The following is a 72,089-nucleotide window of genomic DNA, read 5'->3' as shown; positions in this document are numbered from 1 at the left end:
GATATATTACTTCAGACTTGTTTATTTGTGTTCAAAGCATTACATGTAATATCCCAACATATTCCAGCCATGTCTCATAACATCAACACAGACGACCACATGACCTAAAGTGCCGTGCATCGCACTGTCCAGGCTCAGCGCAGTGTGGTGTGCGGGCGTCACACTGAACAACCTCCACAGGATATCAAATCCTCTTCTATTAATACATTTAAGGCAAAATTAAATCATCTTTATTGCAGATTATGAACAATAATCAGACATGTTAATATTATTATTACTATTAATATTATTATTATTTTTTATTTTCTACTGTGTATTTACTATACTATATATATACGTATGTATATGTATGTGTGTGTGTGTATGTGAATCTGTATGTGTGTATGTATATGTGTGTGTATATATGTATATGTGTATGTATGTGTAGTATGAATGTATATGTGTATGTGTTGTGTTTATGTATGCATATGTGTATGTATATGTATATGTATGTATGTGTGTATGTATGTGTATATATGTATGTGTGTGAGTATGTATTTGTGTGCTTTCATCTGCTCTTCAATATCAAAATTTGCTCATCCTGTTTCCTCAATATCAGTACTTTTCATCTGCTCTTCAATATCAAGGTACTCATCTGCTGCTCAATATCCAAACCTTGCCTTCATCTACCTCCTCAATATCAGTGCTTCATCTGCTCCTCAATATCAGTGGTTTCATCTATTCCTCCAATATCAAGGTCCTTTCTCCTGCTCCTCAATATCGAGTGCCTTCATCTGCTCCTCAATATCAGGTGCTTTCATCTGTTCCTCAATATCAAGGTCCTTTCATCACGAACACCAGCCCTCAAAGTGCCTTCATCTGTCCTCAATATCCAGGTGCTTTCATCTGTTCCTCAATAACTCAAGGTCTTCATCCCTGCTCCTCAATATCAAGGTGCCTTCATCTATTCCTCAGCCTCAGGTGCTCATCTGTTTTCCTCAATATCAAGGGTCCTTTCTGCTCCTCAATATCGAGGGAATTGCCTTCATACTGCTTTCACCTCAATATCAAGGTGCGCTTTCATCTGTTCCTCAATATCAAGGAATTCCTTTTCATCTGCTCCTCCAATATCAAGGGGTGCCTTCATCTCTGCTCCCTCAATATCAAGTGCTTTCATCTGTTCCCTCAATATCAAGGTCCTTTCATCTACTCCTCAATATCGAGGTGCCTTCATCTGCTCCCCTCAATATCAAAAGAATTGCTTTCATCTGCTCTTCAATATCAAGGTCCTTTCATCCTGCTCATCAATATCGAAGGGATGCTTTCATCTGCTCCCTCAATATCAAGGGGTACTTTCATCTGCTCCTCAATATCCATGCTTTCATCTCTTCCTCAGCTATATCAAGGTTCTTTTTATCTCTCCTATCAGATACCTCGAGGTACTACTTTATATCAGTGCTCTTACCTTTCTTCAATATCGAGGTGCTTTCATCTGCTGCTCAATATCGACTTAATTTCATCTGCTCTCAATATCGAGTGCGCTTTCATCTGTTCCTCCAATATCAAGGAATGTATTCATCATGTTCCTCAATATGTGAGGTGCTTTCATCTACTGCTCCAATATCGAGGTGCTTTTCATCACAACTTCTCCAATATTGAGGTGCTTTCAACTTCTCCTATAATATCGAGAGTGCTTTCATCTGTTCCTCCAATATCAAAGGTGCTTTCATCTGCTGCTCAATATCGAGGTGCTTTCATCTGATCCTCAATATTAGTGCTTTCATCTACTCCCTCCAATATCAGAGGTGCTTTCTCTGCTCCTCAATATCCAGGGTACTTTCATCTACCTTTCCTCAATATCGACTTTTCATCTGCTCTCAATATCAAGGTGCTTTAATCTGCTCCTCAATATGGGGTGCTCATCTGCTGCTCAATAATCGAGGGTGGCACTGCATCTGTTCCTCCAGCTATTGGTCGCACCATCTGCTCAATATCAAGGTGCTTTCATCTGTTCTCATATCATTCCTTGTGTGAGAACAATTAAGCAGCGGGCGCGTGAACACCAGGCAGCGGGCTGAAAAGCAGTGTGAAACAGATAAGCACCAATGAGGGGAAAAATGAAAGCGCCTCGTGTGAACACCTTGTGTGAGATGGCGTGAGCAGATAACACCTCTATGAAGGGGCAGATGGCGATATTGGCGGCAGATAACACCGTGGTGAATAAGCGCCTTGATGAGGGCAGAAAGCACCTCGATGTTGAGGAAACAGATGAAACCTCAATATTGAGGTGCAGATGAGCACCTCAATATTGAGAGCAGGTAACACTGCCAATTTCTTCTCCTCAATATCAAGGTGCTTTCATCTGCTCTTCAATATAGAAGGTGCTTTCATCTGCTCCTCAGTATCTCAAAAGTGCTTTCATCTGCTCCTCATATCAAGTGTGCTTTCTCTGCTCCTCAATATCAAGGTACTTTCATCTGCTCCTCAATATCAAGGTGCTTTCATCTACTCCTCAATATCAAGGTTAACTTTCATCTGCTCCTCAATATCAAAAGGAATTAACTTCATCTGCTCCCTCAATATCAAAAGGTGCTTTCATCTGCTCCTCAATATCAAAGGTGCTTTCATCTGCTCCTCAATATCAAAGGTGCTTTCATCTGCTCCTCAATATCAAGATGCTTTCATCTGCTCCTCAATATCCAGTGCTTTCATCTCTGCTCCTCAATATCACAAGGTGCTTTCATCTGCTCCTCTCAATATCAAGGTGCTTTCATCCTGCTCCTCAATATCGAATTGCTTTCCCCTGGCTCCTCAATATCAAGGTGTTTTCACCTGCTCAATATCGGAGGTGCCTTTCATGTACTCCTTCAATATCGAGGTGCTTTCATCTGCACTCTTCCTCAATATCAAGGTGCCCTTTCATCTGTTCCTCAATATCGAAGGTGCTTTCATCATGATCCTCAATATCGAGGTGCCTTCACCCTTCATCTCCTCAATATCAAGATTGCTTTCATCTGCTCCTCAATATCTTTGAAGGTGCTTTCATCTGTTCCTCAATATCGAGGTGCTTTCATCTGCTCCTCAATATCGAGGTGCTTTCATCTGCTCACTCAATATCAAAGGTGCTTTCATCTGCTCCTCAATATCGAAGGCTTTCATGCTCCTCAATATCGGTGCTCATCTACTCCTCAATATCAAGGTCCTTTCATCCTGCTCCCATGCTCAATATGGTGCCTTCATCTACTCCTCAATATCAAGGTGCTTTCATCTGCTCTTCAATATCAGGTCCTTTCATCTGCTCCTCAATATCGAGGTGCTTTCATCTGCTCCTCAATATCCAGGTGCTTTCATCTGCTCCTCAATATCAAGTACTTTCATCTCTTCCTCAATATCGAGTGCTTTTATCTGCTCCTCAAAATCGAGATGCTATCATGTGCTACTTAATATCGAGTGCTTTGTTTCTGCTCCTCAATAGGTGCTTTCATCTGCTGCTCAATATCGAGGGGATTTCATCTGCTCCTCAATATCGAGGTGCTTTCATCTGCTGCTCAATATCGAGGTGCTTTCATCTGCTCCTCAATATTGAGGTGCTTTCATCTGCTGCTCAATATCAAGGTGTTTTCATCTGTCCTCAATATTGATTCACTCGTCTCCTCAATATCGAGGTGCTTTCATCTGCTCCTCAATATCGGTGCTTTCATCTGCTCCTAAATATCGAGGTGCTATAATCTGCTCCTCAATATCAAGGTGCTTTCATCTGCTCCTCAATATCGGTGCTTTCATCTGCTCCTCAATATCGAAGTGCTTTCATCTGCTCCTCAATATACAGGTTCTCTCATCTGCTCCTCAATAATGAGGAGCTATCATCTGCTCCTCAATATCGAGGTGCTTTCATCTATTCCTCAATATCGAGTGCTTTTGCTCCATCTGTTCCTCAATATTGAGGTGCTTTCATCTGTTCCTCAATATCAAGGTGCTTTATTAGGAGCATCTGTTCCTCAATATTGAGGTGCTCTTTATCTGCTATTGACAGCAAATAACACTGTATTGAGCGAATGCTTACTCTCAATATCGAAGGTGCCTTGAGATTGCACTCAATAACAGATGCTTTCATCTGTGAGAAGACGAAAGCACCTTGATATCGCAGTAACACCAGTGCTTTCACTGTTCTTGAGGATCAGGGTACTTGATGTTGAGCCTGATGTGAGCGGCAGATGAAAGCACTGAACAGGCTGAGGCAGCGATAACTATGAGAACAGATGAAAGGCACCAATGAGAGCAGATAAACACCTTGTGTCTTGATATCTGCTCCTCAATATCGAGGCCTTGACAGTGAGGCAGATATCAAGGCTTTCATCTGCTGTGTGAGGCACACCTCAATGTGAGTTGTTTTCATCTGCAGACATCCTCAATATGAGAACGAATTTTTCATCTGACTCCTCAATATCGAGGTGCTTTCACCTCAACCGAGGTATCATGAACTTGAACAGATAAGCACCTGACTATCTGCTCCTCAATATCAAGGTGCTTTCATCTGCTCCTCAATATCAAGTTACTTTCATCTGCTCCTCCAATATCAAGGTGCTCATCTGCTTCCTCAATATCAATGTGCTTTCATCTTCTCTTCAATATCAAGCTGCTTTCATCTGCTCCTCAATATCAAAGTGCTTTCATCTGCTCCTCAATATCGATGTGCTTTAATCTACTCCTCAATATCAAGGTGCTTTCATCTGCTCCTCAATATCAAAGGTGCTTTCATCTGCTCCTCAATATCGAGAGTGCCTTCATCTGCCCCTCAATATCGAGGTGCTTTCATCTGCTACTCAATATCGAGGTGCTTTAACCTGCTCCCTCAATATCGAGGTGCTTTATCTGCTCCTCAATATCAAGGTGCTTTCATCTGCTCCTCAATATCAAGGTGCTTTCATCTGCTCCTCAATATCGAAGAGGGTGTTTTCATCTGCTCCTCAATATCGAGGTGCTTTCATCTGCTCATCAATATCTAGGTGCTTTCATCTGCTCCTCAATATCAGGTGCTCCCATCTGCTCCCTCAATATCAAGGGTGCTTTCATCTGCTCCTCTATATCGAGGTGCTTTCATCTGCTCCTCAATATCGAGGTGCTTTCATCTACTACTCAATATCAAGGAGTGCTTTCTTCTGCTCATCAATATCAAGGTGCTTTCATCTGCTCCTCCAATATCAAGGTGCTTCATCTGCTCCTCGTATCGATGTGCTTTCATATGCTTCTCAATATCGATGTGCTTTCATCTGCTCCTCAATATCAAGGTGCTTTCATCTGCTCCTCAATATCAAGGTGCTTTCATCTGCTCCTCAATATCGAGGTGCTTTCGTCTGCTCCTCAATATGGAGCTGTTTACATCTGCTCCTCAATATCAAGTGCTTTTCTTCTGCTCCTTTATATCAGGGTGCTTTCATCTGCTCCTCAATATCGATGTGCTTTCATCTGCTCCCTCAATATCGAGGTGCTTTCATCTGCTCCTCCAATATCGATGTGCTTTCATATGCTCCTCAATATCAAGGTGCTTTCATCTGCTCCTCAATATCGGTGCTTTTCATCTGCTCCCTCATTATCGAGGTGCTTTCATCTGCTCCTCAATATCAGTGTTTTCATCTGATCCACAATATCGAGGTGCTTTCATCTGCTCCTTAATATCAGTGCTTTCATCACCTCCTCCAAAATCAGTGGTATCATCTTCTCATATATCAGTACTTCCACCTGCTCCTCAATATCAGTGGAATCATCTGCTCCTCAATATCAGTGCTTTCGTCTGCTACTCAATATCGAGTGCTTTCATCTGCTCCTCAATATCGAGGTGCTTTCGTCTGCTGCTCAATATCAAGGTGCTTTCATCTGTTCCTCAATATCGAGGTGCTTTCATCTGTTCCTCAATATCAAGATTCTTTTATCTCCTCCTCAATATCAAGGTGCTTTCATCTGCTCCTCAATATCAAGGTGCTTTCATCTGTTCCTCAATATCAAGATTCTTTCATCTCCTCCTCAATATCAAGGTGCTTTCACCTGCTCCTCAATATAGAGCTGCTTTCATCTGATCCTAAATATCATGGTGCTTTCTTCTTCTCCTCAATATCAAGGTGCTTTCATCTGCTCCTCTATATCCATGTGCTTTCACCTGCTCCTCAATATAGAGCTGCTTTCATCTGATCCTAAATATCAAGGTGCTTTCATTTGCTCCTCAATATCAAGGTGCTTTCATCTGCTCCTCAATATCAAGGTGCTTTCATTTGCTCCTCAATATCAAGGTGCTTTCATCTGCTCCTCAATATCGAGGTCCTATTATCTGCTCCTCAATATCGAGGTGCTTTCGTCTGCTGCTCAATATCGAGGTGCTTTCATCTGCTCCTCTATATCAAGGTGCTTTCATCTGTTCCTCAATACCGAGGTACTTTTATCTGCTCCTCAATATCGAGGTGCTTTCATCTGCTCCTCTATATCAAGGTGCTTTCATCTGTTCCTCAATACCGAGGTACTTTTATCTGCTCCTCAATATCAAGGTGCTTTCATCTGCTCCTCTATATCAAGGTGCTTTCATCTGTTCCTCAATACCGAGGTACTTTTATCTGCTCCTCAATATCGAGGTGCTTTCATCTGCTCCTCTATATCAAGGTGCTTTCATCTGTTCCTCAATACCGAGGTACTTTTATCTGCTCCTCAATATCGAGGTGCTTTCATCTGCTCCTCTATATCAAGGTGCTTTCATCTGTTCCTCAATACCGAGGTACTTTTATCTGCTCCTCAATATCAAGGTGCTTTCATTTGCTCCTCAATATGGAGGTGCTTTCATCTGCTCCTCAATATCAAGGTGTTTTCATCTGCTCCTCAATATCGATGTGCTTTTACCTGCTCCTCAATATCGAGGTGCTTTCACCTGCTTCTTAATATCGAGGTGCTTTCACCTGCTCCCCAATATCGATGTGCTCTCACCTGCTCCTTAATACCGAGGTGCCTTCATCTTCTCCTCAATATCAAGGTGCTTTCATCTGCTCTCCAGTTTGGAGCTGTTTACATCTACTCATCAATATCAAGGTGGTTTCTTCTGCTCCTTAATATCAAGGTGCTTTCATTTGCTCCTCAATATCGATATGCTTTCATCTGCTCTTCAATATCGAGGTGTTTTCATCTGCTCCTCGATATCAAAGTGCTTTCATCTGCTCCTCAATATCAAGGTGCTTTCATTTACTCCTCAATATCGATATGCTTTCATCTTCTCTTCAATATCAAGGTGCTTTCATTTGCTCCTTAATATCGTGGCGCTTTCATCTGCTCCTCTATATCAAGGTGCTTTCATCTGTTCCTCAATATCAAGGTGCTTTCATCTGCTCCTCTATATCCATGTGCTTTCATCTGCTCCTCAATATAGAGCTGCTTTCATCTGATCCTAAATATCAATGTGCTTTCATTTGCTCCTCAATATCAAGGTGTTTTCATCTGCTCCTTAATATCGAATTGCTTTCATCTGCTCCTCAATATCAATGTGCTTTCATCTGTTCCTCAATATCGAGGTCCTATTATCTGCTCCTTAATATCAAGGTGCTTTCGTCTGCTGCTCAATATCGAGGTGCTTTCACATTTTCCTCAATATCGAGGTACTTTTATCTGCTCCTCAATATCGAGGTGCTTTCATCTGCTCCTCAATATCGAGGTGCTTTCATCTGCTCCTCTATATCAAGGGGCATTTATGTGCTCCTCAATGTCAAGGTGCTTTCATTTGCTCCTCAATATCGAGCTGCTTTCATCTGCTCCTCAATATCGAGGTGTTTTCATCTGCTCCTCAATATCGATGTGCTTTCACCTGCTCCTGAATATCGAAGTGCTTTCATCTGCTCCTCAATATTAAGGTGCTTCTATCTGCTCCTCAATATCGAGGTGCTTTCACCTGCTCTTCAATATCGAGGTGCTTTACACTGCTCCTCAATATCGTGTTGCTTTCATCTGCTGTTTAATATCGAGGTGCTATCATCTGCTGCCCAATATTGATATTCTTTCACCTGCTCTTCAATATCAAGGTGCTCTCACCTGCTCCTCAATATCGAGGTGCTATCATCTGCTCCTCAATATCGAGGTGCTATCATCTGCTCCTCAATATCAAGGTGCTCTCACCTGCTCCTCAATATCGAGGTGCTATTATCTGCTCCTCAATATGGAGCTGTTTACAACTGCTTCTCAATATCAATGTGCTTTCTTCTGCTCCTCAATATCGATGTGCTTTCATCTTCTCAATATCGAGGTGCTATCATCTGCTCCTCAATATTGAGCTGTTTACAACTGCTTCTCAATATCAAGGTGCTTTCATCTGCTCCTCAATATCGATGTGCTTTCATCTTCTCAATATCGAGGTGCTTTCTTCTGCCCCTCAATATCAAGGTGCTCTCACCTGCTCCTCAATATCGAGGTGCTATCATCTGCTCCTCAATATCGAGGTGCTTTCATCTGCTCCTCAATATCAAGGCGCTTTCATCTGCTCCTCAATATCAAAGTGCTATCATCTGCTCCTCAATATCAAGGGGCTTTCATCTGCTCCTCAATATCAAGGTGCTTTCATCTGCTCCTCAATATCAAGGTGCTTTCATTTGCTCCTCAATATCAAAGTGCTATCATCTGCTCCTCAATATCAAGGTGCTATCATCTGCTCCTCAATATCAAGGTGCTCTCACCTGCTCCTCAATATCGAGGTGCTATTATCTGCTCCTCAATATGGAGCTGTTTACAACTGCTTCTCAATATCAAGGTGCTTTCATCTGCTCCTCAATATCGATGTGCTTTCATCTTCTCAATATCGAGGTGCTTTCTTCTGCCCCTCAATATCAAGGTGCTCTCACCTGCTCCTCAATATCGAGGTGCTATCATCTGCTCCTCAATATCGAGGTGCTTTCATCTGCTCCTCAATATCAAGGCGCTTTCATCTGCTCCTCAATATCAAAGTGCTATCATCTGCTCCTCAATATCAAGGTGCTATCATCTGCTCCTCAATATCAAGGTGCTTTCATCTGCTCCTCAATATCAAGGTGCTATCATCTGCTCCTCAATATCAAGGTACTTTCATCTGCTCCTCAATATCAAGGTGCTTTCATCTGCTCCTCAATATCAAGGTGCTTTCATCTGCTCCTTAATATCAAGGAGCTTTCATCTGCTCCTCAATATCGATGTGCTTTCATCTGCTCCTTAATATCAAGGTGCTTTCATCTGCTCCTTAATATCAAGGTGCTTTCATCTGCTCCTTAATATCAAGGTGCTTTCATCTGCTCCTCAATATCAAGGTGCTTTCATCTGCTCCTTAATATCAAGGTGCTTTCATCTGCTCTTCAATATCGATGTGCTTTCACTTATTCCTTAATATCGAGGTGCTTTCAATTGTTCCTCAATATCAAGGTGCTTTCACCTGCTCCTCAATATTGATATGCTTTTAACTGCTGCTCAATATCGACGTTCTTTCACCTGCTCCTCAATATCGAGGTGCTTTCCCCATCTCCTCAATATTGATATGCTTTCATCTGCTCCTCAATATCGACGTTCTTTCACCTGCTCCTCAATATCAAGGTGCTTTCACCTGTTCCTCAATATAGATGTGCTTTCCCCTGCTCCTCAATATCGAGGTGCTTTCAACTGCTCCTCAATATCGACGGTCTTTCACCTGCTCCTCAATATCGAGGTACTTTCCCCTGCTCCTTAATATCGATGTGCGTTTATCTGCTCCATAATATAGATATGCTCCATAATATAGATATGCTTTCATCTGCTCCTCAATATCAAGGTGTTTTCTTCTGCTCCTCAATATCAAGGTGCTTTCATCTGCTCCTTAACATCGATGTGCATTCATCTGCTCCATAATATAGAGATGCTTTCATCTGCTCCTCAATATCAAGGTGCTTTCATCTGCTCATCAATATCAAGGTTCTTACTACTGCTACTCAATATCATGGTGCTTTCTTCTGCTACTCAATATCAAGGTGCTTTCATCTGCTCCTCAATATCGAGGTTCTTTCATCTGCTCCTCATTATCGAGGTTCTTTCATCTGCTCCTCAATATCGAGGTGCTTTCATCTGCTCATCAATATCGAGGTGCTTTCATCTGCTCATCAATAACGAGGTGCTTTCATCTGCTCCTCAATATCGATGTGCTTTCATCTGCTCCTCAATATCGAGGTGGTATCATCTGCTTCTCAATAACAAGCTGCTTTCACTTGCTCCTCAATATCGAGGTGCTTTCATTAGTTCCTCAATGTCAAGGAGCTTTCACCTGTCCCTCAATATAGATGTGCTTTCACCTGCTCCTCAATATCGATGTGCTTTCACCTGGTCCTCAATATCAAGGTGCTCTCATATGTTTCTCAATAAGAAGGTGCTTTCATCCGTCCCACAATACAGATATGCTTTTACCTGCTGCTCAGTTTCAAGGTGCTTTTATCTGCTCTTCAATATCAAGGTGCTTTCATCTGCACATCAATATGAAGGTGCTTTCATCTGCTCCTCAATATCAAGGTGCTTTCACCTGCTCCTTAATATATATGTGCTTTCAACTGCTCCTTTATTTCGATGCTTTCACCTTCTCCTCAATATCGATTTGCTTTCACCTGCTTCTCAATATTGAGGTGTTTTCATCTGCTCCTCAATATCGAGGTGGTTTCACCTGCTCCTCAATATGGAGTGGCTTTCATCTGCTCCTCAATATCGAGGTGGTTTCACCTGCTCCTCAATATGGAGTGGCATTCATCTGCTCCTCAATATCGATAATAACCTTAACTAATATCGATGTGCTTTCACCTGCTTCTTAATATCGAGGTACTTTCACCTGCTTCTTAATTTTGAAGTCTTTTCATCTGCTCCTTAATATCGAGGTGCTTTCATCTGCTCCTCAATATCGATGTGCTTTCACCTGCTTCTCAATATCGATTTACTTTCACCCGCTTCTCAATATCGATTTGTTTTCACCGGGTCCTCAACATCGATTTGCCTTCACCGCTTCACAATATCGATTTGTTTTCACAGGGTCTTCAACATCGATTTGCTTTCACCGGGTCCTCAATATCGATTTGCCTTCACCTGCTCCTCAATATCGATTTGCCTTCACCTGCTCCTCAATATCGATTTGCCTTCACCTGCTCCTCAATATCGATTTGCCTTCACCTGCTCCTCAATATCGATTTGCCTTCACCTGCTCCTCAATATCGATTTGCCTTCACCTGCTCCTCAATATCGATTTGCCTTCACCTGCTCCTCAATATCGATTTGCCTTCACCTGCTCCTCAACATCGATTTGCCTTCACCTGCTCCTCAACATCGATTTGCCTTCACCTGCTCCTCAATATCGATTTGCATTTACCTGCTCCTCAATATCGATTTGACTTCACCTGCTCCTCAATATCGATTTGCTTTCACCTGCTTCTCAATATCGATTTGCCTTCACCTGCTCCTCAATATCGATTTGCTTTCACCTGCTTCTCAATATCGATGTGCTTTCACCTGCTCCTCAATATCGATGTGCTTTCACCTGCTTCTCAGTATCGATGTGCTTTCACCTGCTTCTCAATATCGAGGTACTTTCACCTGCTCCTCAATATCGATGTGCTTTCACCTGCTCCTCAATAGCGATGTGCTTTCACATGCTTCTCAATATCGATTTGCTTTCACCTGCTCCTCAATATCAAGGTGCTTTCATCTGCTCCTCTATATCAATGTGCTTTCACTTGGTACTCAATATCGAGGTGCTTTTAACTAGTCCTAAATACCGAGGTGCTTTCATCTACTCCTCAATATCGAGGTGCTTTCACTTGGTACTCAATATCGAGGTGCTTTCATCTAATCCTCAATTTCAATGTGCTTTCACTTGGTACTTAATATCGAGGTGCTTTTATCTACTCCTCAATATCGAGGTGCTTTCATCTACTCCTCAATATCGAGGTGCTTTCATCTGCTCCTCAATATCAAGGTGCTTTCATCTGCTCCTCAATATCAAGGTGCTTTCATCTGCACATCAATATCAAGGTGCTTTCACCTTCTCCTCAATATCGATTTGCTTTCACCTGCTTCTCAATATTGAGGTGCTTTCATCTGCTCCTCAATATCAATGTGCTTTCATATGCTCCTCTATATCGATGTGCTTTCACCTGCTCCTCAATATCAAGGTGCTTTAATCTGCTCCTAAATATTGAGTTTCTTTCATCTGCTCCTCAATATCAAGGTGCTTTCATTTGATCCTCAATATCGTGCTTTCATCTGCTCCTCAATATGAAGGTGCTTTCATCTGCTCCTCAATAACGAGGTGCTTTCCTTTTCTCATCAATATCAAGGTGCTATCATCTGTTCCCCAATATCGATATGCTTTCATCTGATTCCTCAATATCAATGTGCTTTCATCTGCTCCTCAATATCGAGGTGCTTTCATCTGCTCTTCAATATCAAGGTGCTCTCATCTGCTCCTCAATATCGAGGTGCTCTCATCTGCTCCTCAATATGGAGCTGTTTACATCTGCTCTTCAATATCAGGTGCTCTCATCTGCTCCTCAATATCGGTGCTATCATCTGCTCCTCAATATGGTTGCTTTTATCTGCTCCTCAATATCGAGCTGCTTTCATCTGCTCTTCAATATCGAGGTGCTTTCATCTGCTCCTCAATATCAAGGTTCTTTCATCTCCTCCTCAATATCGATGTGCTTTCATCTGCTCCTTAATATCGAGGTGCTTTCACCTGCTCCTCAATATCGATGGGCTTTCACCTGCTCTTTAATATCGAGGTGTTTTCATCTTCTCCTCAGTTTCGATGTGCTTTCATCTGCTCATAATTATCGAGGTGCTATCATCTGCTCCTCAATATCGATGTGCTTTCATCTGCTCCTCAATATCGAGTGCTATCATCTGCTCCCCAATATCGAGGTGCTCTCATCTGCTCATTAATATCAAGGTGCTCTCATCTGATCTTCTCTCATTATAGAGGTGCTATCATCTGTTCCCCAATATCGAGCTTTCATCTGATTCCTCAATATCAATGTGCTTTCATCTGCTCCCCAATATCGATATGCTTTCATCTGATTCCTCAATATCAAAGGTGCTCTCATCTGCTCCTCAATATCGAGTGCTTTCATCTGCTCCTTTATATGGAGCTGTTTACATCTGCTCTTCAAAATCAAGGTGCTCTCACCTGCTCCTCAATATCGAGTGCTATCATCTGCTCCTCAATATGAGTTGCTTTCATCTGCTCCTCAATATGGAGCTGTTTACATCTGCTTCTCAATATCAATGTGCTTTCATCTGCTCCTCAATATCAAGGGGCTTATATCTCTTCCTGAATATCAAGGTGCTTTCATCTGCTCCTCAATATCAGTACTTTCATCTGCTCATCATTATCGAGGTGCCATCATCTGCTCCCCAATATCGATGTGCTTTCATCTGCTCCTCAATATCAAGGTGCTTTCACCTGCTCCTTAATATCGAGATGCTTTCACCTGCCCCCCATTTTCGATGTGCTTTCACCTGCTCTTTAATATCGAGGTGGTATAATCTTCTCATCTGTTTCGATGAGCTTTCATCTGCTCATCATTATCGAGGTGCTATCATCTGCTCCCCAATATCGATGTGCTTTCATCTGCTCCTTAATATCAAGGTGCTCTCATCTGCTCCTTAATATCGAGGTGCTATCATCTGCTCCTCAATATCGAGGTTCTTTCATCTGCTCCTCAATATGGAGCTGTTTATATCTGCTCCTCAATATCAAGGTGCTTTCTTCTGCTCCTCAATATCAAGGTGCTTTCATATGCTTCTCAATATCAATGTGGTTTCATCTGCTCCTTAATATCGATGTGCTTTCATCTGCTCCTCAATATCAAGGTGCTTTCATCTGCTCCTCAATATCAAGGTGCTTTCATCTGCTCCTCAATATCAAGGTGCTTTCATCTGCTCTTCAATATCAAGTTGATTTTATCTTCTCCTCAATATCGAGGTTCTTTCATCTGCTCCTCAATATCAAGTGCTTTCTTCTGCTCCTCAATATCAATTTGATCTGATCTGCTCCTCAATTTGGTTTTGGTTTCATCTGCTCCTCATTTTGATGTTGCTTTTTATCTGCTCATCAATATCGAGTTTCTTTCATCTGCTCCTCAATATCAAGGTGCTTTCATTTGCTAATAATAATAATTATTTTTATTTTTATTATAAATATTATTATTATTATTATTATTATTATTATTATTATTATTATTATTATTATTATTATTATTATTATTATTATTATTATTATTATTATTATTATTATTATTATTATTATTATTATTATTATTATTATTATTATTATTATTATTATTATTATTATTATTATTATTATTATTATTACTATTATTATTATTATTATTATTATTATTATTATTATTATTATTATTATTATTATTATTATTATTATTATTATTATTATTATTATTATTATATTATTATTATTATTATTATTATTATTATTATTATTATTATTATTATTATTATTATTATTATTATTTTTATTATTATTATTATTATTATTATTATTATTATTATTATTATTATTATTATTATTATTATTATTATTATTATTATTATTATTATTATTATTATTATTATTATTATTATTATTATTATTATTATTATTATTATTATTATTAATAATATTATCATTTTTTTTACTAATATTATTGCTATTACTATTAAATTATTATTATTATTATTATTATTATTATTATTATTATTATTATTATTATTATTATTATTATTATTATTATTATTATTATTATTATTATTATTATTATTATTATTATTATTATTATTATTATTATTATTATTATTATTATTATTATTATTATTATTATTATTATTATTATTATTATTATTATTATTATTATTATTATTATTATTATTATTATTATTATTATTATTTATATTAATATTATTATTATTATTATTATTATTGTCGTTATTATTATTATTATTATTATTATTATTATTATTATTATTATTATTATTATTATTATTTTTATTATTATTATTATTATTATTATTATTATTATTATTATTATTATTATTATTATTATTATTATTATTATTATTATTATTATTATTATTATTATTATTATTATTATTATTATTATTATTATTATTATTATTATTATTATTATTATTATTATTATTATTATTATTATTATTATTATTATTATTATTATTATTATTATTATTATTATTATTATTATTATTATTATTATTATTATTATTATTATTATTATTATTATTATTATTATTATTATTATTATTATTATTATTATTATTATTATTATTATTATTATTATTATTATTATTATTATTATTACTATTACTTTTTTCTTCCTTTCCTTCCTTCCTTCCTTATTCCCTTCTTTCTTCCTCCTTTCCCTTCCTTTGTCCTTCCTACTTTCATACTTATCTCCCTTCCTTTCCCTTCTCTCTCCGTCCTCTTATTATCTTTCCCTTTCTCCTTTCTCTTACGTCTTCTCCCTATCCTAGATAATTTACATATACATATATATATATATATATATATATATATATATATATATATATATATATATATATATATATATATATATATATATATATATATATATATATATATATATATATATATATATATATATACATATATATATATATATATCTATATATATATATATATATATATATATATATCTATATATATATATATATCTATATATATATGTTTTTTCTACTTCCTTCCCTTCTTCTTCCTTCCCTTCCTTTCCTTCCTTTTCCCTCCTTCACTCCTTTTCCTTCCTCTCCCTTCCTTCCCTTCCTTTCCCTTCCTTTTCTTTCTCTTCCCCCTGTTTTTTGTAATTTTTTTTTCTCCTCCTCCTCCTCGTCCTCCTCCACCACCACCTCCTCTTCTTATAAGCTATTAATCCTCTCAGCTGTTCCTCATTTCTCTCTCTACGTCATGATACACAAATCCCTGTTTTCCTCGCCTTGCTGTCTTTACCTCACAGTTATTCATCGTTTTAGTTCTCTCTTATAGACTAGCTCATGAAATAGTCGTGACCTATATTTTGTTCTCCCACTTCCTTGGAACGTTATTCATATTCCCATGTCTTCCTTTCTAAATATCCTTCCTTCAACTATTTATCCCATTAACTATCTTATTCTCCTTCCTTCTTTCCTTCCTTCTTCCCTCCCTTTCTTAATTTGTATCTTTCCTCCTTCTTCTTTTCCTTAGACTCTTTCTTTCATCCTTTCTTTCTTTCTTTATTTTCTCATTTTGACTTATTCGATGTTTTTTTTATCTTTTTCTTATTATTTCAATCACTCTTCTCTCTTCTCCGTTTACCGTTTACCGTTGATGAGGTTTCAGGCCCCGCTCCGCTGCTGGTGCAGTGCTCTGCGAGGGCCGTCAACAATTATGATGTTAGCCTCGATAACAATCCCCGATGCACTTATTCACAACGTCGTAGTGAGTGAGTGAGTCGTGATTGCTTTCATGAATAGCCTACTGATGTCCTTTTGATAAAACTTGGCATCATCAAAGTCACTTGGCCGTGTTTGGGTTCACACTAAATTATTTCCAACACACTGATCATTTAACACACAATTTGTCTTTGAGTACAAACACTAATTAATAGCCATGATCGGTAATGTTACGAATTCTCTCGATTTCGGTTTGAAGTACTACACAACACTGGTCATTCACTGAGTGGTTGATTTCAGGCTTCTTGTACCTCACATTGGCTGGAGTAGGTAGGAAGACACCTACCGAACGGGCGCAAGCCACTCCCGGTGAGGTATATATGGGAGGTGAGAAGGGAGCTGAAGCCCTCCAAAGACCCTTCCCATGTCCTCACTAACCGTTTCCCTATTGTCTCACCAACACCGGAGAGTAGTTCAGCATGCTCTCTAAAGACAGATCCTCTCTTTATCCACACCACACTACATTCACATAACATATACACCTTTTTCCAAAATTCAAAATTCAAAATGGCTCAATTAAGCAATGCCTCGGAGTCCCCGCCTGGGGGGGGGGCCACAAATTCCCCCAGGGAGGACTCCCCCTCTGGCTGCCGACCCGAGAGGTGTCTTGATAACTCCTCGAACCTCTTTCTTCTCAATTTCTGCAACATTCGCGGTCTTCGCTCTAATTTTCATTCTGTGGAACATCATCTCTCCTCCTCTAAACCTCACCTTCTCTTCCTTACCGAAACACAGGTTTCCTGAGGCTACTGACAGCAATCTCTACTCTGTTCCCTCCTACTATCTCTATCCTAAATTTCAATCCAAAGCTGGATGTTGCGCCTACGTGCGCAACGACATCACTTGCTCTCGTGCCCACGACCTTGACTCTTCTGAATTTTCCACCATCTGGTTAAGACTTCACTGTCATTCTATTACTAAATACATCTGTGCTGTTTATCTCTCACCTAACTCTACCAACTATGTAAAATTCTTTGACTATTTGAATTCTAAAGTGGAGCACATCTTGACCCACTCTCCCTTCGCTGAAATCTCCATCCTAGGAGATTTCAATGTTCACCACCAGCTTTGGCTTTCATCCTCTTTCACTGACCATCCTGGTGAACAAGCCTACAACTTTGCTATCCTCAACGACCTAGAGCAGTTGGTCCAGCACCCTACACGTATTCCTGACCGTCTTGGAGATCGGCCCAACATTCTAGACCTCTTCCTTACCTCAAACCCTTCTGCTTATTCTGTCAAACTGTTCTCTCCGTTGGGCTCCTCCGATCACAATCTTATTTCTGCATCCTGTCCTATCGCTCCTGTACATCCTCTGGACCCACCGAAGAGGCGATGCTTCTGGCATTTTGCTTCAGCTCGGTGGGACGACCTGAGGATGTACTTTTCCGATTCCCGTGGAATGATTATTGCTTCCAGGATAGAGACCCTCTGTGTGTGCTCAGCGCATCACAGAGGTGATTGTCTCTGGAATGGAGGCATACATTCCTCGTTCTTTCTCTACTCCTCACGCTAAAAGCCTTGGTTTAATCACGCTTGTTCCCGTGCTGTCAATGATAGAGAGGTAGCTCACAAAAGATACCAGAGCCTTCAAACTAATGCTAATTATGAACTTTACATTTCTGCCCGAAATCGTGCCAAATCTATTCTCCGACTAACCAAAAATTCTTTCATTAATAGAAAATGTCAAAACCTTGCTTTCTCTAACTCTTCCTGTGACTTCTGGCATCTAGCCAAAAACATCTCCTCCAACTTCACTTCTTCATCTTTCCCTCCACTCCTCAGTCCTGACGGCAACACTGCCGTCTCATCTATCTCTAAGGCTGAACTCTTCTCTCAAACTTTTTCTAAAAACTCCACTCTGGACGATTCTGGGCATATTCCTCCTACTCATCCCCCCTCTGACTCCTTTATGCCTGTTATAAAGATTCTTCAAAATGATGTTTTCTATGCCTCTCTGGCCTCAATCCTCAGAAGGCTTATGGACCTGATGGAGTGCCTCCTATTGTCCTTAAAAACTGTGCCTCCGTGCTGTCACCCTGCCTGGTCAAACTCTTTCGCCTCTGCCTGTCAACATCTACCTTTCCTTCTTGCTGGAAGTATGCCTTCACACAGCCTGTACCTAAGAAGGGTGACCGGTCCAATCCCTCAAACTACCGTCCTATTGCTTTACTTTCTTGTCTATCTAAAGCTTTTGAATCAATCCTTAACCGTAAGATTCAAAAGCACCTTTCCACTTCTGACCTTCTATCTGATCGCCAGTATGGGTTCCGCAAGGGCGTTCTACTGGTGATCTCCTAGCCTTCTTAACTGACTCTTGGTCATCCTCTCTTAGCCGTTTCGGTGAAACTTTTGCTATTGCGCTGGACATATCAAAAGCTTTTGATAGGGTCTGGCACAAATCTTTGCTTTCTAAACTACCCTCCTACGGTTTCTATCCTTCTCTCTGTACCTTTATCTCCAGTTTCCTTTCTGACCGTTCTATTTCTGCCGTGGTAGACGGTCACTGTTCTTCCCTAAATCTATTAACAGTGGTGTCCCACAGGGTTCTGTCCTATCTCCCACTCTTTTCTGTTGTTCATTGATGATCTTCTTTCCAAAACGAACTGTCCTATCCATTCCTACGCCGATGATTCCACTCTGCATTATTCAACTTCTTTTAATAGAAGACCCACCCTTCAGGAACTTAACGACTCAAGGCTGGAGGCTGCAGAACGCTTAGCCTCAGACCTTACTATTATTTCCGATTGGGGCAAGAAGAACCTGGTGTCCTTCAACGCCTCAAAACACAGTTTCTCCACCTATCCACTCGACACAATCTTCCAAACAACTATCCCCTATTCTTTGACAACACCCAGCTATCACCTTCCTCAACACTAAACATCCTCGGTCTATCCTTAACTCAAAATATCAACAGAAACTTCATATCTCATCTCTTACTAAATCAGCTTCCTCGAGGCTGGGCGTTCTGTACCGTCTCCGCCAGTTCTTCTCCCTGCACAGTTGCTGTCCATATACAGGGCCTTGTCCGCCCTCGTATGGAGTAAGCATCTCAAGTGTGGGGGGGCTCCACTCACACAGCTCTTCTGGACAGAGATGAGGCAAAGGCTCTTCGTCTCATCAGCTCTCCTCCTCATACTGATAGTCTTCTACCTCTTAAATTCCGCCGCAATGTTGCCTCTCTTTCTATCTTCTATCGATATTTCCACGCTGACTGCTCTTCTGAACTTGCTAACTGCATGCCTCCCCCCCTCCCGCGGCACCGCTGCACTCGACTTTCTACTCATGCTCATCCCTATACTGTCCAAACCCCTTATGCAAGAGTTAACCAGCATCTTCACTCTTTCATCCCTCACGCTGGTAAACTCTGGAACAATCTTCCTTCATCTGTATTTCCTCCTGCCTACGACTTGAACTCTTTCAAGAGGAGGGTATCAGGACACCTCTCCTCCCGAAACTGACTTATCTTTCGGCCACCTCTTTGGATTCTTTTTAGGAGCAGCGAGTAGCGGGCTTTTTTTTTTTATTAATGTTTACTTTTTTGTGCCCTTGAGCTGTCTCCTTTGCTGTAAAAAAAAAAAAAAACAATCCTTCAACGCAATCCTTCGATTTGTGATCGTCAGTGCATTTGAAACATTTTTGGGCCTTTCCATTGCTCTTAACAGTACAGTTGACCTCAAAATGGCCGTATCTCTGGCAATGATAGCATCTAATTGCACGGAATCTGTCTCTCCCTGTTTATATTCTCCATTCTAATTTCAACTTGTCATGATTCTTGTGAGTCAGCTCTCTCACAGCTGGATCACACCTCAGAATGTAGTGCATTGTGCCGCCAGCTGCAGGCTTACTAAAAAACAGCTCAATCTTATTCTCAACACCCTCAATTGTGAGTAAGAACTCTTTGCGGTCTAAGATGGCCTCCTTTATTTTTTCCTTGGACTCCTCATTTTCAACATTGTATATCAATATCTGTGTTTTCTATTTTCCAACACTCTTGGTAGTAAGACACCAAATATTGAGCAGCCTCATCCCTTGTGTTCTCATTGTCAGAGTTCATGACAATATTACCTCCATTTGTGAATCTTGAATCAGTTATGTGAATGCCATTCATTGACTGGGAGACTTCATCCTTCGTGTCTGTTGCCTTCTTTTCCTGGTTAGAAGCTTCCACAACAAGAGATTCTTCCTGACTTCCCTGTCTCTCTTCGCCACCTCAGCCCAACTAAGATTTGCCTTGTCTGCACGAACCGCGTCAGCAATTGATCCCAGCTCCTCCTGCACCTTCTCAGCCCTTGCTTCAACCTCATCGATCCCTAACACTAGATATATCTTTAGATAATTCTTGGTTGAATTCATCCATTTTTACCACAATGCTGGTAGCCAGAGATGCGTTATGGAGGCATGGGGTGCAAATGCAGTTAATTTTATGTATATTGCTTAATTCCAGACAAATGAGCACACTCCACATGACACCATTCAGGACACAAAGAACATCCAATCCACTTCTCGCCTGTGAAATCCTCACAAACGAAACACAAAACTTATGTGTTTTGCTCGATCTTAGTCATTTGTACTGGGTGGGGTAGGGTGACATGATCACTTGACAGTAGCCTCTAGTTTTTAGGGTTAATTAATTTATTCTACTGGCTCTGTGTGCGCTATGAATTATATAAATACAACGTATTATTATATTATTTCACAATATTCCAATACAACGCCCCCTAGCCCTCTCAACTGAACCAAATCGCTTAAATTTCGCTCACTGCCCACCCCCCAATACATTTAACACACTGAAAACTGGGCCCCCACAACATGCTGTGCCCAGGGCCCCCACAACTCTAAATCCGGCCATGTGTGTGTGTGTGTGTGTGTGTGTGTGTGTGTGTGTGTGTGTGTGTGTGTATAATCAGAAAAATCCATAAGGAATTAACACACACACACGCACACACACACACACCTACCAACAGCTGTATATATACAGAGAGAGAGAGAGAGAGAGAGAGAGAGAGAGAGTGAGAGTTACCGAATATTATTTTAGTGTTATGTTATCTTGAGTCTCTCTCTCTCTCTCTCTCTCTCTCTAGGTGTGTGTGTGTGTGTGTGTGTGTGTGTGTGTGTGTGTGTGTGTGTGTGCTACACACACACACACACACACACACACACACACACACACACACACACACACACACACACACAGATACACACACACACACACACACACACACACACACACACACACACACACACACACAGATACACAGTACACACACACACACACACACACACACACACACACACACACACACACACACACACACACACACAGCCGGATTTAGAGCTGTGGGGGCTCTAACTGATAGTCTGCTACCTCTTAAATTCTGCCGCCATGTTGCTCTCTTTCTATCTTCTATCGATATTTTCGCGCTGACTGCTCTTCTGAACTTGCTAACTGCCTGCCTCCCCCCCTCCCGCGGCCCCGCTGCACTCGACTGTCCACTCTAGCCCTTCCAATACTCTCCAAAGTATTACCTTTTTATTATCATTATCGTTATTACTTTTCTACTCTTTTTCTTCCACTCTTCTTCACTCTTCTTTTTATACGTCCATTGCAGTTCTTATGTTCTCTCTCTTGTTCCATCTCCTTCCTTTCTCTCTTTCTATTCTCCTTTTTTTTCTTATTCTTATTTCCTCTCCACTGTTCCTCCTCGATGTGCTCTCTCTCTCTCTCTCTCTCTCTCTCTCTCTCTCTCTCTCTCTCTCTCTCTCTCTCTCTCTCTCTCTCTCTCTCTCTCTCTCTCTCTCTCTCTCTCTCTCTCTCTCTCTCTCTCTCTCCCCTAATTAACACTCACCTGCTAGTGTGTCTCACCTCGGCAACTCATCTCGCTACCGGGCTTTCCTTATTCCTTACCCCTCTCATATCCACATCCTCATCCTGATCTACCCATAACCCCTTCACTGCCCTAATCCCTCCATTTCTCCTTGCAACCTGACGAGCTTCACTTCCCCTTCTCCTCCAACTTCCTCTCCAAGACCAAGACGAGGAGGAGATGAAGGGGGTAGGGACATAGGGGGCATCAGCAGCGTCATGAGTCCTTCCTATTCACAATTATCCGAGGAATTGTGTGTGTGTGTGTGTGTGTGTGTGTGTGTGTGTGTGTGTGTGTGTGTGTGTGTGTGTGTGTGTGTGTGTGTGTGTGTGGGTGAGCAGCACACGCAAGCAAGCGAAAAGACAAGCAAGTGAGTGGGTGTGGCAATGAGAAAGTGAGTAACATGTGGTGCCCCGAGGGCTGCGACACCACTCGTGTCATCATCATCTTCACCGGCAATATTTTCCGATGACAACAGCGGTATCGACCGCTAAAACACAACACGGACTCCAACACATGATTGTCCCCACTGTTCATTTACCAACCTATACACAATTGTAATTGCCCATTAACGCACCCGCTTATCTCTCTAAGCCAAAACACAATCACCGCGGCCAAAACACGATCAGCCGCGGAACAAAATGTTATGAAAACAAAGCTGCGTCACCGCGTGAATTAAGCATGTCGGTTAGGTAGATTATTGTATGAGCTCGGTGTGAGTTTGATGTATGACTCACACGCCTGACGTATTACCCTCGCGATGTCTGCCTATATAAGAAGCATTTCTCCAGGCTTGACCTCAGATTAACCAGCACTCTGTTCGTTGCTGGACACTCAGTTGTCCTTCCCTAGACAACATGGGTAGAACATTCATCGTTGCTACTGTGAGTATGGAGTGAAGAATTACCATAGAGGAAAGCGTATCTAACATATCTATTGTGTTCTATTATCTTAGTTTTACTTAGGATTATATTTCTATGATACTTTATTGTGTGAGTTTTTATTCAATATTATACCAGTGTTAACGTCAGTAACCAATAGTGAAAGAAAACCTGAAGACTCATTGAGTCTAGTAAGCCAGTCGCTGGTTTAAACAATATTTTTACCCTCTGTAATATTAAGTAGTATTAAGGTAGAATAAAATACATATAAGAAAGGCGACACCGTTTCATCACCCCATTTACGAACTCCTTTAAATACTCCTAAAGTACTAGAATTTTAAGTCAAGTGTCACTAATACAAACAGTGTGTCGTCGCCCCTGTGTGACCCGGGATTGCGGGTTACAACATTGGTGTCAGGTGTGGGGTGGTGAAACATGTGGTGAAACATGTGGTGAAACATGTGGTGAAACTTGTGGTGAAACATGTGGTGAAACTTGTGGTGAAACTTGCAATTTATATTGGTTTATATTGGTATTGTACTGGTGTATGTCCACATCCGAAAGCGAGGGAGAAGACAGATATTCTTGGAATTACGGGAATAAGACTTTAGAGTTAAAAATGCCAGACGAAGGCAAGAACCCTCCCCCCAAAAAAGGAGATGGAAAATCGATCACCCTTGCCCATGATGATCTTGTCACGCTACTTAGCCGTCATACCTTGAATGATTTTAGTAGAGTGCAGGGACTCTTATATTTTTGTGGTGGAGAAGAAAAAAGTAGCAAAGCACCAAACCTCCCATGCCATAAGCTAGCAAAGAAATGGATAGAGGATATTGAAAGCCGGACACAGGCAAATTGGGACACTACCGGAAAGATTGAGTTAGCCAAACAATATGCCCTGGGAGCAGCGCGATCATCTCCTCGGTTGTATCACTAGATGTGGACAGGATTGGGAAAAAGTAAAGGAAGACTTCCTACGTGTGTTTCCCACAGTAAGGACCTTTTCGGTCCTCCAGAAAGAATTGGGAGAGGCAAAACGGCGGACAGGAGAAAACATCCGCACCTTCCTCATCCGCCTGGAGACATTGAGAGACGAGTTGATCGCTCTCAAGCCTGACAATGCCAGTTTGCTAACTGAGATAACCGCTTTACGGCTCAGAGAGGCTTTCCCTCCGGCCCTCTTACTCATCCTAACGGAGGAAGAAAAGGGGGACCCACAGAAGGTATTAAAGAAAGGGTATGAGTATATTAAAGCTTATCCAGAGTCGAAGCTATCCGATGCCGATATCGCCAAAGAAATAAAAGTGCTGAACGTCTGTTCCACCCAGGCATCCGGACCCAAACATGTCTCACAAGCCCGTCCTCCACGCCCTCCAGGCCAGTCACGTTACCCGATACCCCAAAGGGGAGGACGGCACGCCACGCCACCTACACGCCCATATGGGAACGCGCCCACGCCACCTACATGTTATGCTTGTGGGTATGTAGGACACATGGCTCGCGATTGCACATATGGAAGGCAGTATAGGGGTGCCTACCACCCACCAACGGGCTCTCGGTACCCTCAGTACCAGCCCACTCGAAACAGGCGTCAGCCTGTCTCGCCTTGCGCTGCCTGGCGCCCGGAGTACACGGCCGGTCCCTCACCCCGTAGCTCCTGGGTCAACCCTGACCACGAGAAGAACAAAAAAAAAACGACCCCAGAGTAGCTGCGGCAGTCCACGGCCCTACCAACGCCCTCACGTTGAGATTGTGCGTAGGCGCTAATGCATCAAAGGAGATGGTTTACGCAATGCTAGACACAGGAGCAGGAGCGTCCCTCATAGAAGAAGATTTATTTAGGAAGGTAGGCGGGAAGATGATAGTTACAGAACCTCTCTCCATACAAGGGGTAGATCGGACTCCAATCCCTAATAAAGGACTAGCCGAAGTAGTAGTAGACTTTGGGCACGGAGAAATTATAGAAAAGTTTGTAGTAATATCACAAGGTATAGTGTTACCAACAGCAGTTTTGTTGGGCCTAGAATTTATGTGGAGACAAAATGTGGTAGCTGCACCGCTGGCCACACCTGGGCAGTTTAGTGTAATGGTGGGCGCCTACCCAGTGGAAGTACATTCCTGGCTGCGGACGATATGAGCCCGTACCCAGAAGATCATAAACCTACTTTAGACGAGATGGAGGAAGTACCAGTGAAAGCATACGCTATTAACGTGGCGTCCTTGCTCCCAGGCACGGCAGGGTATGTCACTCTGGAGGCAGAGATTGGCAGAGCCCAGCAAGCCTTATTTCTCCCAAGGTCCAATGATATCCCTTCTTCATTTTTATTTCCCGGGTTAGTAACCTTAACTCCTAACGTCAAACAAACCAAAGGCAAATTCATCATTCCCTATGCTAACCCAACTGAAGAAACTATTGAGATGCCAACAGGTGAAGTGATGGGACACATTTATTCTTGTCACTCAGAATACTATCAATCATCGACTAATGAATGTGTAGCGGCTGTCACAAAAAACAGCTACAAAGCCGCCTGTCACCCAGTCAAGTAAGCAGATGGTACTCGATAAGCTGATAGACGAGCTATTTTTACCCTCACAACGGGAAAATTGCTGGCTGAAGGGCTTAACCCGCAAGTATCCTGATGTGTTTGCTCTAAAAAACGAGCCACTCACTATTACCCCCTATTATGTTCACACTTTAAGGCTAAAAAATGACAAGCCTATATATAAAAAGCCATACCCAATACCAGTAAAATATCATAAAGAAATAGAGATTCAGCTCAAGGACCTTGAGGCCCAGGGTATTATACGCCCTAGTGCGTCACCCTACAGCGCACCTCTAGTCCCTGTTGCCAAAAAGGATGGTGGAGTCAGACTTTGTCTCGACTTCCGCGCTCTGAACGATGAATTGATTGATGACAAACATCCACTCCCTAACATTAACCTCATTTTGCAACAGTTAGGGGAAAGTAAAGTATTCACCTCCCTTGATTTGCGCCAGGGCTACCACCAAGTCCCATTGGCAGAGGAATCTAAACACTTGACAGCCTTCACGACACCTTATGGCCTCTATGAATTCACTACAGTCCCCTTTGGATTAAAAACAGCACCTGCAGCCTATCAACGGATCATGAATCAAGTTCTCATAGGTCTGACAGGAAGAATTGTACATGTATACCTTGATGATTTGATAGTACAAGGAAAGACATGGACCATCACCTAAAGAACCTCCATGCCGTCTTGGACAGACTGCAGAAGGCTCACCTGTCCTTAAGACTAGATAAGTGTTCCTTTTTCAAAGAGCAAGTAGATTATCTGGGTCACATTGTTAGTGCTTCTGGCTTGAAGCCTCAGCCCTCAAAGGTACAGGCGGTGCAACAACTCACTCCTCCGAAAACAGTCAAAGAACTTCAAGGTTTCCTGGGATTGGTTAACTTTTATAGGAAATTCATTAAAGACTTTGCCAAGATAGCATCCCCACTTAATAATTTACTCAAAGGGAGGAAAGTAACCAAGAATGATAAGACACATCTGGAGTGGAATGAAGAGGCATTGCATGCATTTAGCACACTAAAGAACAGTCTAACGACTGACATTGTTTTAGCCTTTCCGGATTTCCGGAAGCCCTTCAATCTCACCACAGATGCGTCAGATAAGGCAATAGGTGGTGTGTTGCAACAAAAGGATGAAAATGGTAGTTTACGTCCCATAGCTTATTTTAGTAGAACCCTGAATGGAGCAGAACGTAACTACTCAGCGGTAGAGAGAGAAGCTTTAGCAGTCATCTATGGCCTCAGTACTAACCGACCCCTTATCTTGGGTTATAGGATACACATCCTGTCGGACCATAGACCACTGACTTGGCTGTTAAAAAGCACAGTACCTAGCAGCAGGATTGCACGCTGGCAGACACTTCTAGGAGAATTTGACTTTAGTATTGATTATCTCCCAGGCTCCAGCAACATGGTAGCAGATTTTTTGTCAAGGATTAGGAATCAGGAGAGTGACGTGATAGAAGGCGAATTGGATGCTCGAATTATGTCTGTCACCCTTACGGGTGGACAGGACATGTCTGTCGCCTCTCCGGAGGGACATGACAAACAGGATAAGTTTCTCCATTGGAGTCTTGCTGGACTCATGGAGCACCAGGATCGCGATCCTGAACTGAGAGAATTGAAGCATGCTTTTGAACAGACCACCGGTGGTAACGTACATGAGAGAGATGATAGAAAGGTTGCAGAGAGGAGCAATGTAACGTTAAATGCAGCTAAGAGGCACTTCAAAAAACTGCCTCTTAGTGACTTGTGTGAATAGAAATGCATTCTCTACCGCGATGTTTGCGATGAATACAACAAGCAGAAAAGACTGGTTATCGTTCCACCAAGCTACATTCCTAACGCGTTAGCTTTGGCGCATTCCATGCTACCTGCAGGGCATGGAGGCACTAAGGTTACGTTGGCACGCTGTCGCAAGTTTGCGTACTGGCCGGGAATGAAGGCGGACGTGGAGCAATATGTCAGATCTTGTCCTGTCTGTTGTCGGTTTAAGAAGAGGGGATCCCCGCCAGCTCCACTTATGAGGTATCCAGAGGTTGGCCAACCGTTTGACAGAGTCCATATGGATATTGTCGGACCTTTGTCTGTTTCAGACGAAGGCTATAGGTATGTACTGACAGTGATAGACGTCCTGTCACGCTTCTTGGTAGCAACCCCCCTTCGTACGAAGGCAGCCAAGGAAGTGGCAGCTGCGTTCTACAAGAACGTAGTCTGTGTACACAGCATCCCGCCGATTCTAGTCACGGATCAAGGAAAGGAGTTCGTCAACACTCTCTTACGAGAGTTGACTCAGTTGTTACAGATTGATCATCTAAGGACAACTCCTTATCACCCGTCTGCAAACGGGGTGATAGAAAGGCCTAATGGCACCTTAATAAATATCTTGAGAACTTTGTGCGAGGACAATCGCGGTATCTGGGACCAAATGCTTCCGGTTGCAACACACGCCTACAGCACTGCCTACCATCGTGTTCTGAAAGATTCACCATTTTCTTGCTTTTCTCTCAGGACCCAAATGTTCCTTTTGAAGTGCTTGAGAATAAACTCCAACCTTGTTATGATGTTGACAGCTATAAAGCATTTACTTCTAGTGTCGATCAGCGTACCTATAAACTATGTCAGACCAATATAGATATAGGATGGCAGGAGTCAGAAAGAATGTTTAGGAAATCCAAACCCAAACAGGTGGTAGTAGGAGATCGGGTCTACTTAAGGCATGTATGTACAAAGGGCGAACCAAAGAAGCTCCAGCCCTTGTTCAATGGACCTTTAGGGTGCTAGAAAAATAAGCCCTGTAGTCTTACGACTGCGTCAGGTTAGAGGTGGTAAGATCAAGACAGTTCACACAAATAATGTTCAGGTCGTTCACGAGGACTCTTGGCTTCCATGACTCTCCTAATGTCAGGCGTGCATACCCTCTCCCTGATCAAGTAGTAGAAGTGGACCCACTCCCCATGACTTATTCCCCCGAGGAGCCGCTGCCATTGTCCTTTCCAGCTCCTTCCGAGCTCTCCTCACCGGCTCCTGTCTCCTCAGATGCTTCAGAGGTCCCCTCATTGGTTCCCTCAGCTCCTTCAGAGCCCTGTGTCAGTCGCTCATTACGATCCAATACGGTACCCCTTCTCTCCCCAATGTGATGGACCGCCCTCTTGAGTATCGCCAACGACCAACGAACTGATGCCCCCTATAATTACAGATCCTGGGTGTTGCCCTCTCCTTGTCTTCCCTTGATCCCTCCCGGGAGCAACCCATTCGTCCCGCCTCGTCTTCTCCCCAGTCTTTAAGATGCTGTTGACAGGACGGTACTATGTTGTCCCCGTCGTCATCAAGACGGACGACATCCAACGTCCTCTCATCAACGTGGCAAATCTAACAGCGGAAGTTTCATGGTCGATTGAACATATGAATCAATCGTTCCCCACTGTTGGTCTGCTCAGGCGCACTCTAGACTCTTTTCACATTGAGTTTGAGAAGTTATTCAAAGATCTTAACAGCTTTCTGTCGGCTATGAGTGGTAGAGATGGAAGCCCGTTTCGGACTCGCCAGAAGCGAGGAGCCGTGGATTTCCTTGGCTCGGTAGCAAACCTCCTTTTCGGTACGGCCACTCAGGCCCAAATAGATGTGATACACGGGAAGCTCTCCCAGCTCTACACTCTGTCCACAGAAGAGAGACGTCAACTTAACCTCCATCAGGAAGTCCTCAACGCCACAGTTCGGGACCTCCGTCATATTCATTCTGCCATCTCCCGTCTAGAGTCCGCCTCGGCTTTGGCCTCAGCTATTATCCATCAGTTCTCACTAAAAACCTTGCAAATTGAAGGGGAAATGCGTATTTTGGAGACTATCCTTCTCATTCAGTTGGCACTTAGTGACCTAAATCATGATACTCTGAATCTCAAGCTTGGCCTTCAGCAGCTGTCCCAAACGCAGGTTTCCCCTCTCCTCCTTCCAAATGATGTACTATTTCGTGTGCTCAGCAATGCGTCACTCCATTACCCAGGCTTACTTTTCACTGCAGCACATGAATATTTAGCATTGTATAGAGATGTCTCTAGGGTTATTTCTAAAGGTACGCTTTCCTCAGGAACCCTTCACTTCTACTTACAAATCCCCATGAAAGGGGATCCCTCTGACGTGTTCGATGTGTTTAAAATGGACGCGTTGCCTTTTCATCTTGATGGCACGCCATATTTTCTGCACACCGACACGCTTTCCACTTACCTTGCGGTTTCTGAAGACCGCACTCACTATATGCTCTTGGACTCCTTGGACCGCTGTACTAAACACCACCTGCTCTATGTATGTCCCACATTCGCCCCTGTCTACTCGACTTCTGTCCAGCGCTGCGAGATCGCTCTCTTTCTCGATCGCCCAGACGCCCTCTCGCTGTGTTCTAAGTCTCTCCTCAGAGTCTTCCCCGGTCTTCATCCCGTCTCCTGCGGGCTGGGTCTTCGCTACCGATACTCCCCAGATGGTCACCATGGTCTGCCCGGACAGCCCGGTCTCCAAATACAGGCAGACCATCAACGGGACGGGTCTCCTCCGCCTCGGTATGGGCTGTAGTGCCCACTCCGACGCCTTCAGCCTCCCTGCCTCTGCTACTATGGACGGTGACGCCCGCTGACGGTTCATCGCGCCCCTTCCACATCGGACGTGACGTGGTCTCATCGCTCCTGGCCAAGACTCCCTTGGCCCTTCCCTCCCCGCCGCCGTCGCCCGGGTCGTCTCTGGCCCCCCCGCTGGACCTCCCTCCAGCACTTCACGCGCTCCAGGAATCCGTCTCTCCGGTCCCCGCCTTCGACCCCTTCCTCCCTTGGTGGGGGTGGCTGCTCCTCCTCGGCGTCGTCTTCGTCGCCGGTGGGGTGGCCTTCTTCTGTCTCTTCAGGTCCCGTCTCTCGCAGGCCTCCTCCCCCACGATCCCGCCATCCCCGTCTTGGCCCTCCATGGTCGTCCGCCGGGCGGACCGCTTCGTGCCACGAGGACGTGGCGTGGTTTTAACGGGGGGGGTATGTGGTGCCCCGCGAGCCGCGACACCACTCGTGTCATCATCATCTTCACCGGCAATATTTTCCGATGACAACAGCGGTATCGACCGCTAAAACACAACACGGACTCCAACACATGATTGTCCCCACTGTTCATTTACCAACCTATACACAATTGTAATTGCCCATTAACGCACCCGCTTATCTCTCTAAGCCAAAACACAATCACCGCGGCCAAAACACGATCAGCCGCGGAACAAAATGTTATGAAAACAAAGCTGCGTCACCGCGTGAATTAAGCATGTCGGTTAGGTAGATTATTGTATGAGCTCGGTGTGAGTTTGATGTATGACTCACACGCCTGACGTATTACCCTCGCGATGTCTGCCTATATAAGAAGCATTTCTCCAGGCTTGACCTCAGATTAACCAGCACTCTGTTCGTTGCTGGACACTCAGTTGTCCTTCCCTAGACAACATGGGTAGAACATTCATCGTTGCTACTGTGAGTATGGAGTGAAGAATTACCATAGAGGAAAGCGTATCTAACATATCTATTGTGTTCTATTATCTTAGTTTTACTTAGGATTATATTTCTATGATACTTTATTGTGTGAGTTTTTACTCAATATTATACCAGTGTTAACGTCAGTAACCAATAGTGAAAGAAAACCTGAAGACTCATTGAGTCTAGTAAGCCAGTCGCTGGTTTAAACAATATTTTTACCCTCTGTAATATTAAGTAGTATTAAGGTAGAATAAAATACATATAAGAAAGGCGACACCGTTTCATCACCCCATTTACGAACTCCTTTAAATACTCCTAAAGTACTAGAATTTTAAGTCAAGTGTCACTAATACAAACAGTGTGTCGTCGCCCCTGTGTGACCCGGGATTGCGGGTTACAACAAACACATTGATTGAGAGAGAGAGAGAGAGAGAAACGTTCCACATTGTGCGGCATCACCATCATTTTGTGTGTGTTGTCACGGGCCGCGCGGTCAACCAGCTCTAGACTCGGGGGGGTGCAATGTCAACTCCAAGGTCCCCAAAACGGCTTACTGGAATCCGAGGTGATGTGTTGAATCGAGCCCTATGTGTAAATACCAGAGAGAGGAATGGCCCACCCAATCACCGGAATCAAGAGCCTCGGGGGTCGCTTTGCTCAGCCATGGGGGCGAGCGGCATCCCTGATCGCCTCGTGGTACCGGGAGGAGCGGTAGCGGGAGGAGCGTGAGGGTGGCGGTCCCTTCAGGAAAAGGCGCTTCACGCCCTAATTGACGATCCTTCAGCAGCATGAGCGCTGCCTCGAGGTGTCGGCCTCCATGCAGGAGTTTCCAGCGTGCCCCTTCCCGGCATGGTAAAAAGAAGAGCCCCAATAATAGAAAAGCAATATCTCAAACAAAAATCATCTCAGCATCAAGAAACATAAAGGAGAAAATTGAAAAAAAGGTAAAACATTTAGAAACAAATCAACTCACGAGCAAACAGAAAACAAAAAATAATCCAAAAAATTGTAAAACCCTAAAAATCGAAAAAAAAGATAAAACAAAAAAATACAAACCAACTCTACCAGAGAAAAAATCCAAAAAAAAGATAAAACAAAAAAAATACAAACCAACTCGACCAGAGGAAAAAATCCAAAAAAAATAAAAGATAAAACAAAAAAATACAAACCAACTCGACCAGAGCAAAAAAAAAAAAAAAAAAGATGAAGAAAAAAAATCGACCCAAAAATATAAGACAAAAAAAAAATAGAAACCAACTCGACCAGAGCAAAAAAAAAAAAAAAAAAAGACGAAGAAGACGAAAAAGACGACGAAGAAGACGATGAAGAAGAAGACGAAGAAGAAGAAGAAGGCGACGAAGAAGACGAAGAAGACGACGTAGAAGACGACGAAGAAGAACAAGATGACGACGAAGAAGTAGAAGAAGACGACAAAGAAGACGACGAAGAAGCCCAAGAAGACGACGAAGAAGACGAGGAAGAAGAAGACGACGAAGAAGACCAAGAAGACGACGAAGAAGACGAGAAGAAGAAGACGAAAAAAAAAGACGAAGAAGACGAAGAAGAAGACGACGAAGAAGAAGACGAAGACGAAGAAGAAGAAGACGACGAAGAAGACCAAGAAGACGACGAAGAAGACGAAGAAGAAGACGACGAAGAAAAAGACCAAGAAGACGACGAAGAAGAAGACGAAGAAGACAAAGAAGAAAACGAAGAAGACGACGACAAAGAAGACGACCAAAAAGAAGACGAAGAAGAAGACGAAGAAGACGACGAAGAAGACGAAGACGAAAAAGAAGACGAAGAAGACAAAGAAGAAACGACGAAGAAGACATTGAAGACAAAGAAAAAGACGAAAATATAAGAGAAAAAAAAAAGGAGATGACAAGGAATATGTAAAAGATGAAGAAGATAGGATGCTGACCTTGGCTTAACTGTCTGGGTGAGATGCTGACCTTGGCTTAACTGTCTGGGTGGGATGCTGACCTTGGCTTAACTGTCTGGGTGGGATGCTGACCTTTACTTAACTGTCTGGGTGGGATGCTGACCTTGGCTTAACTGTCTGGATGGGATGCTGACCTTGGCTTAACTGTCTGGGTGGGATGCTGACCTTGGCTTAACTGTCTGGGTGGGATGCTGACCTTGGCTTAGCTGTCTGGGTTGGATGTTGACCATGGCTAAACTGTCTGGGTGGGATGCTGACCTTGGCTTAACTGTCTGGGTGGGATGCTGACCTTGGCTTAACAGTCTGGGTGGGATGCTGACTTTGGATTAACTGTCTGGGTGGGATGCTGACCTTGGATTAACTGTCTGGTGGGATGCTGATCTTGGCTTAACTGTCTGGGTGGGATGCTGACCTTGGCTTAACTGTCTGGGTGGGATGCTGACCTTGGCTTAACTATCTGGGTGGGATGCTGACCTTGGCTTAACTGTCTGGGTGGGATGCTGACCTTGGCTTAACTGTCTGGGTGGGATGCTGACCTTGGCTTAACTGTCTGGGTGGGATGCTGACCTTGGCTTAACTGTCTGGGTGGGATGCTGACCTTGACTTAACTGTCTGGGTGGGATGCTGGCCTTGGCTTGACTGTCTGGGTGGGATGCTGACCTTGGCTTAACTGTCTGGGTAGGATGCTGACCTTGGCTTAACTGTCTGGGTGGGATGCTGACCTTGGCTTAACTGTCTGGGTGGGATGCTGACCTTGGCTTAACTGTCTGGGTAGGATGCTGACCTTGGCTTAACTATCTGGGTGGGATGCTGACCTTGGCTTAACTGTCTGGGTGGGATGCTGACCTTGGCTTAACTATCTGGGTGGGATGCTGACCTTGGCTTAACTGTCTGGGTGGGATGCTGACCTTGGCTTAACTGTCTGGGTAGGATGCTGACCTTGGCTTAACTATCTGGGTGGGATGCTGACCTTGGCTTAACTGTCTGGGTGGGATGCTGACCTTGGCTTAACTGTCTGGGTAGGATGCTGACCTTGGCTTAACTATCTGGGTGGGATGCTGACCTTGGCTTAACTGTCTGGGTGGGATGCTGACCTTGGCTTAACTGTCTGGGTAGGATGCTGACCTTGGCTTAACTATCTGGGTGGGATGCTGACCTTGGCTTAACTGTCTGGGTGGGATGCTGACCTTGGCTTAACTGTCTGGGTAGGATGCTGACCTTGGCTTAACTGTCTGGGTGGGATGCTGACCTTGGCTTAACTGTCTGGGTGGGATGCTGACCTTGGCTTAACTATCTGGGTGGGATGCTGACCTTGGCTTAACTGTCTGGGTGGGATGCTGACCTTGGCTTAACTGTCTCGGTGGGATGCTGACCTTGGCTTATCTGTCTGGGTGGGATGCTGACCTTGGCTTAACTGTCTTGGTGGGATGCTGACCTTGGCTTATCTGTCTAGGTGGGATGCTGACCTTGGCTTAACTGTCTGGGTGGGATGCTGACCTTGGCTTAGCTGTCTGGGTGGGATGCTGACCTTGACATAACTGTCTGGGTGGGATGCTGACCTTAGCTTAACTGTCTGGGTGGGATGCTGATTTTGGCTTAACTGTCTGGGGGGGACGCTGACCTTGGCTTAAGTGTCTGGGTGGGATGCTGACCTTGGCTTAACTGTATGGGTGGGATGCTGACCTTGGCTTAACTGTCTGGGTGGAATGCTGACCTTGGCTTAACTGTATGGGTGGGATGCTGACCTTGGCTTAACTGTCTGGGTGGGATGCTGACCTTGGCTTAAGTGTCTGGGTGGGATGCTGACCTTGGCTTAACTGTATGGGTGGGATGCTGACCTTGGCTTAACTGTCTGGGTGGGATGCCGACCTTGGCTTAACTGTTTGGGTGGGATGCTGACCTTGGCTTAAATGTCTGGGTGGGATGCCGACCTTGGCTTAACTGTTTGGGTGGGATGCTGACCTTGGCTTAACTGTCTGGGTGGATGCTGACCTTGGCTTAACTGTCTGGGTTGGATGCTGACCTTGGATTAACTGTCTGGGTGGGATGCTGACCTTGGCTTAACTGTCTGGGTGGGATGCTGACCTTGGCTTAGCTGTTTGGGTGGGATGCTAAACTTGGCTTAGCTGTCAGGGTGGGATACTGACCTTGGCTAAATTGTCTGGGTGGGATGCTGATCTAGGCTTAACTGTTTGGGTGGGATGCTGACCTTGGCTTAACTGTCTGGGTGGGATGCTGCTCTTGGCTTAATTGTCTGGGTGGGATGTTGATCTTGGCTTATATGTCCGGGTTTGATGCGGGGTGGCGTGCGAGGGACAGTAGGAGGCGGTGGCGTCGTTCGATTGATAGGAGGTGGTGGCGGGGGTGGCTTGCGAGGGACAGGAGAATGCAATGGCAGGGTTGGCGTGCGAGGGACAGGAGGAGGCGGTTACGGGGGTGACGTTCGAGGGAGAGTAGGAGGAGGTGGCGGGGGTGGCGAGCGAGGGAAATGAGGAGGCTGTGGCGGGGATAACGGGGATAAGGAGTAGTAGGTGGCATGGGTGGCGTGCGAGTGAAAGGAGAAGGCGGCGGCGGGGGTGTCATGCGAGGGAAAGGAGGATGCGTCGGCAGGGGTGTCGTGCGAGGGAAAGGAGGATGCGTCGGCAGGGGTGTCGTGCGAGAGAAACGAGGAGGCTGCGGCGGGGGTGTCGTGCGGGGGAAAGAAAGAGGCTGCGGCGGGGGTGTCGTGCGAGGGAAACGAGGAGGCGTGGGCGGGGGTGTCGTGCGAGGGAAACGAGGAGGCGTGGGCGGGGGTGTCGTGCGAGGGAAACGAGGAGGCGACGGCGGGGGTGTCGTGCGAGGGAAAGGATGAGGCTGCGGCGAAGGTGGCGTGGAATGGACTGGAGGAGGCGGTGGCGAGTTTGCCGTCTGAGAAACAGGAAGAAGCGGTGACGGGGGTGGCGTACGAATGACTGAAGGAGGCGGTGGCGCGGTCGGCGTTCGACAGACAGGAGGAGGCGGTGGCCGGCGCGGCGTGCAAGGGAAAGGAGGAGGCAGTGGCGGGAGTTGGGTACGAATGACTGAAGGAGGCGGTGGCGCGGTCGGCGTTCGACAGACAGGAGGAGGCGGCGGCGGTGGTGGCATGCGAAGGACAATAGGAGGCGGTGGCGGAGTTGGCGTGCGAGGGACAGGAGGAGGCGGTAGCGGGGGTGAAGTGCGAGGAACCATATGAGGCGATGGCGGGGTTAGCGTCCGAGGAACAGGAGGAGGCGGCCGCGTGGGTGGCGTTCGAAAGACAGGAGGAGGCGGTGGCGTGTGTGGTGTGCGAGGGAAAGGAGGAGGCGGTGGCGGGGTTGGCGTGCGAGGGACAGGAGGAGGCGGTAGCGGGGGTAGAGTGCGAGGAACCATATGAGGCGATAGCGGGGTTAGCGTCCGAGGAACAGGAGGAGGCGGCCGCGTGGGTGGCGTTCGAAAGACAGGAGGAGGCGGTGGCGTGTGTGGTGTGCGAGGGGCAGGAGGAGGCGTTGTCGGGAGTGGCGTGCGAGGGACAGGAGGAGACTGTGGCGGGGGTGGCGTGAGAGGGACAGGAGGAGCTTGTGTGATATGTTCCCTTTCCAGGTAATGTTGTGTGATATGTTCCCTTTCCAGGTAATATTGTGTGATATGTTTCCTTTCCAGGTAATGTTGTGTGATATGTTCCCTTTCCAGGTAATGTTGTGTGATATGTTCCATTTCCAGGTAATGTTGTGTGATACGTTCCCTTTCCAGATAATGTTGTGTGATATGTTCCCTTTCCAGGTAATGTTGTGTGATATGTTTCCTTTCCAGGTAATGTTGTGTGATATGTTTCCTTTTCAGATAATGTTGTGTGATATGTTCCCTCTCAAGGTAATGTTGTGTGATATGTTCCCTTTCCAGGTAATGTTGTGTGATATGTTTCCTTTTCAGATAATGTTGTGTGATATGTTTCCTTTCCAGGTAATGTTGTGTGATATGTTCCCTCTCAAGGTAATGTTGTGTGATATGTTTCCTCTCCAGGTAATGTTGTGTGATATGTTCCCTCTCAAGGTAATGTTGTGTGATACGTTCCCTTTCCAGGTAATGTTGTGTGATATGTTTCCTTTCCAGGTAATGTTGTGTGATATGTTCCCTCTCAAGGTAATGTTGTGTGATATGTTTCCTCTCCAAGTAATATTGTGTGATATGTTTCCTCTCCAGGTAATGTTGTGTGATATGTTCCCTTTCCAGGTAATATTGTGTGATATGTTTCCTTTCCAGGTAATGTTGTGTGATATGTTTCCTTTCCAGGTAATGTTGTGTGATATGTTCCCTTTCCAGGTAATGTTGTGTGATATGTTTCCTTTCCAGGTAATGTTGTGTGATATGTTTCCTTTTCAGATAATGTTGTGTGATATGTTCCCTTTCCAGGTAATGTTGTGTGATATGTTCCCTTTCCAGGTAATGTTGTGTGATATGTTCCCTTTCCAGGTAATGTTGTGTGATATGTTTCCTTTCCAGGTAATGTTGTGTGATATGTTTCCTTTTCAGATAATGTTGTGTGATATGTTCCCTTTCCAGGTAATGTTGTGTGATATGTTCCCTTTCCAGGTAATGTTGTGTGATATGTTCCCTTTCCAGGTAATGTTGTGTGATATGTTCCATTTCCAGGTAATGTTGTGTGATATGTTTCCTTTTCAGATAATGTTGTGTGATATGTTTCCTTTCCAGGTATTGTTGTGTGATAGTATCCCTCTCAAGGTAATGTTGTGTGATATGTTTCCTCTCCAGGTAATGTTGTGTGATATGTTCCCTCTCAAGGTAATGTTGTGTGATATGTTCCCTTTCCAGGTAATGTTGTGTGATATGTTTCCTTTCCAGGTAATGTTGTGTGATATGTTCCCTCTCAAGGTAATGTTGTGTGATATGTTTCCTCTCCAAGTAATATTGTGTGATATGTTTCCTCTCCAGGTAATGTTGTGTGATATGTTCCCTTTCCAGGTAATATTGTGTGATATGTTTCCTTTCCAGGTAATGTTGTGTGATATGTTTCCTTTCCAGGTAATGTTGTGTGATATGTTCCCTTTCCAGGTAATGTTGTGTGATATGTTTCCTTTCCAGGTAATGTTGTGTGATATGTTTCCTTTTCAGATAATGTTGTGTGATATGTTCCCTTTCCAGGTAATGTTGTGTGATATGTTCCCTTTCCAGGTAATGTTGTGTGATATGTTCCCTTTCCAGGTAATGTTGTGTGATATGTTTCCTTTCCAGGTAATGTTGTGTGATATGTTTCCTTTTCAGATAATGTTGTGTGATATGTTCCCTTTCCAGGTAATGTTGTGTGATATGTTCCCTTTCCAGGTAATGTTGTGTGATATGTTCCCTTTCCAGGTAATGTTGTGTGATATGTTCCATTTCCAGGTAATGTTGTGTGATATGTTTCCTTTTCAGATAATGTTGTGTGATATGTTTCCTTTCCAGGTATTGTTGTGTGATAGTATCCCTCTCAAGGTAATGTTGTGTGATATGTTTCCTCTCCAGGTAATGTTGTGTGATATGTTCCCTCTCAAGGTAATGTTGTGTGATATGTTCCCTTTCCTGGTAATGTTGTGTGATATGTTTCCTTTCCAGGTAATGTTGTGTGATATGTTCCCTCTCAAGGTAATGTTGTGTGATATGTTTCCTCTCCATGTAATATTGTGTGATATGTTTCCTCTCCAGGTAATGTTGTGTGATATGTTCCCTTTCCAGGTAATATTGTGTGATATGTTTCCTCTCCAGGTAAAGTTGAGTGATATGTTTCCTTTCCAGGTAATGTTGTGTGATATGTTCCCTTTCAAGGTAATGTTGTGTTATATGTTCCCTTTCCAGGTAATGTTGTGTGATATGTTCCCTTTCCAGGTAATGTAGAGTGATATGTTCCCTTTCCAGGTAATGTTGTGTGATATATTCCCTCTCCAGGTAATGTTGTGTTATATGTTTCCTCTCCAGGTAATGTTATGTGATATGTTCCCTCTCCAGGTAATGTTGTGTGATATGTTCCCTCTCCAGGTAATGTTGTGTGATATGTTCCCTCTCCAGGTAATGTTGTGTGATATGTTCCCTCTCCAGGTAATGTTGTGTGATATGTTTCCTTTCCGGGTAATGTTGTGTGATATGTTCCCTTTCCAGGTAATGTTGTGTGATATGTTTCCTCTCCAGGTAATGTTGTGTGATATGTTCCCTCTCCAGGTAATGTTATGTGATATGTTCCCTCTCCAGGTAATGTTGTGTGATATGTTTCCTCTCCAGGTAATGTTGTGTGATATGTTCCCTCTCCAGGTAATGTTGTGTGATATGTTCCATCTCCAGGTAATGTTGTGTGATATGTTTCCTCTTCAGGTAATGTTGTGTGATATGTTCCCTCTCCAGGTAATGTTGTGTGATATGTTCCCTCTCCAGGTAATGTTGTGTGATACGTTTCCTTTCCGGGTAATGTTGTGTGATATGTTCTCTATCCAGGTAATGTTGTGTGATATGTTTCCTCTCCAGGTAATGTTGTGTGATATGTTATCTCTCCAGGTAATGTTGTGTGATATGTCTCCTCTCCAGGTAATGTTGTGTGATATGTTTCCTCTCCAGGTAATGTTCTGTGATATGTTTCCTTTCCAGGTAATGTTGTGTGATATGTTTCCTCTCCAGGTAATGTTGTGTGATATGTTTCCTCTCCAGGTAATGTTGTGTGATGTGTTCCCTTTCCAGGTAATATTGTGTGATGTGTTCCCTCTCCAGGTAATGTTGTGTTATGTGTTCCCTCTCCAGGTAATGTTGTGTGATATGTTCCCTCTCCAGGTAATGTTGTGTGATGTGTTCCCTCTCCAGGTAACGTTGTGTGATACGTTCCCTCTCAAGGTAATGTTGTGTGATGTGTTCCCTCTCCAGGTAGTGTTGTGTGATATGTTCCATTTCCAGGTAATGTTGTGTGATGTGTTCCCTCTCCAGGTAATGTTGTGTGATATGTTCCCTCTCTAGGTAATGTTGTGTGATATGTTCCCTCTCCAGGTAATGTTGTGTGATATGTTCCCTCTCCAGGTAATGTTGTGTGATATGTTCCCTCTTCAGGTAATGTTCTGTGATATGTTCCCTCTCCAGGTAATGTTGTGTGATATGTTCACTCTCCAGGTAATGTTGTGTGATATGTTCCCTCTCCAGGTAATGTCGTGTGATATGTTTTCTCTCCAGGTAATGTTGTGTGATACGTTTCCTTTCCAGGTAATCTTGTGTGATATGTTCCCTCTCCAGGTAATGTTGTGTGATATGCTCCCTCTCCAGGTAATGTTGTGTGATATGTTTCCTCTCCAGGTATTGTTGTGTGATATGTTTCCTTTCTAGGTAATGTTGTGTGATATGTTCCCTCTTCAGGCAATGTTCTGTGATATGTTACCTCTCCATGTAATGTTGTGTGATATGTTCACTCTCCAGGTAATGTTGTGTGATATGTTCCCTCTCCAGGTAATGTTGTGTGATATGTTTCCTCTTCAGGTAATGTTCTGTGATATGTTCCCTCGCCAGGTAATGTTGTGTGATATGTTCCCTCTCCAGGTAATGTCGTGTGATATGTTTCCTCTCCAGGTAATGTTGTGTGATATGTTTCCTTTCCAGGTAATGTTGTGTGATATATTTCCTTTCCATGTAATGTTGTGTGTATTTTTCCTCTCCAGGTAATGTTGTGTGATATGTTCCCTCTCCAGGTAATGTCGTGTGATATGTTTTCTCTCCAGGTAATGTTGTGTGATACGTTTCCTTTCCAGGTAATGTTGTGTGATATGTTCCCTCTCCAGGTAATGTTGTGTGATATGTTCCCTCTCCAGGTAATGTTGTGTGATATGTTTCCTCTCCAGGTAATGTTGTGTGATATGTTTCCTTTCTAGGTAATGTTGTGTGATATGTTCCCTCTTCAGGCAATGTTCTGTGATATGTTACCTCTCCATGTAATGTTGTGTGATATGTTCACTCTCCAGGTAATGTTGTGTGATATGTTCCCTCTCCAGGTAATGTTGTGTGATATGTTTCCTCTTCAGGTAATGTTCTGTGATATGTTCCCTCGCCAGGTAATGTTGTGTGATATGTTCCCTCTCCAGGTAATGTCGTGTGATATGTTTCCTCTCCAGGTAATGTTGTGTGATATGTTCCCTCTCCAGGTAATGTTGTGTGATATGTTTCCTTTCAAGGTAATGTTGTGTGATATGTTCCCTTTCAAGGTAATGTTGTGTGATATGTTCCCTCTCAAGGTAATGTTGTGGGATATGTTCCCTCTCCAGGTAATGTTGTGTGATATGTTCCCTTTCAAGGTAATGTTGTGTGATATGCTCCCTCTCCAGGTAATGTTGTGTGATATGTTCCCTTTCCAGGTAATGTTGTGTGATATGTTCCCTTACCAGGTAATGTTGTGTGATATGTTCCCCCTCCAGGAAATGTTGTGTGATATGTTACCTCTCCAGGTAATGTTGTGTGATATGTTCCCTTTCCAGGTAATGTTGTGTGATATGTTTCCTTTCCAGGTAATGTTGTGTGATATGTTTCCATTCAAGGTAATATTGTCTGATATGTTCCATTTCCAGGAAATGTTGTGTGATATATTTCGTTTCCAGGTAATGTAGTGTGATATTTTCCCTTTCCAAGTAAAGTTGTGTTTTATGTTCCATTTCCAGGTAATGTTGTGTGATATGTTCCCTCTCCAGGTAATGTTGTGTGATATGTTCCCTCTCCAGGTAATGTTGTGTGATATGTTCCCTTTCCAGGTAATGTTGTTTGATATGTTTCCTTTCCAGGTAATGTAGTGTGATATGTTTCCTCTCCAGGTAATGTTGTGTGATATGTTTCCTTTCCAGGTAATGTTGTGTGATATGTTCCCTCTCCAGGTAATGTTGTGTGATATGTTCCCTCTCCAGGTAATGTTGTGTGTTATGTTCCCTCTCCAGGTAATGTTGTGTGATATGTTCCCTCTCCAGGTAATGTTGTGTGATATGTTCCCTCTCCAGGTAATGTTGTGTGATATGTTCCCTCTCCAGGTAATGTTGTGTGATATGTTCCCTCTCAAGGCAATGTTGTGTGATATGTTCCCTCTCCAGGTAATGTCGTGTGATATATTTCCTGTCCAGGTAATTTTGTGTGATAAGTTTCCTTTCCACGTAATGTTGTGTGATATGTTTCCTTTCCAGGTAATGTTGCGTGTATTTTTACTCTCCAGGTAATGTTGTGTGATATGTTTCCTCTCCAGGTACTATTGTGTGATATGTTTCTTATCCAGGTAATGTTGTGTGATATGTTTCCTCTCCAGGTAATGTTGTGTGATATGTTCCCTCTCCAGGTAATGTTGTGTGATATGTTCCCTGTCCAAGTAATGTTCTGTGATATGTTTCCACTCCAGGTACTATTATGTGATATCTTTCCTCTCCAGGTAATGTTGTGTGATATGTTTCCACTCCAGGTACTATTATGTGATATCTTTCCTCTCCAGGTAATGTTGTGTGATATGTTCCCTCTCCAGGTAATGTTGTGTGATATGTTCCCTCTCCAGGTAATGTTGTGTGATATGTTTCCTCTCCAGATAAAGTTGTGTAATATGTTTCCTCTCTAGGTAATGTTGTGTGATATGTTCCCTTTCCAGGTAATATTGTGTGATGTGTTCCCTCTCCAGGTAATGTTGTGTGATGTGTTCCCTCTCCAGGTAATGTTGTGTGATGTGTTCCCTCTCCAGGTAATGTTGTGTGATGTGTTCCCTCTCCAGGTAACGTTGTGTGATATGTTCCCTCTCAAGGTAATGTTGTGTGATGTGTTCCCTCTCCAGGTAATGTTGTGTGATATGTTCCATTTCCAGGTAATGTTGTGTGATGTATTCCCTCTCCAGGTAATGTTGTGTGATATGTTCCCTCTCTATGTAATGTTGTGTGATATGTTCCCTCTCCAGGTAATGTTGTGTGATATGTTCCCTCTCCAGGTAATGTTGTGTGATATGTTCCCTCTTCAGGTAATGTTCTGTGATATGTTCCCTCTCCAGGTAATGTTGTGTGATATGTTCACTCTCCAGGTAATGTTGTGTGATATGTTCCCTCTCCAGGTAATGTCGTGTGATATGTTTTCTCTCCAGGTAATGTTGTGTGATACGTTTCCTTTCCAGGTAATGTTGTGTGATATGTTCCCTCTCCAGGTAATGTTGTGTGATATGTTCCCTCTCCAGGTAATGTTGTGTGATATGTTTCCTCTCCAGGTAATGTTGTGTGATATGTTTCCTTTCTAGGTAATGTTGTGTGATATGTTCCCTCTTCAGGCAATGTTCTGTGATATGTTACCTCTCCATGTAATGTTGTGTGATATGTTCACTCTCCAGGTAATGTTGTGTGATATGTTCCCTCTCCAGGTAATGTTGTGTGATATGTTTCCTCTTCAGGTAATGTTCTGTGATATGTTCCCTCGCCAGGTAATGTTGTGTGATATGTTCCCTCTCCAGGTAATGTCGTGTGATATGTTTCCTCTCCAGGTAATGTTGTGTGATATGTTTCCTTTCCAGGTAATGTTGTGTGATATATTTCCTTTCCATGTAATGTTGTGTGTATTTTTCCTCTACAGGTAATGTTGTGTGATATGTTCCCTCTCCAGGTAATGTCGTGTGATATGTTTTCTCTCCAGGTAATGTTGTGTGATACGTTTCCTTTCCAGGTAATGTTGTGTGATATGTTCCCTCTCCAGGTAATGTTGTGTGATATGTTCCCTCTCCAGGTAATGTTGTGTGATATGTTTCCTCTCCAGGTAATGTTGTGTGATATGTTTCCTTTCTAGGTAATGTTGTGTGATATGTTCCCTCTTCAGGCAATGTTCTGTGATATGTTACCTCTCCATGTAATGTTGTGTGATATGTTCACTCTCCAGGTAATGTTGTGTGATATGTTCCCTCTCCAGGTAATGTTGTGTGATATGTTCCCTCTCCAGGTAATGTTGTGTGATATGTTCCCTCTCCAGGTAATGTTGTGTGATATGTTACCTCTCAAGGTAATGTTGTGTGATATGTTCCCTCTCCAGGTAATGTTGTGTGATATGTTCCCTCTCCAGGTAATGTAGTGTGATATGTTCCCTCTCCAGGTAATGTTGTGTGATATGTTTCCTCTTCAGGTAATGTTCTGTGATATGTTCCCTCGCCAGGTAATGTTGTGTGATATGTTCCCTCTCCAGGTAATGTTGTGTGATATGTTTCCTCTCCAGGTAATGTTGTGTGATATGTTTAATATCCAGGTAATGTTATGTGATATGTTTCCTCTCCAGGTAATGTTGTGTGATATGTTCTCTCGCCAGGTAATGTTGTGTGATATGTTTCCTCTCCAGGTAATGTTGTGTGATATGTTCCCTCTCCAGGTAATGTTGTGTGATATGTTTCCTTTCAAGGTAATGTTGTGTGATATGTTCCCTTTCAAGGTAATGTTGTGTGATATGTTCCCTCTCAAGGTAATGTTGTGGGATATGTTCCCTCTCCAGGTAATGTTGTGTGATATGTTCCCTTTCAAGGTAATGTTGTGTGATATGCTCCCTCTCCAGGTAATGTTGTGTGATATGTTCCCTTTCCAGGTAATGTTGTGTGATATGTTCCCTTACCAGGTAATGTTGTGTGATATGTTCCCCCTCCAGGAAATGTTGTGTGATATGTTACCTCTCCAGGTAATGTTGTGTGATATGTTCCCTTCCCAGGTAATGTTGTGTGATATGTTTCCTTTCCAGGTAATGTTGTGTGATATGTTTCCATTCAAGGTAATATTGTCTGATATGTTCCATTTCCAGGAAATGTTGTGTGATATATTTCATTTCCAGGTAATGTAGTGTGATATGTTCCCTTTCCAGGTAAAGTTGTGTTTTATGTTCCATTTCCAGGTAATGTTGTGTGATATGTTCCCTCTCCAGGTAATGTTGTGTGATATGTTCCCTCTCCAGGTAATGTTGTGTGATATGTTCCCTTTCCAGGTAATGTTGTTTGATATGTTTCCTTTCCAGGTAATGTTGTGTGATATGTTTCCTCTCCAGGTAATGTTGTGTGATATGTTTCCTTTCCAGGTAATGTTGTGTGATATGTTCCCTCTCCAGGTAATGTTGTGTGATATGTTCCCTCTCCAGGTAATGTTGTGTGTTATGTTCCCTCTCCAGGTAATGTTGTGTGATATGTTCCCTCTCCAGGTAATGTTGTGTGATATGTTCCCTCTCCAGGTAATGTTGTGTGATATGTTCCCTCTCCAGGCAATGTTGTGTGATATGTTCCCTCTCAAGGCAATGTTCTGTGATATGTTCCCTCTCCAGGTAATGTCGTGTGATATGTTTCCTGTCCAGGTAATGTTGTGTGATAAGTTTCCTTTCCAGGTAATGTTGTGTGATATGTTTCCTTTCCAGGTAATGTTGCGTGTATTTTTCCTCTCCAGGTAATGTTGTGTGATATGTTTCCTCTCCAGGTACTATTGTGTGATATGTTTCTTATCCAGGTAATGTTGTGTGATATGTTTCCTCTCCAGGTAATGTTGTGTGATATGTTCCCTCTCCAGGTAATGTTGTGTGATATGTTCCCTGTCCAAGTAATGTTGTGTGATATGTTTCCACTCCAGGTACTATTGTGTGATATCTTTCCTCTCCAGGTAATGTTGTGTGATATGTTTCCTCTCCAGGTAATGTTGTGTGATATGTTTCCTCTCCAGGTAATGTTGTGTGATATCTTTCCTCTCCAGGTAATGTTGTGTGATATGTTTCCTCTCCAGGTAATGTTGTGTGATATGTTCCCTTTCCAGGTAATGTTGTGTGATATGTTCCCTCTTCAGGTAATGTTGTGTGATATGTTTCCTCTCCAGGTAATGTTGTGTGATATGTTTCCTCTCCAGATAAAGTTGTGTAATATGTTCCCTTTCCAGGTAATGTTGTGTGATATGTTTCCTCTCCAGGTAATGTTGTGTGATATGTTCCCTTTCCAGGTAATGTTGTGTGATATGTTTCTTTTCCAGGTAATGTTGTATGATATGTTCCCTTTCCAGGTAATGTTGTGTGATATGTTCCCTCTCAAGGTAATGTTGTGTGATATGTTTCCTCTCCAGGTAATATTGTGTGATATGTTTCCTCTCATGGTAATGTTGTGTGATATGTTTCCTCTCCAGGTAATGTTGTGTGATATGTTCCCTCTCAAGGTAATGTTGTGTGTTTGTTTCCTCTCCAGGTAATATTGTGTGATATGTTTCCTCTCATGGTAATGTTGTGTGATATGTTCCCTTTCCAGGTAATGTTGTGTGATATGTTCCCTCTCAAGGTAATGTTGTGTGATATGTTACCTCTCCAGGTAATGTTGTGTGATATATTCCCTCTCCAGGTAATGTTGTGTGATATGTTTCCTCTCCAGGTAATGTTGTGTGATATGTTTCCTCTCCAGGTAATGTTGTGTGATATGTTCCCTTTCCAGGTAATGTTGTGTGATATGTCTCCTTTCAAGGTAATGTTGTGTGATATGTTCCCTTTCAAGGTAATGTTGTGTGATATGTTCCCTCTCAAGGTAATTTTGTGGGATATGTTCCCTCTCCAGGTAATGTTGTGTGATATGTTTCCTTTCAAGGTAATGTTGTGTGATATGTTCCCTTTCCAGGTAATGTTGTGTGATATGTTCCCTCTCCAGGTAATGTTGTGTGATATGTTCCCTCTCCAGGTAATGTTGTGTGATATGTTCCCTCTCCAGGTAATGTTGTGTGATATGTTTCCTCTCCAGGTAATGTTGTGTGATATGTTTCCTTTCCAGGTAATGTTGAGTAATATGTTCCCTCTCCAGGTAATGTTGTGTGATATGTTCCCTCTCCAGGTAATGTTGTGTGATATGTTCCCTCTCCAGGTAATGTTGTGTGATATGTTCCCTCTCCAGGTAATGTTGTGTGATATGTTTCCTCTCAAGGTAATGTTGTGTGATATGTTTCCTCTCCAGGTAATGTTGTATGATATGTTCCCTCTCCAGGTAATGTTGTGTGATATGTTCCCTCTCCAGGTAATGTAGTGTGATATGTTTCCTTTCCAGGTAATGTTGTGTGATATGTTCCATTTCCATGTAATGTTGTGTGATATGTTCTATTTCCATGTAATGTTGTGTGATATGTTCCCTCTCCAGGTAATGTTGTGTGATATGTTCCCTCTCCAGGTAATGTTGTGTGATATGTTTCCTCTCCAGGTAATGTTGTGTGATATGTTCCCTCTCCAGGTAATGTTGTGTGATATGTTCCCTCTCCAGGTAATGTTGTGTGATATGTTCCCTCTCCAGGTAATGTTGTGTGATATGTTTCCTCTCAAGGTAATGTTGTGTGATATGTTTCCTCTCCAGGTAATGTTGTGTGATATGTTTCCTTTCCAGGTAATGTTGTGTGATATGTTTCCTTTCAAGGTAATATTGTGTGATATGTTCCCTTTCCAGGTAATGTTGTGTGATATGTTCCCTCTCCAGGTAATGTTGTGTGATATGTTCCCTCTCCAGGTAATGTAGTGTGATATGTTTCCTTTCCAGGTAATGTTGTGTGATATGTTTCCTTTCAAGGTAATATTGTGTGATATGTTCCATTTCCATGTAATGTTGTGCGATATGTTCCATTTCCAGGTAATGTTGTGTGATATGTTCCATTTCCATGTAATGTTGTGTGATATGTTCCATTTCCAGGTAATGTTGTGTGATATGTTCCATTTCCATGTAATGTTGTGTGATATGTTCCATTTCCATGTAATGTTGTGTGATATGTTCCATTTCCATGTAATGTTGTGTGATATGTTCTATTTCCATGTAATGTTGTGTGATATGTTCCATTTCCATGTAATGTTGTGTGATATGTTCCATTTCCATGTAATGTTGTGTGATATGTTCTATTTCCATGTAATGTTGTGTGATATGTTCCATTTCCATGTAATGTTGTGTGATATGTTCTATTTCCATGTAATGTTGTGTGATATGTTCCATTTCCAGGTAATGTTGTGTGATATGTTCCATTTCCAGGTAATGTTGTGTGATATGTTCCATTTCCATGTAATGTTGTGTTTTATGTTCCATTTCCAGGTAATGTAGTGTGATATGTTCCCTTTCCAGGTAATGTTGTGTTTTATGTTCCATTTCCAGGTAATGTTGTGTGATATTTTCCATTTCCAGGTAATGTTGTGTGATATGTTTCCTTTCCAGGTAATGTTGTGTGATATGTTCCCTTTCCAGGTAATGTTGTGTGATATGTTCCCTTTCCAGGTAATGTTGTGTGATATGTTCCCTTTCCAGTTAATGTTGTGTGATATGTTTCCTTTCCAGGTAATGTTGTGTGATATGTTCCCTTTCCAGGTAATGTTGTGTGATATGTTCTCTCTTCAGGTAATGTTATGTGATATGTTCCCTCTCCAGGTAATGTTGTGTGATATGTTCCCGCAACAGGTAATGTTGTGTGATATGTTCCCTTTCCAGGTAATATTGTGTGATATGTTCTATTTCCAGGTAATGTTGTATGATATGTTTCCTTTCAAGGTAATGTTGTGTGATATGATCCCTTTCCAGGTAATGTTGTGTGATATGTTCCCTTTCCAGGTAATGTTGTGTGATATGTTCCATTTCCAGGTAATGTTGTATGATATGTTTCCTTTCAAGGTAATGTTGTGTGATATGATCCCTTTCCAGGTAATGTTGTGTGATATGTTTCTTTTCAAGGTAATGTTGTGTGATATGTTTTCTTTCAAGGTATTGTTGTGTGATATGTTCTTTTTCCAGGTAATGTTGTGTGATATGTTTCCTTTCAAGGTACTGTTGTGTGATATATTCCCTCTCCAGGTAATGTTGTTTCATATGTTTCCTTTCAAGGTAACGTTGTGTATATGTTCCCTCTCCAGGTAATGTTGTGTGCTATGTTCTTTTTCAGGTAACGTTGTGTGATATGTTCCCTCTCCAGGTAATGTTGTGTGATATGTTCCCTCTCCAGGTAACGTTGTGTGATATGTTCCCTCTCCAGGTAATGTTGTGTGATATGTTCCCTTTCCAGGTAATGTTATGTGATATGTTCCCTCTCCAGGTAATGTTGTGTGATATGTTCCCTCTCCACGTAATGTTATGTGATATGTTCCCTCTCCAGGTAATGTTGTGTGATATGTTCCCTCTCCAGGTAACGTTGTGTGATATGTTCCCTCTCCAGGTAATGTTGTGTGATATGTTCCCTCTCCACGTAATGTTATGTGATATGTTCCTTCTCCAGGTAATGTTGTGTGATATGTTCCCTCTCCAGGTAATGTTGTGTGATATGTTCCCTCTTCAGGTAATGTTGTGTGATATGTTCCCGCTCCAGGTAATGTTGTGTGATATGTTCCCTCTCCAGGTAATGTTATGTGATATGTTCCCTCTCCAGGTAATGTTGTGTGATATGTTCCCTCTTCAGGTAATGTTGTGTGATATGTTCCCGCTCCAGGTAATGTTGTTTGAAATGTTCCCTCTCCAGGTAATGTTGTGTGAAATGTTCCCTCTCCAGGTAATGTTGTGTGATATGTTCTTTTTCAGGTAACGTTGTGTGATATGTTCCTTCTCCAAGTAATGTTGTGTGATATGTTCCCTTTCCAGGTAATGTTGTGTGATACGTTCCTTCTCCAAGTAATGTTGTGTGATATGTTCCCGCTCCCGGTAATGTTGTGTGATATGTTCTCTCTTCAGGTAATTTTATGTGATATGTTCCCTCTTCAGGTAATGATGAGTGATATGTTCCCGCTCCAGGTAATGTTGTGTGATATGTTCCCTTTCCAGGTAATGTTGTGTGATATGTTCCCTCTCCAGGTAATGTTGTGTGATATGTTTCCTCTCCAGGTAATGTTGTGTGATATGTTCCCTCTCCAGGTAATGTTGTGTGATATGTTCCCTTTCCAGGTAATGTTGTTTGATATGTTCCCTCTTCAGGTAATGTTGTGTGATATGTTCCCTCTCCAGGTAATGTTGTGTGATATGTTCCCTTTCCAGGTAATGTTGTGTGATATGTTCCCTCTCCAGGTAATGTTGTGTGATATGTTCCCTTTCCAGGTAATGTTGTGTGATATGTTCCCTCTCCAGGTAATGTTGTGTGATATATTCCCTCTCCAGGTAATGTTGTGTGATATGTTTTCTCTCCAGGTAATGTTGTGTGATATGTTCCCTCTTCAGGTAATGTTGTGTGATATGTTCCCTCTCCAGGTAATGTTGTGTGATGTTTCCTTTCAAGGTAATGTTGTGTGATATGTTCCCTCTCCAGGTAATGTTGTGTGATATGTTTCCTTTCAAGGTAATGTTGTGTGATTTGTTCCCTCTCCAGGTAATGTTGTGTGATATGTTCCCTCTCCAGGTAATGTTGTGTGATATGTTCCCTCACCATGTAAAGTTGTGTGATATGTTAAATCCCCGGATAATGTTGTATGATGTTTCTTCTCCAGGTAATGTTGTGTGATATGTTTCCTTTCCAGGTAATGTTGTGTGATATGTTTACTATCCAGGTAATGTTGTATGAAATGTTCCCTCTCCAGGTAATGTTGTGTGATAAGTTTATTCTCCAGGTAATGTTGTGTGATAAGTTTATTCTCCAGGTAATGTTGTGTGATAAGTTTCCTTTCCAAGTAATGTTGTGTGATATGTTTCCTCTCCAGGCAATGTTGTGTGATAAGTTTACTCTCCAGGTAATATTGTGTGCTAAGTTTCCTTTCCAGGTAATGCTGTGTGATATGTTTCCTTTCCAGGCAATGTAGTGTGATATGTTTCCTGTCCAGGTAATGTTGGTGATATGTTTCCTTTCAAGGTAATGTTGTGTGATATGTTCCCTTTCAAGGTAATGTTATGTGATATGTTCCCTTTCCAGGTAATGTTGTGTGATATGTTCCCTTTCCATGTAATGTTGTGTGATATGTTCCCTTTCCAGGTAAAGTTGTGTGATATGTTCTCTTTCCAGGTAATGTTGTTTGATATGTTCCCTTTCAAGGTAATGTTTTGTGATATGTTTCCTTTCCAGGTAATGTTGTGTGATATGTTTCCTTTCCAGGTAATGTTGTGTGATATGTTCCCTTTCCATGTAATGTTGTGTGATATGTTCCCTTTCCAGGTAATGTTGTGTGATATGTTCCCTTTCCAGGTAATGTTGTGTGATATGTTCCCTTTCCAGGTAATGTTGTGTGATATGTTCCCTCTCCAGGTAATGTTGTGTTATATGTTCCCTTTCTAGGTAATGTTGTGTGATATGTCCCCTCTCCAGGTAATGTTGTGTGACATGTTCCCTTTCCAGGTAATGTTGTTTGATATGTTCTCTTTTCAGGTAATGTTGTTTGATATGTTCCCTCTCCAGGTAATGTAGTGTGATATGTTTCCTTTCCAGGTAATGTTATGTGCTATGTTTCCTTCCAAGGAAATGTTGTGTGATATGTTTCCTTTCAAGGTAATGTTGTGTGATATGTTCCCTTTCAAGGTAATATTTTTTTATATGTCTCCTTTCCAGGTAATGGTGTGTGATATGTTTCCTCTCAAGGTAATCTTGTTTGATATGTTTCCTCTCCAGGTAATGTTGTGTGATGTTCCCTCTCCAGGTAATGTTGTGTTATATGTTTCTTTTCCAGGTAATGTTGTGTGATATGTTTCCAGGTAATGGTGTGTGATATGTTTCCAGGTAATGTCGTGTGATATGTTTTCAGGTAATGTTGTGTGATATGTTTCCAGGTTATGTCATGTGATATGTTTCCAGGTAATGTCGTGTGATATGTTTCCAGGTAATGTTGTGTGATATGTTTCCAGGTAATGTTGTGTGATATGTTTCTAGGTTATGTCATGTGATATGTTTCCAGGTAATGTTGTGTGATATGTTTCCAGGTAATGTTGTGTGATATGTTTCCAGGTAATGTTGTGTGATATGTTTCCAGGTAATGTCGTGTGATATGCTTTCAGGTAATATCGTGTGATATGTTTCCAGGTAATGTTGTGTGATATGTTTCCAGGTAATGTTGTGTGATATGTTTCCAGGTAATGTCGTGTGATATGTTTCCAGGTAATGTTGTGTGATATGTTTCCAGGTAATGTTGTGTGATATGTTTCCAGGTAATGTCGTGTGATATGTTTCCAGGTAATGTGGTGTGATATGTTTCCAGGTAATGTCGTGTGATATGTTTCCAGGTAATATCGTGTGATATGTTTCCAGGTAATGTTGTGTGATATGTTTCCAGGTAATGTCGTGTGATATGTTTCTAGGTAATGTCGTGTGATATGTTTCCAGGTAATGTTGTGTGATATGTTTCCAGGTAATGTTGTGTGATATGTTTCCAGGTAATGTCGTGAGATATGTTTCCAGGTAATGTCGTGTGATATGTTTCCAGGTAATGTCGTGTGATATGTTTCCAGGTAATGTCGTGTGATATGTTTCCAGGTAATGTCGTGTGATATGTTTCCAGGTAATGTCGTGTGATATGTTTCCAGGTAATGTCGTGTGATATGTTTCCAGGTAATATCGTGTGATATGTTTCCAGGTAATGTTGTGTGATATGTTTCCAGGTAATGTCGTGTGATATGTTTCCAGGTAATGTCGTGTGATATGTTTCCAGGTAATGTCGTGTGATATGTTTCCAGGTAATGTCGTGTGATATGTTTCCAGGTAATGTCGTGTGATATGTTTCCAGGTAATGTCGTGTGATATGTTTCCAGGTAATGTCGTGTGATATGTTTCCAGGTAATGTCGTGTGATATGTTTCCAGGTAATGTCGTGTGATATGTTTCCAGGTAATATCGTGTGATATGTTTCCAGGTAATGTTGTGTGATATGTTTCCAGGTAATGTCGTGTGATATGTTTCCAGGTAATGTCGTGTGATATGTTTCCAGGTAATGTCGTGTGATATGCAGTGTTGGCCACGGTTCTTCTAACCCGGCCTATCACGGGTCACCACGGCTTATCAGCGCCTTATCTGCGCGTTAACACGCATTGTCCACGGGTTATCAACGCGTCACCCGCGGGTGCGACCCGTGGGCACCCGCGCCTCAAAGTTTTGAACTTTCCAAAACTTTCTAGCGCGGGTTGATTTTCTACCACGGGTTGTAGCGCACCATTAGCGCCACATCCACGCGTCATCCGCGTCCTACCACGCGTTATTAGCGGGTTTAAAATTCAACTCGTGGACCACCCGTACCCGCATATGTGACCGGGGCTTAACCCGCTAACCGCTGATTAGCGAGGCAAGTTTTTTCATTAGGTGATTAGATTTTTTGTTAACTTTGTAAAGTGCTAGTGAACCAATTAGCTTCCGCTGAATATAGTTTCTCGTCCGCCAACTTTAAGTCCACTAAAAAAATCATACAGGTTTGTGGACAGACACAGCACCAGCTGAGCCACATGGCGCAATAATTCCAGGGCTTCCACTTTTGGGTAAATTAATCATTAAAATAGGGTAACTGGACGCTTATTAGTGAAATCTATTGTCTAAGCTACAACTCATTGAAATTTCAGTTCACTAGGTCTGTTTTTAAGGATTTTAGAGCCAAAATATTAAACCGAAGATAAATCCATATACAGTAAAATAGCGGTTAGCGGTTAGCGTTAGCTTCCACTTATTTCTTTATTGGTTTAGCGGTTTAGCATATGCGAAGTTAATATTATGGTCAGTGGATCACCAGTTAGCGAAGCTAACTTTTTGGTTAGCGGTGCCCACAACTGCTGGACACACTGCCGCCTCCAACACGTTGCAGCGTCTACTCTGTGACTGTTGAGTAGTGTACTCCGTAGAGTGCCCAACGCTGTCTGCTACTCCAGCTGAGCAGTGGACTGTTTTAGGCTACTACTCAGAAGGCTGCACTGTATCAACTGTGTTGCCTACTGTAGAATGCTACGTAGCAGCTCACAGGGGTACTTTGTAGGCCACTTACAGGGCACTCTGGCTACTCAGACGAATGGCTGAGGAAAAGGAGGAGGAGGAGGGGGAGGAGGAGGAGGAGGAGGAAGGTGGCCAGGATGAATGTGAGAGTGGCGGCACGCGTGTGGCATGCGGCGGCCGGCCAGGCCAGTGTGGCTGTGTGCGGGTTGGCAGGTGGACACGGGCAGTGCGCACACTGCCGCGCCGCGCCTCGCCACACATGCAGCTGTTGGGACAGGAGCCTGGCGGGGCTCGTGGCGGGGCCGCCCACACTGGTCTTCGTGGGCCTCGACTCGTCGGGCAAGACCACGGCGCTGCTGCGGCTCAAGTACGGCCACTACGTGAACACCGTGCCCACCGTCGGCTTCAACTGCGAATGTTTGCGGGGCGGCGGTTGCTCCTGGGTGGCATGGGACGTGGGCGGCGATGATCACGTGCGAACCCTTTGGCGCGCCTACACGCGCGGCGCCGACGCGGTGCTGTTCGTGGTGGATGCCAGCAGCGGCGAGGAGCGGCTGGAGGAGGCGCGCCACGAGTTGCACGTCCTGGTGCGCCGGCAAGCGGCACAGAGCGCCGCGCTGCGCCGCTCACGGCCGCCGCTGCTGGTGCTGGCCAACAAACAGGATCTGCCGGATGCCAGAACGCCCGCCGCCATGGCTGACGCCCTCGGCCTGCACGACCTGCCGCCCGCCCAGCCCTGGGGCCTTGCACCCGCCTGTGCCGTCACCGGCGAGGGTCTGCCCGAGGTCATGGACCTCCTGCGCCGCCTCCTCCTCAAGGCACGCCGGGCCTCGCTCTCCCGGGGCTGACTTGCGGGTCACCCTAGGCTCCCCGCCGCCCCCACCTCCTTCAGTTTATCCCTGCCCCGCCCCGCACCAAACCCCTGGACCCCCGAGGCGTGAGGCGATGGAGCCCGAGTACTCGTATAGGGACAGGCGGGGAACTACAGACAACTGAGTGCCACTGGTGGCTGACGTATGTGATAATGTGTGTGTATGTGTGTGTGTGTGTGTGTGTGTGTGTGTGTGTGTGTGTGTGTGTGTGTGTGTGTGTGTGTGTGAAGCGTGCATGCAGTGTTTGAAGGGGTGTATTTATAATATTTATTGTGCAATAGCCAGAAACGTCACACATACACAAGCACGTAGCCCGTACCCAGAGATCCGTCACTTGTGAGTCGCTCATCCGGGAAAAGTAATAGTTGGCAATCGTGAGACTGTTGTGTGATCAGACCATTACACACACACACACACACACACACACACACACACACACACATATACACACACCGCTCCGGTAGCTCAATCGGTTAGAGCGCGGCGCTGCAAGGCTTCAAGGTCAAACAGGCGGCGGTTCGAGCCCCGCTCAGGCCGGATTCTTTCCGTTGACTAGGAGTGGTTACTGTCCCCCCTTGACCAAGGGGGATGGGGTGTGTGGTGTGTGAGGTCCTGGCAGTACCCAGAGATCGACGATAATGAGCATGCACTTCCTCGTGTCGGGAGGGTACCTGCTGGCGAAAGCGAGTCCAACTCGTGATCAGGCCGTGGTGAATTACACACACACACACACACACACACACACACACACAACAGGCTCTGGTCAGTGTTACATGTGGTACAACTGTATTATACGTACGCGCATCCCTTGAGACAAATGTATATGTAAATAGCCGTATTTATAAAGATGTAGGAAATATATTTTGTTATACTGTTGAAACTATGTGGAAGTATTATTATCTTTACCACTCTTCTATCGATCTACGTTGGACGCGCACAGAAACTAATTGTCTCCTTTCATCATTATAGGACAAAACCAGGCACAGAAAAAAAACGAGAAAAACAAGAACAACAGCACCATAAAAAATACGAGTAGAAAGGAAGAACCAGATTAAGAACTAGAAAAAGATCAAGAACACGAATAACTAGAAGAACCAGCAGATCAAGAACAGGAGGAAGAACAAGAACCAGTAAAAATAAGAGGAAAAAAAACACAGACGGAGAAAGTGAACGTAAACAACATTACAAAGAGCAGTATATTAAAACTAACCGCGTGACCTGCTATGCCTCCTGACCCTCCCTGACCTGACCTGACCTCTTGTTTACCGTGACCTCTGACCGCTCGTGACCCTTTATGACCCCCGCTGTCCCCACCAAAACAACCGAGCAGAGAGGATTCAGAGAGCTTCAAAACATCTATTGACCCTCTTGGTAAAGTAACACGCAAACAGGTGATGTGGTGGTGGTGGTGGTAGTAGTAGTAGTAGTAGTAGTAGTAGTAGTAGTAGTAGTAGTTGAAGTAGTAGTTGAAGTGATAATAGATGTAGTTGTTACTGTTGTTGTTGTAATAGTAGTAGTAGAAGTAACCCCCCAAGACTGGGTGGGATGGGGATCACCAACCCTGAGAAGCTGGCAGATAAGGAAAACCAAAACTCCATCAGCCTTACCAGGTCACTCATCAACAGGATCATCGCTCAGGAGGCAGAGGGCGAGATAGACCAAAGAGAAATAAGAGATATTAAAAGAAAAATCTCAGAAGAAAGACAACAGGCCCAAAAAGACGAGCTGGACCGTCTTACACACCACCTGTCCACAGAAATGGGTAGAAAATACACACAGCACAGGAGGCAGGCGCCTCTAGCTGGCTAACGTCATTACCAATCAGAGCAAAGGGCTTCAGCCTCAACAAACAAGAATTTGTCGACGCCATTGCTCTGAGATATGGCTGGCCGATTGAGGGACTGCCTGATCTCTGTGCATGTGGATCACCAAATGATGTCACCCACACCATGACATGTAAAAAAGGAGGCTTTGTCTGTATTCGACACGATGAAGTGGGGGATCTGACAGCCAGCATGCTCGGAGAGGTATGCCAAGACGTCACTACCGAGCCGGCACTGCTTCCCCTGGACGGCGAACACCTTCGGTACAGGACAGCCAATACTTCACAGGAGGCACGGGTTGATGTAAGTGCCCGCGGATTCTGGGTGCGCGGACAGCGGGCGTTCATGGACATCCGCATATTCGACCCGATGGCTGCCTGTCACCGTGAGCTGCCCCTGCAAGCCGCCCAACACAGGAACGAGCAGGAGAAGACAAGGGCATACGGTGAAAGAATCCAACATGTGGATCAGGGCAGCTTCACCCCCCTCGTCTTCACCACATCCGGCGGGATGGGTCCCAGGGCTCAGAAAAGAAGCATCAGCAAAGGAGCCACGTTGTCGCCTGGATGAGGTGTCGCCTCTCGTTCTCCCTGCTCAGGTCGGCCATCCTATGTCTCAGGGGCACCAGACACTCTGGCCCAAAAGCCACCAACATCTCCAATATGGACTATGAAGCCACAGTGGTGGAGAGTGACATTAGGGTGGGTCGGGAGTGACTGGAGTAGGGAAGGAAAGGGGAATCTAGACGTAATAGATGATAGGTGATTTAGTGTCAGGTAGTATTAGTGATATGGTTGGATGCCACAGTCATTAGCGAACAGAGTTAGGGCTAATGACCTCCAAGCTATGGAGCCCTCCATGATTATGTGTCGGGAAAATAAACATGGGTGGAGGTATCATTTATGTTGTAAAAAAAAAAAAAGTAGAAGTAGTAGCAGCAGCAGTAGTAGTAGTAGTAGTAGTAGTAGTAGTAATAGTAGTGGTTGTTGTTGTTGTTGTTGTTGTTGTAGCACGAAGAAAAAGAACAAATAGAAAAAGAAAAGAAGAAAAAGAAAGAAAGAAAGGAAAAGAAAAAAACAAAAACAAAACAAGAAAAGAAAGAAAGGAAAAACAAGAACAAATGCAAAAACAAAACAAAACAACAAAACAACAAAAACAAAAACAAAACATCAAAACAAAAAGAAGAAAAAAGGAGAGCAAAACGTTGGTTACTCAGGAGAAAGCCGCCAGAAACGTTCCTCACAGCCCCACCAACACACACACACGCGGCACTGGAGAAAGCGTCGCTGATTTCACGTTGGGCGACACGCTGGCGGCTGGTTCATATAATTATCCATTTTACAAGTTTCTCTCTTAGCTTCCAGGACTTTTTTATAACTTAATTCCATATCATATTTTTCTATCTCTTAACACAACTCCCAGACCTTGTAAGCATAACTGAATTTGGCATCATATTGTATTTATTTTATTTATTTACAACCTTCTCTCTCACACACGGTTTCTTTTTTTTATAACTGAATTTGGCATCATATATTCATTTATCTCTACCACAATTCCAAGGTATTTTCTATGTATCTTTCACTTTAACCTCATATTGTATTTATTTTATTTATTTACAATCTTCTCTCTCACACACGGCTTCCATATTTTTTTTTTTTTTATAACTGAATTTCACATCATATATTCATTCATCTCTGACACAGTTCCAAGGTGCCGTCTATGTCTCTTTCAGTTTAACCTCATATTGTATTTATTTTATTTATTTACAAGCTTCTCTCTTACACACGGTTTCTTTTTTTTATAAATGAATTTCACATATATTCATTCATCTCTGACACAGTTCCAAGGTGCTGTCTATGTATCTTTCAGTTTAACCTCATATTGTATTTATTTTATTTATTTACAAGCTTCATTCTCTCACACAGTTTCCAGATTTTTTTATAACAGGATTTCACATCATTTATTTATTTCTGACATAGTTCCAAGATGCTTTCTATGTATCTCGGAGTTTACCATCGTTATTTCGTGTACTTAATTTCTTTCACACGGCTTTCATAGTTTCCAAGCATCATTAAACTTAAAACAATATTATTCTGTTTATTTTCTCTCTCTCATGGTTTATATAGCCTCTAAGTATCAATATGATTGATTAATAGTTTATTGTTGCAAGTAAACAACAAAGGAGAAGGGAGGAACTACTTTAACTCACCTGCATCGAGTATATATTAAGTATTGGCTTCGTATACCGTCTAACTTGGTATGTCCCTCTAATTATACGCATTATTTATCACTTTAGCATAACATCTAATTAATTACATGCATTCTTAATCATATCTAGCGTAACAACATCATTAATAGACAAATCGCTAAGATAACACAAACGACCTTTCTACTGGGTGGCTGAAGTGGTAGCGTGCTGGGCCCACATTCACCACGTGATGGACGACACGAGTTCGAATCCCCACGCTATCACCTCGGATTTTTCAGTTACCGCCGAGTGGCTTAAAACTACCCATGCACATGCTGTCCTGAAGACCACCCATCAACCCGGACTCTAGAGGAAACCGTCCAAGAATCAAGAACGAGTTCCGGGGGGCAGCATGAGCCCAGAGAAGATGGCGCCACTATATACACTTGCCTGCGCCATGACGGGCTAGGGCCGAATACCATCCAGGCTCCTCAAGCAAGCCTACCGGCGCAATAGGCGGAGACGTAAAAAAAAAAAAATAATAAGAAAAAAAACAGCCCATGCAATAAGTATCAAGCATTAAGTTTATCGGTTCCGTCTGTCCTTCAATTTCTAGTACTCATTCCTTATCATTCATAGCATAACATCATTAGTAGAGATATAGCTAAAATAACCCAGTCCGTTCTTTCTGTTTAAGCCCATTCATTAAGTTTGTGTTGGCTCCCAATCGTCACACCAGGTCTGTCCCTCTAAATATGCGCAGTTCACTTTAAATCATAATAACATCAATAGTATAGAGAAATCGCTAAAATAACAATAATTCCTTCCTACTTAAGTTCATTCATTATTAGAGTGCATTAATTATTACTTCCGAACACTCCAAACTAGGTTGTCTCTCTAATTATACGTATGCCTAATCATTCATAGCGTAACAGCATCGTTGGTGAGAAATCGCTGAAATAACTCCCATAACACTCTTCCCCCTTCATAAAATATCTCCACATTCAATAAGTATCGAGTATTTAGTAGATTAGCGCCGTCTGCCCTTCTAAGTATACATATTTATAATCATTCTTAGCATAACATCATTATTTTAGTGAAGAAACCGCTGAAATAACTCACATAACACTCTTTCCCCTTCATGAAACATCTCCTCATTCAGTAAGTATCGAGTATTTAGTAGATTAGCTCCGTCTGCCCTTCTAAGTATACGTATTCCTAATCATTCCTAGAATAACAACATCATTTTAGTGAAGAAACCGCTGAAATAACTCCCATAACACTCTTCCCCCTACATAAAATATCTCCTCATTCACTAAGCATCGAGTATTTAGTATATTAGCTCCGTCTGCCCTTCTAAGTATACGTATTCCTAATCATTCCTTAGCATAACAACATCATTAGTGGAGAAATCGCTTAAATAACACACATAACTCTTCCTCCGTCACCTCGTTCACTAAGTATCGCTCAGGGTCAGTCGTCTCGCCCCGCGCGGTCCAGGCGTGTCCGTAAACTTTTGAGAGATCTTACAAACTTTCTCACGGAAGTCCCCCATCGTCGGTCACTCACTCCTTCCCGCTCCTGCTCACTTTCTCCTACTCTAACCTCATTTTCCCTCCGTCATTTTCCTCGGCTGTTGAATGCCCGGAGAAGCGCCTCTAGGATGTTTTAGCGTATTTCTAACCTTTTCTGTCCGTATTTACTCGCTGCTTGTGCCTAAAATGAGATGAATGTGCCTATAACTTCATTCTCCCCCCCTCGTCATTTTCCTCGGCTGCTGAATGCCCAGAGATGCACCGTAAACATGTTTTTGGCTTATTTCTAAACTTTTCCGTCCGTATTTACTCGCTGCTTGTGCCTAAAATGAGATAAATGTGCCTATAACCTCATTCACCCTCCCTCGTCATTTTCCTCGGCTGCTGAATGCCCAGAGACGCTCCTCTAAGATGTTTTGGCGTATTTCTAACCTTTTCTGTACGTGTTTACTCGCTGTTTGCGCCTAAAATGAGATAAATGTGCCTATAACCTCCTTCTCACTCCCTCGTCATTTTCCTCGGCTTCTGAATGCCCAGAGATATATGCACCATAAGCATGTTTTGGGCGTATTTCTAACCTCATCGGTCCTTATTTACTTGCTGTTTGTGCGTAAAATGAGATATATATGAAACAGTACAGTCTCTTCATGCGTGTGGCGAGGTCATTGAGATCTCGGAAAATTTCACATACCTTGCTAGCGTAGTTCATAACAGAGGTGAGTCTCGCCCAGGAATAAGTCTTTCAGCGGATTGACTTGGCCCACGGTGCTATGGGCTCGTTCAGCACAAGTATATGTTGAGGGAGAGAATGGAGAGAGAGAGAGAGAGAGAGAGAGAGAGAGAGAGAGAGAGAGAGAGAGAGAGAGAGAGAGAGAGAATTATCTTAGTACCGTCATTTTCACAGCTACTAAATTATTACCACCACCACCACCAACAACAACAACAACAACAACAACAACAACAACAACCTCAATACTTTCACTATATATTTGTCACCCGGAGCAGTTCAACCAAATAACCAGTTTCTTCACCAACACAATGGGTTAAGCTATGCGAGGAATGGGAGCGAGGCGTACGTCGATCCTCTATATACAAGGTTTAAAAGAGTGTCAATTGCAGTTATGTATAAGGTCTATGGAATGTTGTTATAGAGTCGACATAAAGAGGATTAGGAGGGAAGTTGTATAAAGAGTTGTCTGGTTTAGCAAATGGATGTCTTTTTGATAGGGTAGTATAATTATGTGATCTACTTCTATCAATCTGTCTATCTATCTGTATCTATCTATCTATCTATCTGTCTGTCTATCTTTATTTTTTCTATCTATCGAGAGGGAGAGATACAGAGAAGAAGAAGAAGAAGAAGAAGAAGAAGAAGAAGAAGAAGAAGAAGAAAAAGAAAGAGGAAAAAGAAAAAAAAGAAGAAAAAGAAGAAGTAAAAGAAGAAGAAAAAGAAAAAAGAAAAGGAAAAGGAAAAATGAAAAAAAAAGAGAAAAAAAAGAGATGATGATGATGATGATAGAGGAAGAGGAGGAGGAGGAGGAGGAGGAGGAGGAGGAGGAGAAGGAAGAGGAGGAGGAAATGAATTAAGAGGGACCATATTTATTATTCTTGTCTGTGTGGTCTCAACATCTATGTAAATCTGTGTACATGTCTGCGTAGCGGGAAGCCCTAAACGTAGGTAAATAGCTATAAATATTTCCCTTGTCTGGTGCAGTGTTGACTTTCCTAAGCATGGGGTATGCAGCTCTATATTGCTTTAATTTATATGTGAGTTACTGAGCCTCAAGGCATATATATATATATATATATATATATATATATATATATATATATATATATATATATATATATATACATATATATATATATATATATATATATATATATATATATATATATATATATATATATATTAAATATTTTGTCTGTCAGTCCATAAGGATTTAAATGCCATGGGAAAGCGGCCTGCCTCAAAAAATCGACTTCACATTATGGCAGATAAAACGTATTAGGCCTATCAAGACAAAAGTTCGGACAATGAAGAACTTTTTAAATATAACCACATAAAGGAGTAGTAAAACCTTCCTGAAAGTATTCTAATCCTGTGCTTATAAACAAACCGAGAAGTAGACTTAATTGCCGGATGTAGGCCTATAGGTAAACAATTAATAAACAATCAACATTAAATAACACACAACAAAATATATAGCCTACAATAAGCAATTAGATAAACACAAAACATTTCAATATAACAGAAAATTAATTGATCATATGAGTGTGTGGAACGTAGCCTATAGAGTTAATTGCTGGAGGTAAACTATTAACAAAAACAACAACAGCAATAGGCTAGTAGATTATAAACAATAGACTCACAGATGATCGATGTTCTCGAAGGCTGCTTAATTACGCCTGTAGCACCAATTAATTAGCCACTACTAAATCGTTGTGGCCATGTGTGGGGTGGATGTTATTTAATTTTGACTGATAATTCAGTTTTTTCCTTTTCCAAACAGTTTCTGTTCTATGCATTCACCACACATGCAGAGCAGTGAAACTAAGCACAACGCAAGGAATGCCCCCTCTAAGACTTCTGGAATATTTTAAACTATCAAATAAACCGAAACTAAAAGGAAATAAGGGAAAATAGATCATTGAGGTGAGTGGAGCGTCGACTTGGTGGATGTAAACAAACAGGCGGGGCGGCGAAGAGGAAGAGGAGGCGAGGCAGGCATTGTTGAGGGTCGGCCACACGCCCTGGCGCCCACACACCCACCATGCAGCTGTCCGTCACCATCAAAGCCCAGACCCTGCTGCTGGAGGTGGCGGAGGACCTGGAGCTGGAGAACTTCAAGGCGCTGGTGGAGGTGGAGGTGAGGGCGGCTGGCAGAGGAAAAGGGAAAACTGGCAGTGATGGGTTTGTTGTCCTCGTGTCCATTATTGCGTCACGGTGCTTGTCTTTGTGTGCTTGTGGGTGCTGCGTCACGCCCACGGGGGAGGGTTTGGTGTGGCGAGTAATAGTGAGTGAGGTGATGTGATGGAAAGCGAGGTATGGGATTAAACATAAGACAGGCGGACCCACGAAGCAGTTCAAAGGGATATAGGGCAACGAAAGGTGTGTGTGTTTGTGTGTGTGTGTGGTTGGGTGAGTGTGTGTGTGTGTGTGTGTGTGTGTGTGTGTGTGTGTGTGTGTGTGTTTGTGTGGGTGTGGGTGTGTGTACAGGTGAGTTTTATTAAATGATGTTAGGTTAAGTACAGTTTGTCTGACTGTAATCCAGCTTAGGTGTGTTTAGGTCAGCTTGCTCTAGTTGTGGGAACAAGAGGTCATATCTTCAAGCTTGCTCATGTTCGTTGTTTCCTTGAGTGCCGCTGTGGTTTCTTCACAGTTCATGTTGGGGGGTAGGGGGGGCTGGAGTGGCGGAGGGGGAGGCGGACTTCTTGTAAAGTATTACCGAGATGAATTCCCAATGAACTTTCCAGCCTATGTCTTATTGGATTATGTTCTGTTGTTTGATGAGCTTGGATAGGCTGGCGCATTGGTTGCTGAGACCTTTCGGTTCTTTACCTGACGGTTTACTGAAGCATGGCTCATAGGGAAAGGTCATCCAGGTAAGCTGAGGACATAGTACGCAGCCACACTCAGGGCCTCCCATTTGGCGCATTACATGCATGTGCGCAGAACCCCATGTATCAATCACCTGTATTTCCAAGTAAAGTTTCTGTTTTTTTTTTGTTTTTTTTACCGGCTTCACTCCCAGTTGCCTGCCACCGCGGCACACTGCTATCATGCACGACAAAATGGATCACATTTGACCTGTGTGCTTCAGTACCTCCTCTTCTGTCCAAACGTTTAAAGTGTCACTGGGTCGGTATGGGCAACATTGTCCAATGCCCACAACACCAAATTTCAATAAATTGGAGGCCATGGTGACATGTGGCAATCAGTAGGTCACTCCTGGGTCAATTGAAATCAGGGCTAGATGCCAGTCATCAAAAATAGGTTTACTTCATTACCAAAATTACCTGGTAACAGTAATTCTTTGCTGCAATAAAAAATAGTTGCAGCTGCATGGGTACGAGAGGAACACGTTAATGCTCAGCCAATGATGTTTTGCTACCTTCATATTCATTTCAAATTTAGCTATCTCTCAGCCACTCATAGTTTCAAGTTAGCTAGTGGATGGGTAGGTATTAAGATTAATTAAAGCTACCAAGTTAATTAAAAACCAACTGCTAATAGAGGGGGCCCTCCTATCTGCCACAGGAGGCCTTGCCCCTATTGACCCCTAGATTTTAGTGAATGATAACAATTATTGCAGAAGTGAGTCATGTGCAACAAAAGTGATAGTAAGGAATGTTTGAGAGCACTGAGATTTATCGGAAAAAGTGTCGACCACCTGCTCGTGTTGTTGTTTCTGAAAATAATAAGGAGTAAAACAGGTGATCCACAGCCCTGATCAAAGAGGCAGACATTTTCTATCGATATTTAACACACCAACTCAACGTGATAACTTCCTGCCTCCCGTGGCCCCGCTGCACACGACTTTCTGCTATTGTTCATCACTGTGCTATCCAAAGCCCTTGTGCAAGAATTAAACAGTATCTTCTTTCATTACTTTCGCTGATGAACTCCGAAATAGCCTCCTGTGTCTGTATTTTCTACTGCCTACGACTTGAACACTTTCTTGAATGGAGTATCAAGACACCTCTCCAACTGATTCTGACCCTCCTTCGGCTACTCTTACTATATAACATAATAGTCTGTCCAAATTAACTTAGCCAATTTGCACCGAGAAGCCCCTCCCCCATACTGGCTAGGCTCCGCCCCCCTTTCACCTGATTGGCTGTTGATGACATCATACATTGTATCAAAGACACGTACAAAATATATATGATTGAGATAATCTAGCTAGTTTCATGATTAAGAAATATTCGTAATATAATTGAATGACGCCACTCTAACAATCAATGACATCACCTGAGAAACAAAGTACAATCATAATATTGCCATTTTCAATGGAGAACGGGCCCTTCAAAGTAAGCATTGAAGACGATAGTAGGCTACCTATTAAGTAATGCACACTTTCCGTCATTATTTCCTACATAGCTCATTCACATAGACATATCATATCCAATCACCATAAAGAAAGAAAAGGCTCATCATTTATTCCTTCCTGTCGCCTAACTGACGTTTCTTTTTCTTCAGCAGGCCATCCCTGCTTGAGGAGTATAGGAGTCAAGGGAGGGCGTCAGGGGGGAAGGGGGATATAATAGGAAGTAAAAGATAAAGAAGGGAGGAGGCATACTGGTGATGACCATGTAAAGGGGGGAGGCGGTGTAAGTTTTGGCGTCGAGAAGCAAGAATGTCTGGCTGAGGAAGGCTAGTAGTCCAGGCTTCAGCCCCATAGGCTCTGTAGTAAAACCTTGCATTTCGATATATATAATGTTTTTTGGTTGATCCTAGTCAATTCGAGGGTGCTGAGTCCAAATCCGATGTATGCCAGACTGTAAATGTTGAGCAATTTTTTTTATAGCCGAAAATATACCCACAAATATGTTTTTTTGCGTATAACTCCGAAAATATTATAGATACGACCCAAGTATGTATTAAACTCAAATACAAACTTGTATATTGCGGACATTTTGGTATCAATTTCATAGCTCTATGTGCAATAGAACACGATATAGAGCTTTGCTGTATGTATGAATAGATATCTGTATGAATTACAATTCACCTGGAGATAAATGTATGCATGAACATTTTGGCGGGTGTTGGGTATTGCATGTTGTATGTTTTGTTCTTTTCTTTCAGATCAGTCATGGAGAATATTTGTTTGATATGCGAGTCCAGCAAAAATTCTCCACATCGTATTCGACAGGTACTATGGGACAAGCATTAAATCACAGTGCCGTGTTCAACGAGCAAATGGTATTAGCAGAGTGTATCAACTTGCACCTGATTCCCCACTTCCCCGGCAAAGTGTTACACTGAATGTCATAGCCAACAAAGTGCAGATCATAGGAATGATAGTGAATGCTTTGAGAGCAGTTAAAGTTCCTGAGGGTAAGAAGATCATCACAACAGGACCTGATCCCCGTCCCATCGACTTGGGCTCTGATGCTCAGCTTCCACCACTGACACACGAAGAAGCTGACGTCCTTATGGCCCATCACACGATCAATGAGGCTCTGGCTGGTCATTCTTCTATTAAGGTGGTGTCTGACGACACAGATGTCCTTGTTATCCTGGCCCACCATCTCCATGCAAAGACCAACAATATGCCAAGCACAGTACAACTTTACATGGAATCCTGCACCAAGAACCGAACTGTCATACATATAAATGAAGTTGTAAAGAAACATGCAAAGGTCATGCCCAATCTCTTGGCAATGCATGCGTTAACTGGATGTGACTCTGTATCTTCCTTTTCAGGAATAGGCAAGACAACAGCTCTAAAGCAACTGCAATCATTCGCTAACCCCATTGAGCTTGGAAATCCATCAACTCCCCTGGATGAAGTTGTCAACTCCTGTCTGCCTTATGTGTGCCATCTATACAGACAACAGTCCTGTGATTCTCTCAATACCATAAGAACTAATATCTTCACACGACAGATAGCAGGAAAGAGACATTCACCTCCAAAACTGAGCAGTTTGCCTCCTACTATGCCGGCATTCAAGTTACACTGTGCTCGTGCCCACTATCAGGCTGTTCTGTGGAATTCTGCTGGCATGTTTTCGCCTCCTGAGTTAGACCCCCTTGAGTTTGGCTGGGAGAAGAGATATTCTCTTCTTCAGCCTGTACATCTTCCTGATGGTCAGGCTGTGATACCTAACGAGGTACTACATATCATCAGCTGTGGTTGCAAGTCGGGCTGCAGATCAGCACTGTGCAACTGCTCTAAGTTCAGTCTTGCATGCACAGAATTCTGCAAATGCAAAGCAAAAGGAAATTGTGAGAACGTTGTGAAGAGTGTGTCACCGGAAGAGCTTAGTGGAGAGGAGGAGGACGAAGATGAGTAGGACTTCTGCGAACAAACTCTCTATAAAGTTTCCATCACTGACACTTCATTAAATCATCGTTCTCTCTTTGTTGAATGTGCCAAAAATTATCCATGTGACTTTCTCAACAATTATAATAAGTGTATTTTTGATATTATTATTTTTATTTGAATGTAAGCAAACCAATGTTCTGCTTGCACGTCATGTACAGTCAATAATGTTTATTTGGGTTAAGCCATGTATACTTTCTTTCCTTGAGCCATTACATACAATTTATCTTCCAATGTTGGTATTTCTATACCTATATATATATATATATATATATATATATATATATATATATATATATATATATATATATATATATATATATATATATATATATATATATATATATATATATATATATATATATATATATATATATATATATATATATATATATATATATATATATATATATATATATATATATATATATATATATATATATATATATATATATATATATATATATATATATATATATATATATATATATATATATATATATATATATATATATATATATATATATATATATATATATATATCGCAGAATTTATTACCCAAATTTGTACCAAACAACTTGACTCTGTGTGACTAGAATTACAAAATTATCTCTCTCAATGCCGAGCTACCTGCATGATACTGTGTTGGTTTTGATTCGTGAAAATAAAATAATGAAAAGTCCATATCACAGAGACTACGTAAGATAGAGCCATAATTTTGACACCAATAAATCCGCAGTACCCATATTTATATTCATGTTCAATACATATATAGGGTCTTAAGCTAATATTTTTAGAGTTATTGACGAAAAACTTAATTTCTCGTCGGCCATTTTGAATTTTCACCTCTAGAAAAAAATGCTCAACATTTACAGTCTGGCATACATCGGATTTGGATTCAGCACCCACGAATTGACTAGGTTCAACAAAAAAACATTATATATATCGAAATGCAAGGTCCACCTTCCTGTAGCCTGGACTATAGCAGAGACTGAGCCTTCCAACAGCAGCGATGGAGGTGATAATTGTGTGAAAACCCAAGCATAGTAATCTTGTCCATCCCTTTTTGTCACACACACACACACACACACACACACACACACATATATAGCCACAAACACACACACACGCAGCGACAGGCACATACACACTCATATACAGCCACAAACACACACACTCAACGACAGCCACACACACACTCATATACAGCCACAAACACACACACTCAACGACAGGCACACACACACTCATATACAGCCACAAACACACACTCAACGACAGGCACACACACACTCATATACAGCCACAAACACACACTCAACGACAGGCACACACACAGATAATTTCAACCCGAAACCTCTAGGTTGAGAAGCGATCGCGGTAACCACTGCACTTCTGAGATCCATGTGTGAGTGAGTGAGTGATTGTGTGTGTGTGTGTGTGTGTGTGTGTGTGTGTGAGAGAGAGAGAGAGAGAGAGAGAGAGAGAGAGAGAGAGAGAGAGAGAGAGAGAGAGAGAGAGAGAGAGAGAGAGAGAGAGAGAGAGAGAGAGAGAGAGAGTCAAAGCGAGAAAGAGAAGGCGAGATAGGGAAAACTGAAAAAAGGAACAATATAACGATTTGAGAGTGACGAGATGGTCACGACGTTCAATTACTTAACGTGACAGTCTGTTGCTTAACGTGACACTAGGTGACTAACAATGCAATGGTAATGTGTGGATGGTTTCACAGTAATTGGCTTGGCTAGCATAACTATTCTTACAGTTCATCACGATGGTGTGTTATTTGACTTCGCTAAAAATGACTTTTGTGAGTTTAACGTATATGCGTGGCTTGACATGAGCATTATCGTCAGCCAATCGGAACCGCCAGAGAATTTATACTATTTTTGCAAACCTGTCTTACAAGTGATGGACTACTCTTTGGCAAAATCCTTCGTCACATCAAAGAACTTATATCAAATGCATTCGTTACCTTTTCGCCACGTCCATGGTTATCCGATTTTCCTCACCAGAGACCTAAAGCTATTTGAAATAATACTCCCTCACACAAGCAATAAACAATTCTTTTCCAAGCTTCGTCACGTCAAAAAGCTTAACTAAACGATCAAATGTCTTGTTTTCCTTCGCCAAGAAGATCCTATTTAACAACACTGATCTTGCACACAAGTGACGCGGTAATCTTCGCCACATTCCGTCGTCAAGTCAAACAGCTTCTTGGTTCGGTATTTCCACACGCTTTCAGCTCTCTCAAGAACTATTTCCAAAGTCCACAAAAGTGATTAGTCGGGTTCTCATGAGGGATTTCCCACGTTCAGAAGTTCCACGTGCAAGCCTAGTCAAACTATTACTAGGCTCATAACCCTACCCCTTGACATACCAGCACAGACTCTAGCAAAGCCTTACCAAGTGTGGAAATGTAAGCCCCAGAATGTTTGAGAATAAGGGCCTTAGGGCCGTATTTTATGACACCATCGCTTCTCACATCAACTATTTCTAAAGGTCAAAGAGGGGATCAATTTGTTTTTCATGAGTGTTTTTAAGGTTCATGGCACAGAAGAAGGGTCAAACTACCACCAGGGTCATAAAACTACCCCTGGAAAGGCCTACAGCTCATACAAAAGCCATGTCAAATATGTGAACTTGGGCGACGAAATGTTTTAAAATACGACCCTTAGTCAGATGCCTTCGTCACTGCTTCGTCATGAGCACCATCGTCAGCCAAGCATTAGTGTCAGGGAGGTGAGACTATTCAAAAACAATCACTTCGTTACATAAATGTTCCACAAGTCTTCCTCAGTCACGTCAAACAGCTTAGTCACGAAAGATGCCTCAGTTACCCCTTCGTCACGCCAGTATGTTTACCCCCTTCGTTATGGCGTCGCTTAAACGGCTTCAGGAAAAAAAAATTCCTGCGTCACGCCACACTTTCACGATATCCGTCCACCTCAACGCTCACCTGTGTTGTTTTGCTTTTTACCTTGTCTTCTCTCTTTTTCTCAGTCATTTTCTAAGGTGTGAAAGTCGAGCTAATATAATTCCACCTGTGTTGTTTTGCTTTTTGCCTTGTTTTCCCTCTTATTTTCAGTCATTTTCTAAGGCGTGAAAGTCGAGCTAATATAATTCCACCTGTATAGTTTTGCTTTTTACCTTGTCTTCCCTCTTATTTTCAATAATTTTCTAATATATGAACGTCATCCAGTAGAATACAATCTCACGACAACCCAAGTCTCTTCTGTGTCCTTAATGTACCCTCGAGACACACCAAACAACACATGACAAGGACTCGTTTCTCTAGTTTGCTTCAGTTATACCAAAGTTTTTCCTCCTCCCGCTCCGACCCTTACCATCATGCCATCCATCACATTAGAGTGAAAAGTGAGCGAGTTTATCAGGGAGGTACAGAAGGGAAGAGGAAAAGTATAGCAGAGATGATTCAGGATTGTTGGCTGTTCTGGCGTGTGAGTTGTTTCTTAGATGATGTTTTATGTATACTCGCGGCGACCCACAGCAGCTCACCCTACTATAGGTTACTAATACACTTACACAAGGATACACACTGGATATATGTATTGCTACCCGAAGCCTTCCTAAAACTTTATAATTATCTCAGGAAGGGAATACAAGAAATGTCTATACTTATATTTGGGAGAGAGAGAGAGAGAGAGAGAGAGAGAGAGAGAGAGAGAGAGAGAGAGAGAGAGAGAGAGAGAGAGAGAGAGAGAGAGAGAGAGAGAGAGAGAGAGAGAGAGAGAGAGAGAAGCATTTTACATCCGGCATTATTTTGTTATCCGTGTATGAGAGGTGTATTGGGAGATCATGGTGTATGTGTGTGTGTGTGTGTGTGTGTGTGTGTGTGTGTGTGTGTTGGGGGGGGGGGAGGGGGGGGCCGATCTGCTTTCTTTTGTCTCCTTTACTGTAATAAAACACCTGTTGTTCACATTACTGGTGCCAACTTTTTTTTTTTTTTACGTCTCTGCCAATTGCGCCGGTAGGCTTGCTTGAGGGGCCTGGATGGTATTCGGCCCCAGTTCGTCATGGCGCAGGCAAGTGTTTATAGTGGCGCCATCTTCTCTTACCCACACCCATTTTTATTACGTTCTTGTTACCGACGTACCTTAGCCCACTTGCATTTGACCTGTGCACCCACTGCCCACGCTACCTGCTCCACGCCGAAGCCCTTGCCTGACACCCCCACCTCCATTACCCACGCTTTCGCTACATCCACCGCTGTCACTTACTTCTAACCCACTGTCAACATCTCTACTAAATTAACATCTTTTGTTCACAGCAAGGGAAGCAAAAAAACAAAAATGTCCGCTTGGCGCTGCTCAAATTAAAGAAAAAAGAACGACTGGCCACAAAAGGTAAATTTCGGAAAAAGAGGCGTCTTGATATTCTCCTCTTGAGAGTTGAACTTATAGACAGGACGAAATACAGACTGAGGAATATACGCGCCCAATCTCTTGATACCTTACGATACCTGTCCACCTCAACGCTCACCTGTGCTGTTTTCTTTTCACCTCGTCTTCCCTCACTATGCCCATCCCTTTCGAGCTACTCACCCACGCTTCTAGTGCCCGCA

General features: G+C 42.6%; 1 protein-coding gene and 1 long non-coding RNA gene across 4 annotated transcripts; one reads left to right on the top strand and one right to left on the bottom strand.

The window, feature by feature from the left end:
* Positions 1-32,607: 32,607 nt before the first annotated feature.
* Positions 32,608-35,087, bottom strand: LOC126994251 (uncharacterized). Of its 3 annotated transcripts, none has more exons than XR_007748915.1 (4): positions 35,030-35,087; positions 34,875-34,905; positions 33,697-33,820; positions 32,608-33,294 (listed from the first exon to the last, which is right to left on the bottom strand). It is a non-coding gene; the product is annotated as an uncharacterized LOC126994251 (long non-coding RNA). The 3 variants fall into 3 exon arrangements; XR_007748914.1 differs by lacking the exon at positions 35,030-35,087 and adding an exon at positions 34,937-34,994; XR_007748916.1 differs by lacking the exon at positions 35,030-35,087 and adding an exon at positions 34,937-34,994 and having other exon boundaries at positions 33,728-33,820.
* A 19,090-nt stretch (positions 35,088-54,177) lies between these two features.
* Positions 54,178-55,787, top strand: LOC126994250 (ADP-ribosylation factor-like protein 4C). The gene has a single exon (XM_050853531.1). The coding sequence runs from the start codon at positions 54,178-54,180 to the stop codon at positions 54,886-54,888; it is 711 nt and encodes a 236-aa protein (XP_050709488.1). The 3' UTR covers positions 54,889-55,787.
* Positions 55,788-72,089: the final 16,302 nt, after the last annotated feature.

Source organism: Eriocheir sinensis, unplaced genomic scaffold (genome assembly GCF_024679095.1).
Source record: "Eriocheir sinensis breed Jianghai 21 unplaced genomic scaffold, ASM2467909v1 Scaffold755, whole genome shotgun sequence".
Taxonomy (NCBI): domain Eukaryota; kingdom Metazoa; phylum Arthropoda; class Malacostraca; order Decapoda; family Varunidae; genus Eriocheir; species Eriocheir sinensis.
This window is presented reverse-complemented; position numbering and strand designations above follow the sequence as displayed.

What these genes read in the sequence shown, in the direction of transcription:
- LOC126994250 (XM_050853531.1), top strand. Translation starts at nt 54,178, where the DNA reads ATGAATGTGAGAGTGGCGGCACGCGTGTGGCATGCGGCGGCCGGCCAG.